Source organism: Crocodylus siamensis, chromosome 6, assembly GCF_052110815.1.
Source record: "Crocodylus siamensis isolate JL-2025a chromosome 6, ASM5211081v1, whole genome shotgun sequence".
In the NCBI taxonomy this organism is placed as follows: domain Eukaryota; kingdom Metazoa; phylum Chordata; order Crocodylia; family Crocodylidae; genus Crocodylus; species Crocodylus siamensis.
This window is the reverse complement of record NC_143400.1, coordinates 91,869,716-91,937,023: the sequence shown is the minus strand read 5'-3', so window position 1 is coordinate 91,937,023 and position 67,308 is coordinate 91,869,716. Positions and strand designations below refer to the sequence as shown.

The window sequence follows — 67,308 nt, the reverse complement described above, 5'->3', positions numbered from 1 at the left end:
TTTTCAGCACCTCTCCGCTGGCTGCTTATGCTCAGAAAACTGTAGATCAGGAAACCAAGACATGCAACAAAAAGCTGGATTTGCAATTTCATTTCCTACAAGTGTGGATCATGAAGCAGGGACGGATGGATGGAAGGACCTGACAGACGTGTTCTGGCAAAACATCCCATCTAGTCTTTGGCACAGGGGCCAGTGAGCGGGACCAGGGGCCCAGATCCTCAGAGGGGATGGTGCATCTGCCAGCATCTATACTTTGCCAAGTGGGCTCCTAACCCAACCCCAGGGTATCTCCAGGAAAGCTCTGCCAGGCATGACAGACATCTTTGAATATTAAGCCTGAGTAAACATATAAGCAGGCTTGATTTGCAGCAAATCATCAATAGCTGCACATTGGAAGGACTGTCTGTGAATCAGGGAGCAGCCTACAACTAGGACGTGGGTGAGAATGACAGACAACTGCCGTGTCTGGGGCTTCAGCCATCATCTGGACATTGCTGGATCTTACCACAAGCTTATTTCTGTTGTTTGAAGCTCCGGACATGGCAGTCAGATCTCTTTCAGGCTTCAGAGAAGTTCCTCTGGCACATCTGCTTGTCTCACTGCTGCCAGCAGGAGTTCGATTGATGCAGCTTTACCTTGACAGTGTCAATAAACTGAGTTCGCTGTCCATTCCTCCCGGCCTGGGGCCCTGCTCAGTTCTCACCGACTCCAGTAAGAGCTGAGCTGCTGGGAAGGGCTGGAGGAAACCGGCAGATAGCCTTCTTTGAAGCTTACAGGGAATGATGCTTGCCCTCCTGTAAGTGATTATCACACTTTTGACAGATGGGGAGACTAAGACACTGGAGCAAACAATGAAGCTTTCCAGCATCCGTATCCAGCTACAATAAGGGTAAGATTAAACACCAAAGTGCCCAGGGCTTGACTTTCACAAGCCACAGCGGTTCGGTTCCTATTGAGATCAATGGATTTACACTGCTGTAAGTGTCAGCTCCCTCCCACATCCCCTCTGGGGCACTGGTAAGTGCTACAATTAGCACCCGGGTTGTGCCCTGTTAGCACTTGCTCTGTTCAAGCGGTGCAGAGCAACCCCGTCGATGCATCGTCTCAAACCAGCTCCGAACACAGCGCACGTTCCCCGGCGTTCCAGCATCTGGACGGCCCCAGACAACTTGCCAGCCTGCCGCTCCGTACAAACTCCTGACCAGGAGGAAAATGACTCATGTGAAAACCGGAGTGAGACATCATGTAATGTGCTCGGTTGGCCCCAGACGCAATTATAATTCTTCCCATCGGTTTCCCCTGCTGATGTCAGCTTTTCCATTGGTTTGTCTTCGTAATTAGACAAAGAATCTCAAAAAGAGCATAACTCCAAAGGAAAACACCCCGCCGCTTCTCAGAGGGGAAAAGAGCTTTTTCAGTTTATTGCTGATCTGGTTAGGCTGGGCTCCAACTCCGAGCTGGGCTTTCATGGACTGCTTTACTGTGCTGGCTTCACGTTGGTGCTTCCCACAGTTTTTTAAATCAGCCTGAGAAAACTGGCTTGCACAGCTCAGGAGGCAAAGAGGAAAAAAAAAGTATCGGCTAACCATCTCCCAAAGTCAAGTAGGCTTGATCATACCTTATAGCATGTGAGGGAGACCCTGCACACAGATTTTCCTTGCCCCTCATGGAGTGCTGGCCTTCCAGACAGTCCCGCTCTCCTGTCTGAGCCTGACCCTCAACCAACAGAGAGCACTCTCACCTGGGAAAGGGCTGATCCATTGTTGGGACCAGGTGGGAGGAGCACAGGTTCCCAGAGCCATCACAGAGCCCCATGTGAATGACACTAGCATCCTGGGCCAACAGCGTTGACCATGTTGCAGGATGTAATCCTAACCCATCCTGGATGCAGTGTTTGGGAATCATTTCTCAGATGAAAATCAGCATCATGCACACATACCCACCCACCTGCATCCACACACACCCCTTTCCAAACCACCTCCTGTGGCTTTCTATCATGGAATGGAGCATTTGTGTGCTTGCAGATAAAAATCAATGCAAATCTGATCTCCATGCCACAACTGAGGAAGGGAAAGAGAAGGCGGTGAGGCTAGATGTTGTCATCTCTCAAGCCAGTGTAAAACCAGAGCAGTTTCCGTGAAATCAGGCTGGCTACACTCTGTTGACTCCCATGTGAGAACAGGATTTGGCTCAGGGTTTCAGCAGGAGGGATTGTTGCCTCAAAAGCCGGTGTTTTCTTCACACAGGCAATTTATGGCAACAGCTGTCAATTAACTATCCCATTTACCTTTGCATGGCATTACAGCGATTTGAGGACTGGCGCTGCCAGGTTTAAGATGGTAATAACCTTTTTGCAGCTTAAAATAAAAAAATGCTAAATCCAGTAGAGGATGCTGTTAAGCAGTAAACCAGATTAAACTGCAGTCAGGATAATTTGCTTTTCTCATCATCCATCATAGGATCTTGGGAGGGCTGCTTGCATCTGAAAACAATTTGCGGAGCGAGAATTTACAGGGAAGATCTGTGGCACTAACTTGGCTTTAACTCTCAAGCTGCCATGGCGCTGTACAGCTATGTGCTCGACACTGAACACAAACAGTTTGTAATGTCTAGTTTGATGGCTATAAAATGATATTCAGAGGTTTGCTTTTAGGAACTGGCTTATAGGTAAAGTAGATATTGTATTAGAACAATGGTCAAGGGGAATGGCAAGGGTTAATTGATTTCTAAAAGCTGGTTTATCACACAGTTTCACAGCCTGGAGGGCCAAAAGGGTGTCTGAGGCCAATGGGCATTTACATCCTGGGAAATTAAAAACATCCTAACTTTATTTTCATAATAAAGATAGGCTTGGCTCCAAGGTTACATTGCCCACTCACAGAAACCCCTGGGATTTCCAGTTTGGAATGAACTGACCAAATTAAGGTGTGTGCATGTGATGGGTTTATGAAGATAGGATCTTGGTTGATAAACCAGAATGTGGATAGCATGACGATCACAAGGAAACCAATCAAAGGTACCTGGAAATGAAGAGTCAGAGAAGAAAATACAGAAGGAAAAGTTATCAGAGCAACAAGTTGGCACTGGACCCCAACCTCCAAGCCTGCATAAATTTGATACCTGCATCATACAGGTATCAAATTTATTCCCAATTAGTTACTATGCAGTAACATGTGTAGATGTCTTACTGTGCAGTAATACTGTTTGTGTGGACTGACTCAGGACTAACTTTAGTTTCAAGTCAGTCCACAGACAGTGTTAATGTGCTTGGACTTGTAGATGCTGGCCTATTCCTTCTTACTGCACAATAACTAACATGGATTTGCTAACTCAAGTAAATTCTAGTGTTTAGAATATCCAGCTAAGGTTTTTAAACTCCACTCAGCTTTGTCTCCTCTCAGCTTTTAACACATCAGCTAACATGATATAGACAGGGTGTAAATGAGAATAAGGAGAGATGTGTTTTAAAAGTATTACCTGGGTTAATCATCACCATTTGACATGTTTTTAAACCCAACCTGTCCCTGTCCCTGTCCCTGTCCCTACTAGATACCAAGTCATGCTTAACATGTCTTTAGTTAAAACATGTGAGTCACCCTATTTAATAATGTGATACATTGTCCAAATGCAACATGCACAAAATGGTGGTCAGCATTACTAGAAATACAATATCCTGGATACAATCCAATGCTTCAAGATAGACATGGGTGGCTTTTCAGAGATTCATAGATTTACAGATGTTACAGTCGGAAAGGACCTCAGTAGGTCATGGAGTCCAACCCCCTGCCCTGGGCAGGAAAGAGCACTGGGGTCACACAACCTCAGCTAGGGGTTTGTCCAGTCTCCTCTTGAAGACCCCCAGGGTAGGGGAAAGCACCACCTCCCTTGCAAGCCCATTCCAGATTCTGGCAACCCTTACTGTGAAGAAGTTCTTTCTAATGTCCAACCTAAATCTGTTCACCCTCACTATGTGGCCATTGTTCCTAGTTACTCCAGGTCGTGCCCTAGTAAATAAAGCATCTCTTATTCCCTGCTGCCTTCCTCTGATGAATTTATAGGCAGCCACAAGATCACCTCTCAGCCTTCTCTTGCAAAGGCCTCTCCTCACAGGGTCTCAGCCTAGGTCTCAGCCTCTCCTCACAGGGCCTTGCCTGCAGGCCTCTGACCATATAAGCTGCCTCCTCTGAACCCTCTTAAGATTCTCTGCATCCCTCTTGAAGTGCGGCATCCAGAACTGGATGCAGTACTTCAACTGTGGCCTGACCAGTGCTGCATAGAGGGGAAGCATCACCTCCCTGGACCTGTCCATCATGCATCTGCTAATGCATGATAAGGTGCGGTTAGCCTTGTTGATCACTTTGTCACACTGATGGCTCATGTTGATCTTGGAGTCAACTATGACTCCAAGATCCCTTTCCACTGCTGTACTGCTGACAAGGTCATCCCCTGGCCTGGAAGTATGTTGGTGGTTCTTTTTGCCCAGGTGCAGCACTTTGCATTTGTCTTTGTTGAACTGCATCCTATTTCATTTTGCCCATTTTTCCAACCTGTTCAGATCCACCTGGATCCATTCCCTACCCTCTGATGTGTTAACTTTACCCCATAATTTGGTATCCTCTGCAAACTTGGATGGAGTGCTCTCCATGCTCTTGTCCAAGTCACCGATGAAGACATTGAATAGCATCAGTACAAGGACTGACACTTGTAGGACTCCACTGCCAACATCTTTCCAGGTCAATATTGACCCATCCAGCACCACTCCCTAGGTGTGACCCCTATGCCAATTTGCCACGCCGGACTGTGTAATCATCTACATCACAGCCTGTCCCTTTATTTATGAGAATAGAATGAGATACTGTCTTGAAGGCCTTCTTAAAGTCTGGGTAGATGACATCTACCTTGACTCCTGCATCTAAACATTTTGTGACCGGGTCATAAAAAGAAACAAAGTTAGTCAGGCAGGATCTACCTCAATGAACCCATGCTGATTTCCTTTCTGCGTTATTTCCCCTGCTGGGCTCCCACAACTGTGATCCTTAATGATTTTTTCCAGAGTTTTCCCAAGGAAAGAGGTGAGACTAACTGCCTTAATATTGGTTTGAGACTCTTGCTAATGAGACTCCTGCATGGCTCCTTCATCTGTAACTTAACCAACTTTCCCAGTGAGGTCAATGGGCATTTTATTCAAGGAAGGGGAAAAAAAACCCTTCTGGCTCCACTGCACACTCCATTGCACACCCAATGTGAGATCAAGGTGTGAAAGGAATGCAGGATTGTCCCCCCTGTCAGGACAGAGGATTTGACCCAGTTCTCCTGGAAACTGCATGCTCATGTCAATGGGGGGCGAGAAGGTAGAATCCTTGCTGGGATGCTTATTAGAGCCATAACTCTAGTAATGAGTCACCACAATAAATAAAATCCATAGAAGTGAAAACATTTCCCATTTTAAACACAAATGTGGTTCTGATTTACATGGGGCATCTGAACAAAATAAAACAAAGAAGCCCACCTCCTGTGACATGCAGCTATAACAATGGCACTGCCTCCTCCAGCATCCAGGGGCTCAAATCACTTCACAAGTAATATCCATGAGCCCTTACATGCCTTCTGCAGACAGTATTATCACCTCCAAATAGGGAATCAAAGGCATAGACAAGTTAAATGGTCTACCCAATTCTAAAGTTAAGAATAGATCCCAATGCCAGGATCTGGAGATACAACCTGCATGTAGAAGTCTAGGCTGCAGCAGTACCAAGCAGCAGGCCAGGTGCCATCCTCAGCTCAGCCTGGCTCCTTCCATGAGGTGCCCAATAAAGGACCAGGTAACCTTGGTGAAACAATGGGAGCCACAAGGCTTGCTGGGACAGCTATACAACTCACCCACTTCCTATTGTCCTAGCAACAGTGTGGTTAGGTGTTGCTGTCCCAGATCCTCTTGCTTGTTCCTGCTTCTGTTCTTGTCTTGAATCTCCCAGCCCCAATCAACTGCCTGCCCTGCCTGTCACCTTGTCTCAGCACCCTGGACTTGGACTGAAAGCTGGCTTTGATGTTGGTTTCCATTACGGTAAGCCCCCAACACGGTGCAATCCACCCAGACTGACTGCCTATGCCCTGGCCAACCATCACACAGTGCCTGATCTCCATAGTTTATTACTCTTACAGGACCCATGTAGCCGGCTTGTATCATCTCTACAAACAGAGGGTGGCGCTTCCTTACCTGAGCACATCTCCAGTGGCCCTGGCACCATGTCAACATCTCAGCATTTTAAAAGGAACAACACATACGTGGTTAATGTATTCGCATGGGGGGATATTGGAAAATACCCATCCATTATGTCTTCTTGAGCTTCATTTATCTGAGAAATGCAGCCTGTGTGAATAGCCCTGCTGGAATTGCTGTGTGGGTAGCTCTGCTAGTACCCTTGGTGGATTTTACGTTTAAGTCCATGCTTCAATCGTCAGGTTATTCCAATAACCAAAGGCAGGGTTTTGGTTTTCTTCTTTTTGATATGGATTCAATTGTAACCGCACAGACAGACCTGTACATACCCTGCTATAACATATATCAGTTTGTTTACCAGTGCTAAAGCCACTGGGATCAGGAACAGACAGATCTGCAGCTCTCCTGGCTTATCTCACACAGCAAATGACTAATATAGTGTTTCACCAAAAAGCAATGTGGGGAGCAGGCTACTCCAAGACAAACAAGGACAGACAAAACCTGGAGTTTTACCTTGACTCTCCAGGGGGTAATTCTCCTTCTCAAATTGGGCAAAGCTACCCAGTTTGGGTGTCTGTGTTGTCAGTCCACTTTTCACACCGAGATGTTGTCAGCATAAGCATTTCATCCGTCTATGTCCCATGGAAGGAAGCAACACCAGTTAAAGTTTTTAAACCAGTACAATAATGCAGTCCAGAAGACTGTGGGAGCACTCTCAGTGGGGCTCAAGAGTTGCTTATTTTGATGTAAACATCCTGAAACGTTATCCACTAAAACAAGAGGAAGAAGCCTCTTTTATTCCAGAATAAGAACAACCACATCATTTTGTGGCCTCAAATTAAATTCTTGCCTTAAATTAACCCAACGCATTTTTCTCATGGAGACAAGGGCTTAATTAACTGTCTCACATTTGGCCACAGATGATGCTGTCTTCCAGTACAAAAGCAGCAGTGACAGGCATGCACAGACACAAGTGCGGTTTTGCTTATCACTCCGGGAAATACAATAGTCATTTTTACAAGAACAATAACCCACATGAATTGCCTGTGCCTGGTTCCTTTTACTGATGGGCCAGCAAAAAACCCAGAAGCGTCGCTATTGAAATTAGCAGAGCTACAACAGTGGACATGCAGGTGAATATGAGCAAAATCAAGCCTGCAAATGTATCGGGGGGGAGGGAGGGGTCCTAACGAGGAGAGAAATGGCCCAAAGCCGCTTAGGCTGTGGGAGATCAACAGGGCTTATTCAAAGGCTTCTGGCAGCTGTAACTCACTCCAGGTCACAAGCTGTTTAACAAAGCCCACAGCGCAGGAGAAGAATATACAAGCTTCCCAGAGGATGGACATGTCAGAAAGAGAGAGGTTATGAAGCCGGATGGCTGGAGCTGTACATCTGACTGCCATTCGATGGGATCAAGAACACGAGATTTCTTCTAGTTGAATGCTGCTCATCTAACATATTATAGCAGCAAGCCTGGGGAAAAAAACCCGACACCGAGCTGAACTAGACATTGAAAAACTTCAAGCAGAGACGCAAGGATCATAAATGTGTTTCTTTTTTTTTAAATAAAACCATCAACAATCCTGCTTATCTTTTAAACGTAAGGGCCAGTTCAGCACAGGGCCAGACTGACTGTTGGCCCCGGGAAGCCAACAGGCAGTCACCAAAGGAATCTCATTGGAGTCACAGATCGGCAATGCATTCCTCGGTGCCAAATGATGAAGAGTGTCCCCTGCCCTGCAAATGGAGCCATATCTCACCCTACAAAACACAACCAGGGAAAATATCTGCCAGAGTCCTAAAGCCCTTCCAGTCCGAGTAAGTGACCCCCAGTGCTGCGAGATCCTCAGGCAGGAACGCCGAGCATGAATCACAGGGAGTTATCTGGGGATGGCTTATATCCAGCTTCGAGAAAGAGGCATGTGACCAGATCCATGATCTCTAACCTGCAGAGAGGCAAAACTTTGCCAGTCTGCTCCCACTCCCAAAGAAGGCAAATCAACCATTGACCTCAGCATCACTTCCTCCGTTTCCCACTGCATCTGTATACCTGCTGAGTTCATTGGGAGTTTTGCCTGCATTAAGTTTGAGGGATCTAACTCCTTGAACGTGTCCAAGCATTCTCGCCTGTGCATCCATGAGAGATTTAAGGGTGTGAGCTTCTATTTGTGCTAAAGGAAATTATGCACATATATCACTGCCGAGCTGCATGAAGCAAAGGCCCAACTGGTACATATTGTGATTCTCTTAGAATAACTGGAGTGTTATATGCATCTTGTAAAATATTCCATAAATTGGTTACAGCTTTCAGCAACACATGATAAGCAGGGAAGCAACAATAAGCAGTGATTTATTGGAACTGGAATAATCCCCTCAACTGGGCTGTGAGTTTTCCCTTCCCTCTTTTACTGCCGTCCCCAGAGCGTCACCAACAGGTGGGAACAGGGCAGGGACCATAAAGCAAGTCCATCCTACTGCAACTCATCCGTATGCTCAGGAAACTTGTGCCACCTGATCTGGCATTGCACGCTGGCTTTCTCAAGCCTCAATCCCTCAAACCTTGGCACACATGAACAGTCCCCTTGAGCACAATGAGGCTGCTCAATGTGCATAAGATTATTCATGTGAGGAAATGCTCACAGGTTGGGGCCTTCAAGTGAAAAGCAGCCACTGCACCGTCCTTGCCCTGAGATGCCTGCGTTGCAAACAGTCACTACTATGGGTGTGTGCAGAAGTTACTCTTTCTGAGCAATGAGGCCGCCCAAAGTGCTCTGTAGCTGTAACATAACAAACATGCAGGGCTGCAGAGCCCTTTAAAAATGGCAGATCACGTAAAAAGTTAACCCTCATCTGATGAAGAATCAGCCTCAGCAAACCTGAGGACAGGTTCTACGTTCCTAACAAGAAGGTTGAAAAATGTACTTGAAATGATGGCTACATCTTTTTCAGGCTTCCACTGCAGCGATGAAACACATTTTCCATGTGTGCTGAGCAAGTGTGTGCTTTGCTTTAAAAATTCAAAGTTAGGAGAGTAATTAGCAAGCTTTAGTCAGAAAAAGACTCCATCTGCTTTGACATCACCAGCTGATAAATACTCAGATGTCCTATTTTTTCATAGGTTTTTTTTCCCCTTCAGCTGTGAAATCAAACTGGGCCACCCGTATTAAGAGTCCGGATAGCACAGACCACAGTAGCACATCGTGGATGCTAGGAGTATCATCAGCATCTTCAGCTTTGGTTTTTAATACCCAGAGAACTTTGATTAAGCTTTTCACATTATTAGTAAAAATGCATAAAGAATATTCAACCCAGAAAGACATACATTGATGTCTTTTATATTTACTCTTTTATATATTTGCTTGAAATGGGGAAAGGAGAGGAGAAAACTCATACTTGGTCCAATATGTGTGCAGGCCCTCATCCTGCAGAGGCTCATGACCATCATTAATGTTAAGCACTGTCTCTTATTCCAAAATGCACAGCAAGTGTCATTGCTGGGTGAAATTCTGGCCCCTCTGAAGTCACCGACCAAATTCCTATTGGCTTCAAGGGAGCCAGGATTGAACTCACCACATGTAAAGTTATGCACGTACAGCAAAGGTGGCCAGCTTGTGGCACACATCCAGAAGTAGCCTTGGCAGCCTCTGTGTGGCACATGATAGAGTGGGGAGGGAACAGGGAACACAGCAGTAGATAAGGCAGAGCAGCAAATCAGCCAGGGAGCACAGGGCAGGGAGCAGAAAGCAGAGCAGTAAATTGGGCAGGGAAAGGGGATCGGAGTAGCACTCAGGGAGGGCGCAGGGCTTACCTTGTGACATGCCTGCCAAAAGTGTTGGCCCTTGCTGATGTACTGTGTCCTTCTGACACGCGGTTCAAAGACAATGGTATATTCACGATAAATTAACACTGTTATGATAATCACCAAGGTCAATGCTCCTTGGTGCCTCTTGCATCCTGGGATCTCAGAGCATCTTGAAAAAATCTATTAATTAAGCTTCACAACAGGCATATAAGGGGGATCTTGTGCTTATTTTCCAAATAGAAAATCTGAGGGATTGAAAGGTTAAGGCAGTGATTCTCAACCAGGGTGTCACAGCACCCTGGGGTGCTTTGAGATCCTTTTAAGGGTGTTGTGGGGTGCTGCACAATATCAGTACACCAATGTCTGCACTGGATTTACTAGATTAACCAAGAGATTTCAGTGTTAAAAATAGTCGGCCCAGTGATGGGCTTTCTGAGTTCTTTACAACAGCAGAATTGCTCTAGTATTTTTCCCTAATCAATAGATGAGTGAAAGCAAAGAGCTGGTGTTTTTTGAAGGGTGCCTTGAGACTAACAAGGTTGAGAACCGGTGGGTTAAATTCACAAAGGAAATCTGGGATCACTGGGAATAAGATGTTCTGGCATCAAAACTTTCAAATATTACCACCGAGTAGAGCTGTCGAGCTGAGAGCTTTAGGGTTTGATCCCTGCATATCTTAGATAGTTACTACGTGCTAGAAACCACCAGTGCAATCCCAGACCAGCTGGGATTGTTCAAGTGTACCGCCCAAGATCAAAAAGCAAAGCTCTCTTGGCGCAGATCCTTCCATTGACCATTTTCCCTGAGGCATCATAATGGACACATGGCACTAGTGGAGCCGTAATCAACAGGTGCTTTTTGAAAATAACAGCATAAGTATAAAGTGCATCCCGTTACATTACTTCACATTCTGAAAGTCCTCGTATTTAGGGCTCTTATCTTAAGTTCTGTCAAGGAAGATAGGCCCTCATTATCAAAATCCTTAAGCCCATGCTAAAACACTTTGATGGCTTTAGATATTTATCCCAAATCAAGTCTCTCAGACCCCGATTCAGTAAAGCGCATGGATAAACCCCTCTATGTTCAAAGTATTTGAGCATGTATAGGGCTTAAGCACATGCTTTAGTGCTCTGCTGAATTGGGGCCTTATTTCTAGACACCAAGCTGATTTCTCTGAGGAGTGCGTGGTTTCTCCCTTCACTCTGCTAGAAATACTGAAGAGGATAAAGAGAGATTTGGTCATGCCTTTAGTTTTTCATAAAAATGCATTCACTGGGATCCTTCCACCCACATTCAGTAAAGAGTTATAGGGCCTTTGTACATGCCATGGTTTTTGCCCTTTCATGCGCTGCAACTGTGTGTCTGTTTGCACAAGCGGGATTTCTGGACACTTTAAGTCTTTCTCCTGCATTAAAGTAAAACTTCTTGGACATAGTTTAGTTTGGCTTGCCAGGAATTAAAGCGTCACATCCATGGATTTGTTGTGTGCAAAGACACTCAAAGACATGTAATGAGCCTCTTTGTCTACCAAATGGAGCCGTAACATTTTTTGTAGCTCACCCCTTCAAATTGCTTTCGCTTTTGAATTGTTTCCTCTCTTTTTTTCTTGTGCAGTTTGCCAGCTCCCTGCTTCCACAGGTGCCTGGCAGGGCACAGCCATGGGGTGGGTGGAGGGCCCCAGGCTGTTGGGGTCAGTGCTGGACTGTCTTGCTCTCCTGCGGCACCAGCCAGGGACCAGGCTTAATTAGTTCAAAAACCTAGTGCATGTAAACACAGATGCGACACTCCAAGGCGTAATTTGTTCAAAAACCTAGTGCGTGGAAACTCAGATGCAATGCTCCAAAGTAAACAAGTTTAAATTTTATAAACCTATTTAATTTAATGAGGATTAAAACCCATGGTGTGTACAGGCACCCATAATGATCAACTATATCCATTATTTGAACCAACCCAACCCCTTCAGTACAAGAGCCTGTCTAGAGATAAAGAGAACTCTGTTACTTCTGCACACGGGCAACTGGTGCCGCCTTAGTCGGGGGGGCATATGCTCCCCCTGCATCCAGACCTGCTGACCGGGGGATGGTCCCCCAGGGGCCAATCCTGCCAACCAGGGGGGATTCCCCCCACAGCCAATTTCACTGCCTGGGGGAGGGGAGGGTCCTCCCACGGCCAATTCCATGATGGCTGATCACTGCGGCCAGTCGCTGCAGCCACTTCTGGGAGTGGCTGTGGTCGCTTCTGACAGCAGCTTCAGCAATTGGCTGGTGCTTGCAGAGGGGGCACCAGAACTCCTGCCTGCCCCCTCTGCCCATCACCTAAGCAGCAAGTGCAGATGGTTGGAGGTGCACCAGCACTCTCAGGGGGTGCACATGCACCCCCGTGCACGCCCTGCGCGCTGCCACTGCTTCTGCACCCACCACAGGATGATAGGAAATTCACACTGCGCGACTCAGACTGCTGTGTCTCTATCCAACTGTCATCTGGAACCAGTGACTGGGAACATGGAGAGAGTCTTTATGGTTCAAACCATAAACAACGTCAACGAGCAAAACCCTTACCCTGAGTTGCACCTAACCATGAACTAAATATCAGTGCAGTCTCTGAAAGCCAAGTTGAATATTCTCCCTGCATGGAATTGGAGGAACAAAGTGGATGGCCTCAGCGTAAGAGGAAGTGTCCAGGTAGCCTCTGTTGGTATTCCCATGCGCAGTTCGGTACACTCTGTCTGGAGGATCTGAAAACCCACAGTGCATCCACAGGAGGAAAGGAACAGCCTAACACTTCCAACCTGACCTCTGCCCCTGTGAGTCAGCTCTCAAAGGCACGGAAATCACTTTGCCCATCTCCTCCAGCAGATTCCCCCATAGCAGCTCACTTCTGGTGCAAGCAGGAGCTTTCTTTTCTTTCTATTGATTTCCTGACAGTGGACTGAATTTTCACATTACACGTGAAAAACTACTAAAGAAATCATTGGTTTCCAGTATTACTCCACCGGTCAGGAATCTGGGGGAGTTTGCTCTCTGTGCTGATGAGCTTTCAAACTACCTTGACTTTGTCATCTATAATTCATGTTTCATTCGCAAGAGAAGATTGTTCCATTTGTATTATTTTGGGTCATCTCTGGAAAAAATCAGCTCGCACTTGCATGTAATAAAATACCAGAAGAGATCATGGCCCTGTTATATAGGCCAGCATATGCCGTCTATTTTTGTACAATGCCATCCCCTAAGGGAAAATAAGTAGGGATGAGATTTTCAAATGGTCTCTACCTCTGTTTAGGCACTAAAACAGGTGCCCAGATTTTTTAAACTGCCCGATATACTAGGTGCATATTGAGCCCTGAGACCCTGGAAAAATCTGTTTTTAAGTGTCACTGTGGGAGTGGCTAGGCATGCAGGACTTCTGAAATCCAGTCCTGACTGGGAGCTCCACAGTATGTTATTTATACCCCTGCACACATTTTGCTACTTTGGTGACCTGGCAACAAAAGGCAAAAACATTTTTCATCATAATCTTAGTTCACACCTGTGAACAGCTTGAAACAAAAATGACTCTTTGCCCGCTGGACCTGTGCCCGGATAACACTATGGGTCACCAATCTCAATTAAGTGAGTAAATTTACAATAATATATCATGATCCTGAACAACTTGAATACATGTGAGTTTGGACCTCAGGCTTAATGGAAATAGGACCTGGCCCATAGCTTGGAACTAGGCCTGTATTTGAAACTAAATGGCTAGTTTCAAAGTCTGCAAGGAAAGGATATAAAAAAAATTCCTAGGTAAAGCATGCAGGACCCCAGCAATCATAGCCTTTTAAGTGATGCAAAACGATCAATACTGGCGATGCTCAAATGGGACCTACTGCCTGTCTGTAGACAAACACTCTTGGTTCCAACCAACAAATCAGAGATTTTCCTTCTAAAGTTAGCTTGGCTAAGATGCTTGTCTTGGGGATATTTTTCAAGAGCTTTTTCCAAATCTTGACACATCCCACCTAGGTTTCATTGGTCATCCCGGGCAGAAGTACAGGAACATAATGAAAAGAAGAGTAACGTGTCACCCATGTTTATCTATCACTCTGCTCATGCCCTCAAGTCCTGGCTGTAAAACTTCTCCCCAGTGGTTCTCTGCTCCAAACCATTAATTGCATCCCATCTTGCATGAATTTGGTCCTTACTTTACACCAAACCGGCATTTGTCACATTTCTCACCAGAACGCCCAAACAGATTGTCTAGCCTTTGTTTTCCCACTTACAGAAGACCTGATTTAAGGGGTTGTGGGAACTGAGCAGGAATGGAAGTAACATCAAGCACTGGGACTTCTTCTGGATTTCTGATTCCCCAGCGTCCTGGCTGTCTGTGCCAGGCTAACCAAACCAACATCCCAGTACAGAGCCCTTAATGTTCACATTGCTACGGAGTCCCCTTCTCTCTTAGCTGAACTTCACCCATATCTTTACTGAGTGAGAAAGTTCAAGCCATTGGATGAGGGCACCATATCGCAGGGACAAATCTCAGCACTACAGGTTTGCTATGGGCCCTGTAAACGTCTCTCTTGTGTTTCAGGGGCCACAGCGATTCTCTGCCTGGCTGCCAGTTGCTGCCATGGGCAGTTTGCTGTCCTACCCCTACCTGCCTTTCAGTGGCTGGGATGTTACTGCTTCCCTAGCACAGCCCATCCTTGGCAGATTTGGGATCGTCTTTTCTTTAAGGCAGGCACTGCAGATTGGACCCCTTCCCCAGCATACTCTGCATTATAAGCCAGCTCTGGGGTGATGCCAGGCCAGAACAGCCTTAGCTTTAGCTCAAGGGAAGGTGCCCTGGCTGTGTCTTCTCAGGCCCAGTTATAGGACCAGTTATTTTTGGACTTCCAACAGTAGAAGCTGCATCTTTTCATGGTGATGGACCATCTTGATTAAGGTTAATTTACTTCCCTTGCCTAACCTGTTCAGTGATCAATTCTTTGTCTGCTACACGGAAGACCTGGGTTTGATTCCAGAAGTGTATATAACTACAGCCAGCAAGGCACCAAACAGGCTCATCTAACCTTTGGATTCTGTCTAAAGCGGGGAAGGAAGGTCTGTGCAGCCTCCATTCCCCCATACTGCTTCCTAGGGATATGCCTCAAAGGTCCTGGTGACCTCTCAAGCATACACGTGATGCAGAAGCATCAACAGCTGCCTACTGCTACTTCCCTTCCTCCATCCTCCCTTAAATGGAGGCTAGACGGTGAATTTCCCGAGGCAGAAACTATTTTCAATATCTATGTCTTGTACAGTCCAAGCACGCTAACAAATGTAAGACCCCTTAATTTAGATCTCACACATACATACACGTGAGCAAATACAAAAGAATAGCATCGGAAAGAATCACGAAGCTGGAATTCAATTTCCTCGATGCCGTTAACCAGTTTAATTTTGGCTGCTCTTTGAATTGCTTTCTTGTTTCCTATAGCCCTTCTGAACTCTGAGCAATATTCTATTGTTACTTGTTATTTAATCAGCTTTACACCTCACCGGGAAAATGGAAAGCAGCAGCTCGGTGCACTCGCACTCCCTACATTCTGCATTATTTGGAGCCCTTCTGTTCCCCTGTTTAGACATCTGCTCCCCCAAATGGAGACAGAGAGGACGCATCGTGGGAGATGTCCTACAGAAATCTGCTGGTGTACAAGGTGCACTGAACTTGCTGGCCAAATAGCCAAACACAGAGACAGGCAATCACAAAGCTTTACTAACAGCTCCATTATAGGAAACCTGCAAAGGAAAAACAGAATTTTGCTACTTTTTTTGAGGGATATCTAAAACACCCCCGAAAAGCAGACAATGCAAGTGGAGAGTGGCTGCAAGCCAGCATATTACAGGGCTGGGGAGATATGGGTCAGGAACATAACCACATTCACACTTCCATGCAATGTAAAAGGGCACCTCAGTGTCTGACGTCTCATTTGAAAGCCCCCCTACATAAGTTAATTGCATGTCACTCTGTTATTCACTGCAAAGGAACTGTAAAAAGCCATATTCCCGAGCAGAGTCAAACATTATTTGAGCGCTTGGCTGCTCTGTCATAAAAGCAAATTTCTTGTTTTTAAATACAGTGCCAAATGTTTTAACAACTGTAACTAACAGATCATGTAGCCAAAACCTTTCCGCTAATGTGAGCTCGAGAATTTTTACTAGTTCTAAAAACAGCTGGTCATGAATACACTAGTCACAAAAGAATGCAAAACAAACTAGTAAAAAATGCACTGCTTTTTCAGGGCGAGATTTAACCGTTTCTTAAATATGTTTTGCTTGCTTGGAAATCTGAGGTTGCTTTGTTTCATACACTTCTGGAAAAAGCCTGCAGGCTCCAAATGAAGATGTGTTACCTGCTGCCAGACACAGCCGAGCTGAAGTAACCAAATTGAAACCTGGAGCGCACAAGTCTTTAGATAAAAAGAAAGTTAATTTTGATCGTAGCAGAAGAAACAAAACGCCATAAAGACAAACCACAGCAAGCTCAAAACAAGCAGGCCTGAAAACACACCGAAGATCTTCCTTCTTGGCCGTGGTAGGGTTGTGTGCGCACACACGTGACCTATGGGCCAATTTATCACCCACTGAAATGGGAAAGGGTCTTTCCTGAGATTCGATGAGACTTGCACGAGCCCCAATCAAATCCTATGGCAATCAATGGAGTCTTCACACCGACTTCACCGGGACCTGGTTCTGGCTTTGGTAGCTTGATTTCTATTCCTGGGCTGTTCAGCTCCAAATACACGGGTGTAGCTAAGTGCCCAATCCTATAGGTGTGAACTCCCAGAACTCCTGTACACTTCACTGAGAGAGAAGGATGCACAGATCACATGACTAATGCACACCTACAGAGCCACATGTGTATACAAGCCGGGCATCTGAACCAGGTCCGGATACAGGCATGGGCGAACTGGACAGCTGCCTGGGGCCCGGACAAAAAGGAGGCCCGAAAATGGTAATTTTTTTTCAGTTGTCCAATTATTGTTATCATTATCTCTGGCAAAGGGGGGACCAATACTAAAAGTTCACCCAGGGCCACCAGGAGCCTGATCTGAGCACACACATTCACCCGCCTATGAACCAGCTTGGAGCACGTGACTTTTCAACAGACAAGGGAAATATCGCCTTTTGAGGTTGTTATCCCCAGCTAGACAAAGATGAGCATGTTTTCATGACAATGAATGAAAGTTGGTGACATTGATGTGTCCCTGTGGCACCTGTTACTGGATGATGGCAGTCCAGCCTTTCAGTGAAAGTGGCCATCAGCGTCGGGGTGTATCATTCACCCGGTCACACCAAGAGAAGACTAGTCCCAACGGTTAGCAACTGTTTGATTGACCCTTTAATAGAAGTTGCCACACTGAAAACGTGGCTGGCTCCTCAGCCTGTCATCAGTAGCCTGTATTGCAGCCATTTACCAGATTTCAACACGCACAGCTCAGAACAGATGAAATCCAATCGATAAGACTGATGAACTTAAGTGACCTCTGATGAAGGACCAAAAGCCAAATCCCACACTCAGCAATTCCTGAGGAACGTAGGATTCTGGCTTCGCAGCAATATGGAAATGGGCCCAGTTAGTCTGTCACCCCATTATGCATTTTATGAAGCCCATGCATAGGGAGAACAGAATCGCTCCCTGGAGCCCCTGTGTAAGGGAGTGACACCATATAAAGATCAAACCCTGCGTGCAGAAAGGGGAAGAGGTACAACCTATTCCAAGAATAATTCAAAAGCTGGGTTATAGAGAGAAATCAGGAAAACACAGAATTTTTAAAAATAATAATAATCCTCTGTGCTGCTCATGCCTTGGCACTACTTGTCAGAGTGCTTGTGCCGTGCAGCCCGGGCCAGAGAGAATTTTTAATGAACTCCTGAAAACAGATTTAAAATTCACAAAGTCTTGTAACAACCGCTGCACTTCCTACCACTCCTTCGGTATGGCCCTTTTTCAGCTGATGAAGAGAAAACTCAGCAAAGCCCGGTAGGCAAACGCAGAGCCGTGACTGGACTGCGAGAAATGCTGCTCTCCAGCCCTGGGCTGGCACCCGCTTTTAGGTCTGAATCAAGATAAACCCTCACTTGGACTGTTTGTCTCTGCAGTGCAGGAGACCATCCAACAGATCACAAAACCACTGGAGCTGCGTCAGCACCATCTACCGGAGATGGGTCAGCATTACACCGGGGAGAACCGGTTGTATTTTGCACTGATTACTTTCCATTTACCTCGTGCCATTAAAAAACCCCAGAATCCATAAAACAAGACAAGAGCTCCCAGAAATGACCCCTAGACTGTCTATCCCACCCCCCCTCCCCACGAGCTTGGTAGCTAAATTGGCACTGCGAGTCCAAATGAAACCCTACTGAGGTGACCATACAAATGAGGATCTCTTGCTCATAAAGTGATGTAATTACAGTCGGACACACACCATTGCATTATCTACCCTAGGACTCCCACCACAGCTAATAGGAATGGCACTGGGCCAGCTTTAATACACTAGGAGAAGATTTCCTCTATAAATACCAGCATAGACAAGGCAGTTGGTTTTGATCACACTTGCACTCCTTATCTTCATACAAAAAAACCCCAAAACACTGCCGGGGTTGGGGAGTGGCATATTTCATATAAACACCTACTGAACACAGGCATTTGTTCATACATGAAGTATTGATTATTCTTTATTCAATCACCCGATTAGGAACCAAAAGCTGCACCATGTCATTTAGGCAGCCGTTCCCACAAATGGCAACAGCTGAAAGTGAAGGTTTTATGACTAACCTACAGTCCAGAAATTGTCTGCATCCACTATTTACAGGATACTCCCTTACAGAAACTACAACCTGAGAATTTGGGATGGGGTCATGAACAGGAAGAGGGCTTACTGCCCTGGGTAAATTAGGCCCAGTAATCTAACCAGTGCCGTGGCACAATTAATTCCTGTTTAACACCGAGGAATGCATTTAAACACCCATCATAGGTGGACGCAAGGACTGAAGACCCACAGAACAGAAGTGAGAAGCTCCGGTATGACAGTCACTGTGTCAGGGCAGAGGTAGTTAAGGTCAGAGACATAACGAGATGGCTGGGTGCCCAGAGCGGCTGCCATGCACAAGGGCAGCAGTGACTTCTGGTTGCCACTGTGCCACAGGCACGATTGTGCACCTGCAGTGGCAGTTGTGTTTTCCCACTCTGCTCCCCCCTTTCCTCTCCCCCCAGGTTGGCACCTGGGGTGTCTTCTCTGATCATCCATCCTGGTTACACCACTGGTCAAGGGACAGCAGGTCTACAGTCCATCACCTCAGCTGGCATAAATCACTATAATGTCATGAAACTCTACTCAGTTGGGTCCAACCCAATTAATTTGGCCTTGTATATAAGGGTGAATGAGTGTGTCTGTGCTGTGGGTTAAGTCATCAAAAAGGTCACAGATAAAGACACAACTTTATCTGCTTTTATTTGCTCACAAAGGTCCAAAGTCAATTGGGCAAGGGAGGCCTGAGATAAGAAATCTATTCATCTAAGCAATTGCAGTCTCCGAGTGGCACAAATCCAGCAGTCTCCCAACCCCAGTGGAGCTGCTTTAGATTTAAACTTATGTAACGGAGAGCAGAATTAGGCCTCAGGTCTGCATGTCACAGCATGTAAGCACAGGAAAATATTCCTAAGGACACAGCTATGGAAAATCCCCTTCCCACAGTATGCATACGCAACCTGAGAAAAGGATAGATGGTGCTTGTATCTTAATTCACCTGAATTTATCATTTGCTTTTTCAGGCTATTGTGGTAGATTCAGAAAAGGTCTTAGCTTTTGACGTCAGTGCTATGCTATGTCACTGACCTCCTGCAAATCCCTCCCTAACACCCTCTTTCACCATGGTGCCCTCAGAGAAAAAAATAATGTGGACAGCTGGGCAACAGGTGGTCTCAGATCCCTCCATCCTGGCTACCCATACTGCATCCTCTTTAATTCCTTACCCGTGTCCCCACTTCCTGCGTCATCTTTTCGATCAGGGGTGTCAAAGATACATCCTACAGGCTAGATTTAGCCCACAGAGCCCCATCACCTGGCCACCGGTGCTACCCCTGGGTCTGAGTTGACCTCGGTGGCATGCACAGATTAGCCATATATGCAGGGCCCAAGATGCACTACGCGAAGCCCCCTTCAGCCAGTCCAGGATCCACACCGCACGCAGCACCCCCCAACCACCCCCCAAACTGGTCTGGGATGCATGTGGCACGTGCTCCAAACAGACCACAACCCATGGATGCCATCTACAGCATGGGTTCCAGCAGCACCGTACCTAGACTCCTGGCGGCCCTGGGTGAACGTTTATTACCAGGCCCCCCTTCATCAAAGATAATGATAATAATCATTATTTTCACCATTTTCGGGCCCCCTTTCTGTCTGGGCCTCGGGCGGTTGCCCAGTTCGCCCATACCTGTGTCTGGCCCTGGGTTCCAGACAGGCAGGAGCAGGCACCGCATGCAGTGCAGTCCCAGGCAAGCAGTGTGGGAGTTGCATGTAGTGCAGATCCCAGAGTGGGCACCATATGGACTGGATCTGGCATGAAGGAAGGGGGAAAGAGGAGTCTGTGGGCATGTTCTGGTCCATGGGCCAGCCCCACACCACTCGTCCAGCCTGCAAGGCCAGATGAGTTTGACACCCCTGTTTTAGACAATGGGGCAAGGACTGCCTTCGTTCAGTACTTATACCAGACCCCCCTGGGCTAGGCACGATATAGAGAGCTCCTAAGTTCTACCACAACACAAGTGATAGATCTAGACCAGGGGTGTCCAGTATGTTGCCCACCGGCCTGATCTGGCCTGTGGAAATGGATCGCTTGGCCTGCAAGATTTCTCACAAGCTGGACCACCCACCTCTCCAGGCAGCAACATCTCTGCTGTTTGAGCCCAGCTTGGAACCCAGGAAGTCAATGCTATTTGCACTCCCCTCCCCATCCATTGCCAAAATTGGGATTTTAGTTGTCCTGGTGGCTAAGACTGGTGGCAGGGGAAAGGTTGGGGCCAGGGGGCAACATCATTAATGGCTCGGTTAATGGACGCTCCGGCAGCTACAAAGATTAATGCTGTCGTTGCTCATCCGACCTGCAAGACGCAGTGAGTTTGACACCCGTGACCTAGTGGTAGCATTAGGCAGTGGTGAGCATTGGGTGATGCCAGTGAAAGTGGTATTCAGAAGATAAACTTGGGGAACTTGCCCTACTCCCCACCCATGGATACAGATCTGAATACAAACTCCTGTAATGTATCCTCCCAGCAACTTAGTGAACTGCCACGCTGAACTAAAATCAGGACCGGTGAAAGCAGGTGTAACTCTCTGGGTGTCCCTGGAATTGCATCCATCTTCCACAGACCTGAACATGGCCCATTATTTAAGAGAGGCTGTATGCGCTCTGCTTCCAGACGGCTGCAGTAAATTACATTTGCATTGTTTAACAGTCTGAACAACACTGTTGAATCTTAGAGTTTATTTTAGGCCATGGCTTGAAATGCTATAATAAAATAGTGAGCCCCATTTTAATCAAAAACTTATTATGCTTTTCATTTTCCCCAAGATTTCACTTTCTATATTAAATATAAATACATCTGCATGGCCCAATCCTTAGCTGGAATAAATTGATGCAGCTCCGTTAAGTCAGTAAAGTGACACCAGTTTACACCCTCTAAGGGTCTAGCCCACAAAGTTTATTTGTTCCTTTAATTTACAGCATGCTGATAGCTGTAGCAGATCTTTGCTTATAATAAGCAACTAAGTCATAACTTACACTAACACACTACTCTTTATCGTTAATCATGGCTGCCGCTTCCAGGAATGCTGGCAACCCTAGTGTCATTTCACCAGGCACGAAAGAGTTGAACACTAAAACATCCCAGCCTGGATTCAGACTAGGAGTAAGCCAGTGGATTGGCAAGCACCTCGAGGGCCATCTCATCGAACCCCTCGCATGAATGCAGCATGGGCGGTTTCCATGCTAACCCAGACTGATGTCTGTGCAGCTTCTGCTTGCAAATCTTTGACAAAGGAGATTCCACAACTTCCCTGAGCAGCTTGGTCTTCTGCTTGACTGTTCAGACAGGTTTTGATTTTTTTCTGATCTTTAAAATTGAATCTGCTTTGCTGTAGTGTAGGTAATTATATTTTCCTTCAAAAATCTGCTCTCCAGCATGGCATAATGTTGATTAACAGGCCTGTAGCTCCCAAGGTCAGCTTTTCCCCCTCTTTTCATATATAGATTACATTGGCTGCTCTCCAGTTCTATGGCGTAGATCACCACGTTCAACACGATGGATTTATTACACACCTTTCTGACTGGACCTGCCACTTCCTGTGCCAGTTTGGCCAAACTTCTAGGATAAACAGATGCATCCTCTCCGCTCAACGTAAGGGCACTGACCTCTGAACTATTTTCCCACCTAAGTTGTGATCATTTCCTTTTCCACATCCCTATTCCCATTATCCATTTTGCCTTCATACGTGGAGGGTCAACAACAGTTTTATTGAGGCCAGGTATTCGTGTAGTTTTTTTCGGGGCCAGAGTTTGCCTTATCTTTAATCTCTACCCTATCCTCACCACAGAGAAGGCCTACTTTCTTTCTTCGTTGTCTTCTAAATTAGGTGGTGAGGCTGAAAGCCACCCCTTATTTATCTGAATATCCTTTGCAAGGGCTGGCTCAGCTTGACTCTGAGGAATTCTCATTTGATCCCTATGCTTCTTAATCCTTAGCACATCGCTTTCTTTGCTAACATGTACTTTCTTCCATTCTTCATGGACTAGTTATTTCTTGAAGTGGCAATTCATCCACCTAAGTCTGAAGCCCTTGCCTAGGTTTTTTCCCTCCCCTTGCTTAGGTTACAAGCTCTAGTTTTACCACCTTTGCCCTTAAGTAATTCCAGGTCTCTCCACATCGAGGTCCCCGAGTTCCTCAACCCAGTGGACTTCACTACTTATATCTGTTAATTTCTCAGATTTTGCTCTTTTGAAAATAAAAACCTTTGGTATAAATCTACTTTGGATTAGCCTCCTACTTGATTTGATTTAAATTAACTCACTCCAAAAGAGTTTTCTACAGCTCCTTTCTAATGCCCTCACTACTTACTAAAACCAAGTTTAAAACAGCAGCATTTCTTCTTGGTTCTATGACTACTCAGGGAACTAATCCGTCAGTTGTCAGACCTAGGAGTACATGGGCCCCATGTTTATTGGTAGTATTCATTTTCCTGTGCAGAGCTGGGAGGATAAGTCCTCCACAGTAATACAATTGCTGTCAGTATTTCTCTCTAAATGTCAGGGATCTCTAGCTGGATCAAAAACCAAGCCAGGAGAACCATCAGGTCCAGAAAATTCAAGTTCTATCATGGACTATTGTGAGACTGCCAGGGTTTCAGCTCACTCAGGGCCTCAAATTCATCACTCACATTTTAAGAAATAAACATGAGAGCTCTTACGTGGTCACAGTAGCTCACGCTTCTCAGGGGCTAATTCCTCACTAGCTGCATTGTTAAGGACAGTCCTAGGTAGTATTTTTTATTTGCACTGCTGTCATAGACCAAGGACTGTGTTGTTCTAAGTAACATGCAGAACAAAGGTAGCATTTTAGCTGAAAAAAGACAGACAAGAAGAGTATAAGGAAGCAGTGAGATGATTCTGGTCAGCACAATAAGAAGGGTTAATATACCAGATGCCTAACCATTGTCAGGTTTTGGAACGTGCCATGGGAAAGGATGTTGCAGAACAGAGATCTAATATCGAAGTATAGATACCCAGTTGGGAGTCCCTCTTATGGTGGTGCCATATATTCAGCTTAACACTTAAAATGTTCACTTAAAATGTGATCAAACACACATTCAAGCCACTAAGTACTCATTAATTGTCATTCTGGCATTGCAAAGTGGCTCCCTTCCAGACGAGAATTATCTAACATGCTAACTTGAATACATATTACTTTTAATATGTCACAACATCCAAGTGATTTGGAACTATTGCAAGTGAATATGTGACCGTGCCCTTAGAGTACTAACCAGGCTCTCCAGGACATCCACAGATGGTGCAAGATCCCATTAGTGTAGCACTAATTTAAAGAGGTTCAGCAGTGGCAACCCATATTAGTGCAAAGCAGACAGCCCCCCCGCCATATATTGTGCAGAAACTTCTTCTTCCAGCTGCCCCCAGGGCCTGTAAGAAGTGCTTCCATCTGCTCTGGGAAGAGTCAGGCTGGAAGAAGGTTAGGGGTGGTGTTCTGTCTCCTTTCCAGTTAACCTCCCAGGCTAGAAACAGACATTCAAAAGGCCTGAGCTTGAATTGATTCAATTTTTGCAAGTTAGTCTAACTTGGCTAGGCTGAACTAGCTTGAAATGGGACAGGCGTTTTCTCTGGACTAAGGACATTCAGGCACATGCCTGCAGTGGCTCAGGCTAGAAGTTGGGGGATGCTGGAGCAGCCGTCCTGCCCCTTGCACAGAGCTGAGCTAAGAGCATGGGCAGGCCCTGGCAGGACTCTCTCATTAAGGACATCTTCCTGTATAGTCCCGCGATTTTTCACTGCTGACTGCTCAAGGAGCAGGAGTATTGCCAGCCACCAGCCCCGACTTAGCACTCTGAGGCAAGGGGGTGTGTGCAGTGCATGCATCTGCTGATGATACAGAGTTTTTCAATATCCCTCCCTGCTTCGTCATACTGACTGCAGCAAACTGACAGGTGAGCAAGCCAGCCAGGGGGCTGATAACAGTCTTTATCACCCAACTGGCAAAACAATAGCTTCTCTCCACATTACTTCAACTTCTTACGCAGTTTACAGGCTGACCTGTTGATTAGCTCCAAAAGCCCTAACCAGCCTATCCTGGTGAAATCAGAGAGAGGCACACACAGACACCTCTCAGCATTAGCTAGCACACCACATGCTGGCCAGGGCCTGTGCTGTGGCAGAGAGGAGGAAGGGATCTCTGCTTTAGCAGCGGGTTGTGAGAGGAGGCGGTGCAGGGCACGAGGAAGCCAGCAGACCTTGCTGTGCCTCCAAGTCTGTGAAGAGCAGCCAGACAGCAGAGGGGAGGGGCCAGCCCAGCTGTGGAGCAGAGAGCCCCGCCCAGCCCAGAGAGCATGTTGGGGTGCTGGGGGACTCTGATTTAACTTAACCCAGCAAGTTTGGGGCAGACATTGCATAAAGCCAAATCAGTTAAGTCTGATAGTACATTCAACCAGGTTCATCCCAAACCAGTTTCAGCCATTTTCAAACTAGTTTATGTCCACTGACCATCTGTTCTGTTACAGGTTTAAACCAGTGTCTGATCACTTAAACTGGTTTATGTGTAATGTCTGTCCCTAGCCACACACATGAGTGTACACAAGCCCCAAGAACACTAGCTTCAAAGACTTCATGCCAGACCATCATCCCTCACTTCAGGGCTCAGTGGTCCATCTAGCCCTCCGCTCAGGGTCTTAAGAGTGCTTTCCCCAAGACCACCTTCCTCAGCGGTCAGTAGAGGAAGCCTGGCCCTCTCTACTGTAGGTTTTAGCCCAGGCACAAGCAGCAACTGAAGTCTGCTCCTCCAGACTCTGTGCTATTCCTTGGGCTACTTCCTACTTCTCACACGCTTCTTTTTCCTTGCCCAAAATGCCTTTATGACCTCGCCGCTTGGTGGGACCTACCACAGGAGTGTGGCCCACCTAGTACCTTGCTTAAAGTCCTTCTCCAGGCCTTTCCCAAAACTTCCTGAACTTCTTCACTGAGCCTACCCTGAGCCTCCTAGTCCTTCCCTTATTACTTACCCCAGCACACAAGTGAGACTCATCTTTAATTAAATGTGGCTTATTCTCCAGGTGAAATCAGTGCACTAATTACCCCTCAGATCTTGTTAACCCTTTCAGGGTCACCATGAGATTTATACACCCTATGGCAGAGACATACCGAAGTAATTTTTTTTCCCACTTTTTTGTTGGAATAAACCACCCGTGAACTTCTAATTATTTCATCAGTGCATGTTGGTTTTGGACATTTTACAAGGAAATAAACTGCTCTGTTGATTTAAACTTTGTCCATTAACCTCTTTTGCCATGTGCAGCCTTTCAGATTAAGCTCCCAAAACTCTCATCAACTTTTGATGTAACAGAGAATTTGTTACCTCAGGAGAAAAAAGTAAACTATTGACAATGAGTACATTTTTAAAAAAAATAAAGGATTGACTATTCCTGATTCTGCATGATACCACCACTATGCAGAGATGGAGATGGGCTGTTCTCTTTGCTAGCTCAGTGATAGCGCAGGCATGCCTGGCACTATTCTGGAACTGGCAGCAGCTCGTAAGTATTGATAGGTATTCAATCCTGTGAACCAGGAGGTCAGGGAAGGCTGCTCAGGTCACTGTGGTGATCCACTCTGGGCCAGAGTTTTGGTAGAGGAGCATGATCCTCCCTGGTCATATGACTCTGTGAAATAAGTCTGATCCTCCTTCTTTACGCTAGCCTAGGTATTACAAATCCTAATGCAACTGGTAGCAAAAAAATCCTACCCCAGGCAGCCAGCAGTTAAGCTTAATGATAGCAACACTTTGCACTCTATTAGTACCTTTTATCTGCTCATCTCAAGGCACCTCTGAATAATTAATTATATCTCTCGACTCATCTCTGAGGTAGACACTAATATCTCCTTTATAGACAAAGAAACTGAAGGCATTTTTACACATGCTTGGGGGGAGAGGGGCGGGCTTTAATTCATTCAGCTCTAAATAAAGTATGCAAAATATCTCATGTATCAGCAACCCCACACTTCAAAATGACAGCAGGGGTGCTTTAACTAAAGCTCACTGAGCGATGAGCACGCTCCAATTCGATTAATGTAGTCTGCTCCAATGTGCTATAATTACAGTGTCAGAGCAGCTTCCGGGCACGTCTGCAGGCACCCAGAGGTACCAAGTGACATGATTAGGTAGAAATTCAGTACCTGAGACTAGAATCCAGAGGCCCAGTGCCCAGTCAGACCTGGATAAGTGCCCCATGCTGAACGCCCATCAGACTGCAGTGCAGAGGGTCTGAATCCCACTGAAACACTGAACCCCACATGCCCTTTGCTTGGTGCTATCCATGGCTTTGGGCCTCTAGGCACATACTTTATGTGCAGACATTGAACCTGACCTCCCTGTTAATAGAGAGAAGCCCAACATTTAAATGCTTGGGACCTATGACTAATGCACCAGCTTCTGAAGTCTGATAGTAAGCCTCTCCCCGACCACCGCCCCCTCCCCGCAATGACAGCACGGGCTGGGTTGGGGCAGAGCGGAGATCTGCTCCCTGTGATGGGCATGGGTTCTGCGGCCAGGGTTGTGCAGGGAGTGGATCGTGGCTCTGCCCTGGCCCTGGCCCCACGCTGTCATCACCCCAAGATCCCAGGGTCTCCATGGAGTTCGGCTGGGAGCCACACAGGCAGGTGGATGTGCTCAGGCCATGGTGGGGTGAAGAACTGCATCTGGGGCCGGGTCTAGCATCTTGGGGTGGTGACAAGCCAGGGTTGGGGCCGGGGCCAGAGTCATGATCCGCCTGAACACCCCTGCCTGTGGAACCCGCACCCATCGCAGGGGCATGCAGGCAATGGATCACAGCTCTGCCCCAGCCTTGCCCTGCACTGTCACTGCCTCCAGATCCTAGAGTCACCCCAGCCCCTCCCACCCATTTTGCTACCGGATGCCACTCCGCACTGGCCCATGGCCCTATCCGAGCCACCCAGCTGAGCACCCCCCTGGCAGCAGGCGTGGGGCAGATGGCCCCATATGCCCAGGCAGCAAAACTGAGTCCAGCAGTGGCAGCTGGAAGGAGCCGCTACCAAGGCTGCCAGGTAACAGAGTCCGACAGCCACGCCATGCCACGCCACGCCATGCCAGCCCCACTACACGTCCAGGTACACACCACAGCCCAGGCTGCCCCTCATGTCTGAGCTGGGCAGGGCCAAGGAACCTACCGTGGGGTGGCCAGCATCCCTCAGTGGGCCAGATTTGGCTCGCAGCCTATATTTCACTCACCCCTGCTCTAACAATTCTTGCCGTGTCCCCCCATTTTCCACCAAAGACGCAAGTCTCCTAATTCACATACACACACAAGCACAAAAGCTTTGCACAGGGTTTCCAAACACGATTACTCCTTACTGAAAAGTAAGCACTTACTGAAAAGGAGCACACAGCACTGCTGCAGGCAAAAAATAATAGGTTTGTACACTTTAATTTCTTTACTACTCTGAACCGTTCCTTTGGCATAGGTCAGGAAGCTCTGAGCTATCCAGGTACTTCTCCAGCACCTCATGCTTCTCTTCAGACTCATGAACCCCTCTGCCCCAGATAACCTGCTTTCCATCTGGCTGGTCCTATAGCTAAAGCAGAGCCCCTGCACTAGTTGTCTACCTCATTCTCTTACCCCAAGCTACCTCTATGGCTCTATGAGTCTATTTATATAACCCACCAGGTACCTACCAGACCTGACCTCTTACATTTTTCTTTTGCCCCACCTTTTCTCCCCTCTCTTCCCCTACTTTTATGCCCTTTGTATTCCTAATTTCCAGCTGTTTCATTTTTCACAGACAGCCTCTTTTCTACCTTGAATCACTACCACTGTAGTGTCTCCCTTACCCTCCTTTGGCCTTTTTCCCCCTGCTTCCCCCACCCCTTCCCTGCTTTACCTTTTGTTTTTCTAATTTCTACCTATTTACATGCTCACTGACACCCTGCCACACTTTTAGCTTCTCTCATTCCTTGGAGTCTCAGAACAGCAGAGACTCCCTAGGCCTGAAGAAGGTATGCATGCCCAAGAGCTTCCTAAGACCTTTTTTTCCAACAACTCAGGTGGTCTAATCAAAGATATCACATCTACTCAAAGAACCTTGACACCTAACAATACCTTGCTTTCTTTGTTCTGCCTTTGGTTGTTTTCCACTCTTCAAGCCCCCTTTCTGCAGACAAACCTGGTCTGACTGGGTAACCAAAGCACTGCTCAGGGGTCTTCACTGTCCCCAGTCTGCTGGGAACATTCCCGGGGACTTGTCAAGAAGTGCTGGGCTCCACATTCACATAGACGTGTCCAAAAAGCAGAGCAGTTGCACAGCAACTCTAGCCCAGGAGTTTTCAACCTTTTTAAAATAGTGTACCCCTTCTGAGTACACTTTGGGCAGAAGGGAGCCGGGGAGCTCATGCATGGCAGCGCAGGGTGGTGGGTGGTGGTTGGTGGATGGTGGTGGTAGCTACCACATGCGAGCTCCCCCCCATCATGTCCAGCCCGCAGAGGGGGGCTGCTGCCCTCGCACTCCCCAGCCCTGCTCCTGGGAGGTGGCGGTGTGGGGTGGTGAGTGGCAGTGATCCATCCCCACCTGCCCACATGCACCCCTTACCCCCTTTCCGAGTACCACTGGAGGTATGTATACCCCCAGTTGACAACCCCTGCTCTAGCCAGTTTACCAGAATACACAAACTGTACATGGGCAGTGTCTCTTCATGCACGGTGCCTCGTTTCACCACGCCATCAATGGGAAGTTGTTCTATGTAAAAGTTAGTGGTGTGCCATGGCTTAGGATCTGCCAATAAAAAGGTGTTCCAGGGAGAGTGTCTACTTCTTTCTTTTTAAGATATCGATAATGTTTCTAATCTGTCTCTCTCCTAAGCTCCCGCCCAACCTATTATATTTCAAGCACGTTAAAAGAGGCATTCCTACTGGCCTTTGATAATAAAACATGGGGGGAACATTTGTGATGCCTATCTCTGTTCTGCCAGTGATGACATTCCCAAAAGGTACCTCTTCACTTCTTCCACTGACACCAATAATAACTAGAAAATCCACCACACTATCCTCCTTCAAGTTCTTCTTTACAGCTCAGCCCTCCAGTGATGCCTGAAAACAATCCACATTGGCTAGTTGACTATATGGAAAGTCATAGATTTTCCATATAACAATGAAATGAGGAGGCCTACAAAATACTCCATGTTGACTAGCTGGCTGGTGTACCATGAACACCACTATAAAGAAAGCCAGAGTGATCTCACAGATACCTTGTGTTCCCTCCATGTGTTAGTCATTAGGAGTTTGAAAGTTAAACTGGATTAAGATAGGATAGGAACACCCTTATAACAGAAATAAGGATTCCTTGTTCCTCCTTATATCCATACACAGAAAAGTTCAGCATCCCCAAGGGAGATATGGAGAAGATATTCTTGAGATAGGTGCAACAGATACTCTACAATAACTCCCTGTGTGGATACTCTTATCCCAGAATTACCATTTATTCTGGAGTTATTCTGGAATAGTTATTGCAGACCAGTTATTCTGGTCAGTTTTTTAGTGAAGTTAACACCTTGGAATATAAGATCTTTGGTGCAGGCACCATCTTTTCCTTATGAGCACAGGCTGACGCTAACATGGTAGATCATGATCAACAGACACAATCATGTTTTACCAATATCATCTGGGACCTCAAGAAGAACGTAATCGCTAATGGGTCTAACTTACACCAAGGCATCAATGAGCCGAGAATGTTATTACCTTCCCTGGTATTTTAAGCTTGTCATCAACATTACTTTTAAAGGGCTTAGGGTCTTATAATAAAGGCAATTTCTAATCGATGCAGAGCTGTTGTGATACCCCAATCGTCATTATTATAACCAACCACAGTATGTTCTGCCCTCCCCCAGGCACATCAAAAGAGATATGGTTTTTTTCTTTTTTCCTCGACTGAAATTGTACTGCAACAAGACTGAACACAACGGCTTAATCATTTACTCTCAGTTTATTTTTGATACTAAAGCAAAGTTAGCACAGGGTACTTTGCGATGCACATAAAACAAACATCACTGGAGATCATTTCAGGATTTTATGGGTAATTATTTTTATTACTCTTATTATTGGGTTGCCTGCAACTGTCAAATCAAACACGATGCTTGGGTTTCTTTCTCTCTAGTGTTCCACGATACTTTTCAACATAATGAAGCTGATCCTGCTACTAGCATATGTGTGGATGGTAGATGGCGGGACCCCATTACTTCCATTGTATCCAGTTCCCTGTAATGCAAGAATTGCTGAGAAAACAGCGCGTTTGGCTATTAGTTATATAAATGAAGATCGAACTGAGGGTTACAAACTCAGCTTAAACAGAATCAACAGAGTCTTTGGGAGCCACCAGGTTAGTAGTTGCTGTCAGGTGTAATATTAATGCTGATCTTGCCCAAGATTATTTTCTATTTAAGACATCTACAACTGAGGTCAAACCCAGGAAACAGCCGACGTTTGTAAGAGCATAAGTGCCATACTGAGTCAGACCGATGGTCCATCTAGCCCAGTATCCTGTGTCTAACCATGGCAATTTGTAGACGCTTTAGAGAAAGGGTATATGAATGGGGCATAAATGGGGCATGTCTTGAGTGATATATTCCTTGTTGTACTTTCCCTGGCATCATAATCATTGATTTAGGGATGTTCAGAGGATATATCCTGGATTGTTTAATTTAATAGCTTCCTTCATGAATTTATGTAATCCCTATTTGAATCTAGTTATAACTATCTATTTAAATCCCAGGCTACCGGTTTCGTTTTTCACTGCCCCCTGCTAAAGCAGAGTACAGTTAAGACTCTTAGGGCCTCTCACCCTGAAATTGGCTTTGAATATAGCAAGTTGTCCTAATGCTGATGGGAACCAGAGAAAAGACTGATAAACAAAGTACTCATTTTAAGAGACTAATTGTTTGGCAGTGTAATCCAAGCGGACCAATTGTGGCACTTACTGTATTAGAATGATAACACTTACTCCAGTGTTATATATTGCCTGAGATTTTTTTCCGTTGCTCTAATCATTTTGTTGATGCATCCCTATACAAAGTGATGAGCTCTCTCTGCAAGTAGTTATGAGGCTCACAGCTATATGAACATCAAGGGTTCCACACAAAACTGGCTTTTAATCCAGGAGTGAAACATTTTGTATTTTGATTTGGGTTATTCCTGCTCATGCTGAAGTCAGTGGCAACACACCTTTGGACTCGGGTTGGAGGAGGTGTAAATTTGACTCTGACCATGAGCCTTCTGTGGACTGGTGCTAGTTATCTGAGGATAGTCATAGCTCCCTCGCTACTTTGTAGGTGTTTGCTAAGATCATTTAGATGATAAAACTGCCAGCTACTCTGTGTATAAAGTACTCATAGTATTGTAAGGCGACTTATGGCATCGTGACACCACTGAAAGGTAGAGCTGGAAGGGACCTCAGAAGGTCATCTAATCCATCCTCACGTACTGAGACAGGATGTTAGCTAGCATCTATCTACTTCTGACACTTCTCTCGACCTTGGTGGTTTGTATCACATACAAGAGGTCCCAAATGCTATTTCACTTTTATGGTGGCCATGCACAGTCCAATTCTACCCTGCTTGATGTCCCAAAAGCATCAGCTTTTGTAACATGCTTTCATCTTAGTCTTAAAACTAGGCCACAAAAAAGCAACAAGGAGGAGGCCCCACCAATATTTTCCATTAATGTTTTTTCAGGGTTTGAAGCGGAGAGGACTAGAATCATACTTAGGAGCTTTATAAGTGGAATCAGATTTAGGCCTCCCTGTTTAGGCTAGATTAGGCTGAGTATCTTATTATTTAGAGCAATGGTTACCAACCTTGTTTATATTGTGGCCTGGCAAACTCACTCAAAAAATGTTGGTGGACCAGGTATAGAAACAATCTAATTTATATATTTAAATTTAATTTGTACATGGTGGGGGGGGGGAACGGGTTGTGAGGAACATCAAGATCATCATCAAGAAAGAAGGAGACAATAGCTAAAAACATCCTAGTTGGCTAACATTAGCTAGCTAACTGCCGAGAATACAAGGAGGAGACAAGCCAGACGTTAATAGCTACGACAGCCTCGCTGATCCCACGGTCCATTTTCAAAAGCTAAAGTTGCAGTCACTGGCCAAGCGAGGACATTCTTGCCCAGACAATCAGCATGGCATGCTCGTGGCCTGGGCATTGAGATGTTGCTAGCAGTGGTTAAAGCTCATGCCACGACGGCCGTCAACCCTTCGTGGCCCAGTACCCGGCCACAGCCCGGTGGTTGGGAACCTCCGATTCAGAGGGCAGTCGCACCCTAAAACACTGTCTAGAGACAGAGGGAAACATTATATAAATGTAAAACCATCTAACATCATGCTCACAACCTATTCCCTCCCTTTTTCAGGGGGCTGCAGGAAAAGTTTACTACATGGATCTGGATGTGCTGGAAACCAAATGTTACATTAGAAGTGCTTTACCTTGGGAGGATTGTGACATCCGTCCTTTTGTGGAAACAGTAAGATGGTTTCACGCAGGCTGCTTCGGGTTTTGCTTGAAGCCTGGGTTGTTTTGACAGAGCTATTCAGCTTAAGAAAGCCATAGACGATGACAGGTCTGATAGCTGGCATTTCTGAAATGTACCCGAGACACAGGAGGGGCAGGAAAGATAAAAAGAAAAATATTTCTCCTCCCTCTGTGCACAATAGCAAATGGTCCAGGCTTAGTCTTGTTGAAAGGAATGTGATGTCTCAGTCAGTGCGCTGTCTAATGAGCTACCAACATCAATCTGTCATCGTCGGTATTATTTGAAACAGCCCCTACTGACGCTGAGTATATTAACACGTTGACCCTCCTGGGCATTAGCGAGAGTTCAAATCCTGGCCAGATGATGCTGAGAAGGGATGTGCTGTGCTAAATCAAAGTTGGGAAGGATAACGATCTGAGTGATCGCTGGCTTCTGTCTCTCCAAAGGCTGCAGAAATTTTGGCGCATGGAATTTCTTCCTGGCTAAATGTTGTCTTTGATTTGGGAGTAGGAACATGGGAGATCTGAGTCTCTTTCCACAAAATGCCTCCTGAATATAAATGATCATCATTAGCACTTCCATGGCGTGGCGCTTCCCGTCTCTAACGCGCCAGGATCTCATCTGTTCTTACGTGGCATTTCCACAAGCCTGCCCCACCTGAAGTATGTAGGACAATAGCAGGAGTCAGGAGATGGACACAAGCAATTGCACAGTCATCAGAGAAAACCGCCTTTTAATCCACCACTTCAACCTTGAAAATCCTTGAAAATCTGTGGTGGATAACTAGTCACCTTGTAGCATAAAAGTAGCTTTAATAATCCTTTGCTTTCAAATATTGTTGCGCTCGTAATGTTATTTTTCTCTGCTAACATTTACCATATTCCAATTCTAAGTAGACCTTTCTTTTGTCCAAAAGAACAACTAAATAGGCACTCAACTTATATGTGGGGTTGACCTCTAATTGGGCCCCTGACTTGTAGCATTTTGGGGCATGCATAAAAATAGGAAGCCAGAATTGTTTTCAGCGCAGGTTTTATTTTAATATTTTAGTGCATTTAACCCTTCAGGCCTTTTCTTGCTCATTTGATTCTCCTGTGGGATTCTGGAAGATCGAAAGCAGTTAGAGACTTCTTCATCTGTACTTATCTTACATTCAGGGGAAAAGCTGTTTTTCCTAAAACTGAACCTGAAAATGTGAGATCAACCTATGTGCAGGGCCGATTTGTAATGCAAACAGTAAAGTATGCACCGAGAGAGATTTTCAGCTAAGAGGAAGGTGTCTAGCTAAATCTGCTAGGCTGCTTTGAAAATGTCACCAGTATCCCCCCCGCCCGCCTCATATAGCGCAAGGCTTCTTTTCACACCATGAAATTAAATGTTTATGGGCTGATTTGTCATGGAAGCAATGGAAAGTAACACCTACTATTATTACAACGAACTTATTTTCTTTTAGAAGGTGTCTGGGACTTGCCGTGCTATAGTACACATCAAGCCTGATGTCTCTGCTATAACTTGTGGTTACAACTGCAGCTTAGCTCCAGGTGAAGTAGAAAGTGCTACTAATAAAAATACAGCTTCCAACACTTAAAAGGTCCCTGGCTAATCTGGGCACCTGGACTGGGCATACAGTGCTACCCATTTACCATCCAAGTGGAATTCAGCAACAAAGGCACCCTTTATACCGTGCTAACCCTGACAGGTGTGTCAGGTTGATTCAGCTGTTCCCATCCTCATTACGGAGAAAGTTCGGGGTTGTGTTACAGTGTGTATGTTGTGACGGCGGCTTGCTTCGCTTAGTGGCATTTCAATTTACTGTCCACCTCGTATAGCAGGCCTGCAGCTGTTTTAACCTGATTTGCCTGCTGTAAGCGGTCATGTCTGTACCTAATGCTAATATTAGGATGTCACATGTGAGCTGGGCCTCACCTTCCTTTGCGTCGCAGGTAAACAGGAAGAGCTGTTTTACCAGGTTGGGGGGTGCCACTGGGAACTTAAGGGGTTCACATGAGTAATTACAGGAAGCCCGCAGCAGAGTCAGGAGCAAAGCCTAAATCTCGCAACCTTTAATCGTAAGTGCAGCCAGCAGGGCCGTTTTTACCCCTCCCTGATGTCAGGTGAGATTTAGGACGAGCCTAGCTGAGGACGCCATGCTCACGGGGAATGCTCGGAGGGATCTTCAGGAAGGATCTCCCCCCAGAGCGGGGGTAGCTTTGGAGAAAAGCAAAGGAATAGTAATCTCTGTGGAGAAGGCAACACAGATATTTAACTCAAAACCCGTAAAATAACGTCACAAGGCATCTTTAACGGGGGCGAGGGGGGGGGGAGCCATGGGAAGAGAGTCAAGAGGCAACGTGCAGTTATTTTGGCCTTGAAGACAAGGGCAGGAAGCTCAGATTTGATGCTCTTGAGCCATTCAGAGAAAGGATCGTTAGGTCACAGCAGTGGACTCGGGAGATGAGATCCGTGGCTCTGGTAGGTGGGGTCTTGAGGAGGTTGCTGCAGGTGTTAGAAAGGAAATTTCATCGATCAAAACAAGAGACGATGAGGGACTTGGATAAAAGAGTTTTCACTTTAGTAACAGAGAGAAAATGAAGGTGCTTGGGACATTTTGCAGGAAGGAGAACAGAAGTTGGACACAGCTGGGATGAGAGAGACATCAAAGATGCCCCCCCCCGGCCCTGGTTACAGACCTGGGGTGCGAGCAGGGGGGTGACGCTGTCAACAGTAACAACGACTAGGACAGCGGAGTGGGAGGGGTGCTAAGCTCTACAAGATGTACAAGATGCGTAAGAGGAGATTTTGGGGGAACAACCTAGGTTGCCCAAGACCAAGTCCATTAGCCTCAGAGACGTGGCTCTGGTTAGTTATTCATGCTCATCTTATTCATAAAGCAGTGAGGACAAAAGCCGTGGCCACTCTCACCAGTTCCGTGTACTTATTCATCGTCTATATGATCTGTATTATAGACCAGTTATTTATGGTCCATCCTTGACAGACACTAACTTCATTTGCATTGTCAGGGTACAAAGCATGAACCAAGATGCAGCTCAGGCTTATAAGTCATTACGAGATTTAACACATTCACAAATATAATAAATGACATGTCTCTCTATACAAATGTGACACTGCCTGAGTGCCTAATCAGCCAATGCTGCTAACATTTGTGTCTCCTTTTCCTTTAGATGCTAAGGAGAAGATCACCAGTATCTGTCCGGAGTGCCTCACATTTATCACTCCAGACAGCTGGGAATCAATGAAGGCTGTGAATCTGACTCTTAACAAAGTCAACGAAGAAAGCAATGAGTCCCACTACTTTGCTGCAACAAAAGTCATCAGAGCCCTCAGTTCAGTATGTGAATCTCTACCTTCTTAAGGAAAGAATCAACACAATTTTTTAAATTAAGGTTATAATGAGAAAAGATCCAATTCCCTTATCCCAACACACCCAAAATATCTCCTGAAAAGAGAAAACAAAAGTGCCCCGGCTTGAAATGACAACTAAAATATTTTCTCTTTTTTCTCTGGTTTTGCCACTTCGTTCTCTTTTTTCACTCCTGTTTTTGCAGCTGCATGACTGAAGTGTGGCAGTGAGCAAGCACGGGTGTGCAAGCAAGCAGGGGTACCTGACTGGCACACGCTCCCATCAGAAAACAACTCTGTCCTTCCCATCTTGAAAACTAACGCCCACTTGTCAAAATTGGGGGAGGCTGCCTGGAGTGGCTCACCACATCCTCTCGTTAGTGTCTCAAGCCGAAGTAACACCTAGGCCAACCAGTGCTGGAAGAAACAACCTTCATTTTCAGCCCCCCCCATGGTGACCTCCGTCAGTGCTCTCACCATGGGTCACAGCAGCACAGGCCTGGCTACCGTTGCTGCAAATATGCAAATGCAAATGGAGAAGTCATTTCCCCAGCGCTGTCCTGTTACGTCTAAACAGCAACTGCATGTTCTCACAGGCCATCCCAATCTCTTAGCGAACTACAGGTGTGTGTGCACAGGGCAGTGAAGCCCCATACCTGAGCTAGTTCAGGCAGTAAAGCACTATCGCTGTGTCAGAGCTGCTTTCCATACGGGCTACTGTACCTGCTGTGTCTGTGCTGCATAGGGCTACCCTATAGACCCAGTCCAGCTTCACCATGCAAGCTCACTGCTCCTTCCACTGACCTCAGCAGGAAAGACCCCTGCTTATGCCAAAAACTTGGTTTTGGGAGATGTCCCACCACGAGCGTGTCATTTCAGCAGAAGTGGAAGGGTCAGGTTTTCAAGACCCAGCTAGACGAAGCTGTAGCTGGGAAGATCTAGTTGGGGTTGGTCCTGCTTTGAGCAGGGGTTGGACTAGATGTGACCTCCCAAGGCCCCTTCCAACCTTAATTTTCGATGATTCAGTGAAGTATGGCAGGTTCTCCTAATGCTGCTTTGGTACGTTTCAGACTTTGACTCAGCCCGGCCAGGATTTTCACGTAGAGTTCACCATCAAAGAGACTGACTGCATCAGAGGCCGTGACAGCATCGGGAGAAGCTGCACATTTAAGTCTCCTGAAACAGCCGTGAGTACAATCAGCTCACGTTGTGTGTTTCAAGCACTCTGACCATGAGTCTTCTACTTTTAAATGGAGAGATAGGTCAGTGGCTACTCACATAATGCCAACACAGCCTACATGGCTCACGATGGCTGGTGCTTTATATGCTTTCTGTATTTTAATTGCAGGTGTTTCCATTTCAGGAGCTCCCAGTCATTTGGGAATTAACGGCTGCCCCATTTTGTTCCTTCCCCATGCTCAGTGATTGTGTGACTTTTCTGTGTGCGGGTGGTTTCCAACACCTCACTGGACTCCTGTTACATGTCATTGTGTCCTGATGTATCAGTCTGATTTTAATAGAAACAGCATGGCTATTCCCAGCACATGTGCAAACTGTAAATTGTCTTAAAATTCCTTATGCTGGTGTGTCATTCACTGGGGTGAGACGAAGGTGGTTTGATCAGAGGAGCATTTCTTTGGTTACTTGTTATATGGGTTCACTTATTGCAATGCAATCTGTTTCTCTGGATTCTCACCCCGCTCTGCATCCTTATGGAGACATATTGCCTATTACAGATTTAGATTCTGGGATAGCAAGTAATTATCAGTCCGGGCAACCAAGACAGCTGGAAATTCAGGCTGCAGGCTTCAGTGGTAAGCTTAAGGACAAGCTGCAACCACAACAGGCATCTGCTTCCTGAGCCGCCACCCATTCTGTCTTTGATGGAGCTTTCCTGCAACCTTCAAGTTAAATGAGTAAGAGATTAAGAGACCCATGAAATATCTGCAGGGCTGATGCAAACATTTCCCAGTACAGTAACAGTTTCATGGCAATGTATATAACTCTGACCTCAAAGCAAAGCTGAAAAAGTAGCAAACTTTGGAAACTGCAGTGATATTAATGCTGAGGGGGACAAAAGACAAGCTAACGTGGCAGGGCTGAACCAGTTGTGGCAAGAATCAAAAGCGGGCTGGAAACCCCCAACTCAGAAAATCTGCTCTTGGTCCTAGCTGCCAAACCAAAATGTGTGTCAGAGGAAATGAAGGAAAGACAAATCAATCCCAAACCCCTCATCTCAACACAAGAACCTCAGAGAATTTTCCCATTGGGAAGAAAGGGGAGAGAAAGAGGTTGCTCGTGACAAAGGCTGGCTGTGCCACTTGCTGCACGTCTGGCCAGGATGCAAACACTTCAGCCATGAGAACTGTTTCAGGTGCAAGAACAGAAGTGGAACAGAGCAATTCTGCAAAGTGAAGATGGTGAAAAGTCAGGCTTTCCATTGCATGGAAAAGTCTCAAATTCTGCAAACCCTCATTCCACTTTGGAACAAGATGTAGAAGTCCCTACATTTCCTTTGGATGGGAAAAGGAATGTTTTAAAATAAGCCAAATGGTCCCTGGGGCTAAGCTGTCGGGCTTCCCCCACTTGCTATGGTTCCTAGGGGGTTCCAGGCTCCTGGCTCCCCATCAGCCTCCAGCTGGAGCTCCCAAATCGATGGCATCGATACCTGTAGCAGAGCTCAAAAGCCAGAGTTCGCAGGGCTTTCAGACTCCTTTCGGTTGAATCAAGGCTCACAGGACTGCGGGCTCTGGAGTCCTGAGCAAACTGATGGGAGACCAAATTGCTTCCATTGGGTATTTATCAAAGTGGAGATATTTAAAAAAATATTTTTAATGAATTGGCATTTTCAGACTAGAACACATTTCAGAAGAAGGTTTCCATCCACTCAATTACAGACCTTCCCTATAGGAAAGGACAAGCAGCAGAACGGTCCCTGAACAGAAGAGCCTTTAATAAAACATTCGTGGGCTTTCAAAGCCATCCCTAAAAAGGTGTTGATGGAAACTTCAAATAAAAAAAGACAGCTGTTCTGTGAGGCGAATTTTGTTTTTTAGGGGATTTTTTTGTTGGTTTTCTTTTTGCTTTGTGCCTATTTATTACTCTCATAGGAGGATGCCTTAAAAAACTTAAAAGAGTTTTTAACAAACTCATGTACAGCTTTCAAAATGAATCATTGGATGGTTATAAAAAAAGATTTGCTGAAATGTCTGTGATTTTTCCCCCCTGTTTTAATCTGCTCTGCTATGTAGCTACTAGCTAGTGTCTCAGCGGTGACGATTTTTTGTGATAACTTTTATTGGACCAACTGTCTAGCTGGGAGAGCTGTGGCACAAACTTTCAGGCATCAAGCGTCCTTCCTCAGATCTTAAAATGTTGGCAAACGTTTTCAGGCCAGAAGGAATGGGGTACAAAATACTTTCAAAGCTTAAAGAAGCAAGCCTGTATATCTGCATTTCTGAATAGGAGACATTAAATATTCACATATTTATTTTAAGTTTTATAGATGAACATTGAGGATTAAAGATCAGATCCAAAATCCAACAAAAGTCAAAGAAAAGGCTTCTCTTAATTTCAGTTGGCTTCAGACCACACCATACGTCTTGTTATAATATTATTATTATGCACTTTTATTATCTTCTTCCCTCTAAAGATCTCAATGAGCTTTGCAAAAATCACTGACTTGCCCTCATGGCCCCCTGGGAACTAGATCATTATTGTCATATCTGTTTTACGACAGGTAAAAAGGGGCAGAGGGATCCAGGTCAAGGAAAGCAGTGGATCAAGCTGGGTATCCAAAATCCTAGTGCTCCTCCCCGTCCCCATCCCATATCAATGGCTGCTTTGGGATATTCAGCTGCATGTGACTTATCTAAGGTAACCCAACTAATTTGGCAGGGAATGATACCCAGACCTCCCAGAGCCAAGTCCTATACCCAAAGGACAAGAGCAGCCTTCCTTCCCTTAAGGACTCTTTTGTTTAAAAAAACACAAAGACAAACTATGTTAAAAATAATATTAGTATAGTTTTCTACTTCTGCTGTTCAGTGATTCTAAGCCAAGGTGCCAGGGCACCCTGGGGTGCCAACACATTGTTTACAGGGTGCTGTGAGGTATGAGGACGTAAGTGAGGTGTGAAGAGGTAAGCAAGCAGATAAGCTAAGTAGAGAAATGCAGGCTGAAACTTGTCCCTGCCTGACAGATCCCCTACCCCAGCTCCCTAGCCCCTCCGCCAGGGGGTAAATAGTGTAATATCGTGGCCAAGAAGTCTAGAAGCATCCTGGGCTGCATTAGTAAAAGCGCTGCCAGCAGATTGAGGTAAGAAATTACTCCCCTCTATTCTGCATCGGGGAGGCCACATCTGAAGTCCTGTGTCCAGTTTTGGGCCCCCCACTACAGAAAGGATGTGGACAAATTGGAGAGAGTCCAGCGGAGACCAACAAAAATGGTTCAGGGGCTGGGGGACATAGCTAATGAGGGAAGTCTGAGGGACCTAGGCTGATTTAGTCTGCTGAAGAGAAGACCAAGGGGGGATTTGATAGCAACTTTTAACTCCCTGCAGGGGGGTTGCAAAGCCGATGGAGCTGGACTGGTCTCAGTGGTGGCAGATGACAGGACAAGGAGCGATGGGCTCAAGTTGCAGCAAGGGAAGTTTAGGTTGGATATTAGGAAAAAAAAATTTCTTACTAGAAGGGTGGTGAACACTGCAATGGATTACCTAGAGAAGATCTCTATTCTTCAACCTTTTAAAGGCCTGGCCTGACAAAGCTCTGGCTAGAATGATCTAGCTGGGGATGGTCCTGTTTTGAGAAGAAGGTTGAATTAGATGTGACCCCTGAGGTCCCTTCCAGCCCTAATTTTTCTCTAATTCTGTAATTTTATATTTAAATTACCTGTTGAACCTGAGGGCCACTCAATTCACAAAAGTTATGGAGAGGTGCCTTGAGTCCAATGAGGGGTGCCTAAGAGGTACCAAAAGGTCCAAAGAGGTTGAAAACCACTGCTGTAGTTCTGTAGTAAGGCTATAGCTCTTTAGTGCTCATTGGATGTATGCTACTTACCTACATATACAGCCAAATGGTATAAATTTCAGATTTCCACTGTTTGTAACTATCTAGCTGCTTCTGATATAGACCCAGGGCAGAAAAGATGCTGCACTGAAGTCAATGGATCCACGATCTCCAGCTGAGACGCTTACCATGTTCCCTAGGTGTCAAGAAAATTTGCCAAGCCTTCAGTCAGAAGGACTGGACTTGCCACTGCTTCTTTTTTTAATTAACTTGTTAGGGCCTGGGTGTGTTCTCATGCAAGGCTGTAAGGGCTGGGAAATGTTATGTAGGGAAGCAGTCACTGCCGGCAAAGGCTGCTTTGCTTTTGATGGAAGGCCCCTCCAGCTAGGTGACATTTCACGCGTGTACATTTTTCCCTCCTAGCGGACAGGTTTCTGTGTTGGTGACGTCTATATAAAGGACGGCGCTGATGTTGAGGCCTCTTGCGAACTCTACGAACCAAAGGTAAACTACTTAATCAAGTGTAAAGCCAGGGGAGATTTAATTTTGCAGTGCGGTACAGTGCCTGCCTGATTGCTCAGAAATGAGTTCTGTGATGTAAGGCAGAAAAGTGGACCAGTTCTCTCCACGTTACCAAAACAGGAAGACCTTTTAGGCATTTGAAGTGAGGCCCTCAGAGATCCTTACCCTTGATTAGGTTAGAGCCAGGACTTTAAGAGCATTGATTTCTTTCCTTTATTATTGTTTTAATTTGCAAGAAAGTCTTGCTTATGAAAGGTGCCAAGCTGGCAGCCCTCCTGATGGAATTCTTCCCCTGACCCCCTTCCCAGATCAGGTTCATCAGGCCAGCATTAGCACAAGCTTTTCATGCATCACTGGTTGTTATATGCATCCAACCAAAAAAACACCTTTCTGTTCTGGCCTATATGAATTATTAAAAGCTAAGATTCAGGAGAGCCTGAGCTGCTGAACACAGAATCAATACTGTATTTCATATCACAGGAGCTGCACGCCCACTTACTCCCTGGCTTATTTTATTTCTTGCTCTGAAGTTCCATCAAGTCTCTCACGCAACCTAATTTCATCTGGGGTCCGAACCAACATGACTGGAGTGCAAGGGAGCTTAGCTAGTGACTTCAGTGGGACTGGGACGTAACCCTTTGCCCATGGGCTTAATAGAGGTCAGCTCATTCTCTTGCCCTGCAGTGACTACTTGGGTGGCTGTCCACGCTGCACTTTTCCCGTGTCCACCTTTCCTGTGACCACTAAGGACCTTGTTTCTACTGGGCATTGAGGAGCCAGATGAGATCTTCCTTGGACTGAACTTCTCAGTGGCTGTGTCTACACAAGCCGTTTATTCCACAGTAGCTCGTTACTACTGCACAGCAGTGTCACCAGACACGAGCCACAATGTGACACTACTGCACAGCAGTAACGAGCTACTGCGCAGTAAGCATCACTAGGCAACCATGTCAGGATGGGGTTATTTAGTCATTTAGTACTTGGTTATGAAAATACCAAATGACCGCACAGCAACTACTGCATGTTGGTCATGCCATGAGTGAGAAACTATCTCAGCTTTTAGTGGCCTCTGAACTAAGACTGCTGACTTTGGTTTTGAGATTTCAGTAGAAGTACCACCTCCCCACAAACCTCCTCACCCCTACAGAAAGCACCAGCTGTGAATGCGGTGCCCTGAAAAGCTGCCCTGTGTTAACCACTTGGCTAACTTTTTGAGTCCTGCTCCTCTGCTCCCCCAGCCCAGAAAGTTCACACAGCTCCTGAAGCGAGGTAGGCCCAGGTAGGCCCACTCAACAGCAAACCCTCCAAGGCACGGAGGAGCAGTACCGGGGCGCTCCAAAGCAGCCCTTGCCCTCCTGCTTGCTCAGTGGGGTGATGACTGTGATTAGGGAAGGAGCATGAGTGGAAGCGGGTAATATATCTTGAGCGGTTTTAACAGGTGTCCATTAAAAATGGATTCTGGGGTGGAAAATGGACTCTTCACCTGGATGAACTAATCTCTGTAGTTTGCTCAAAGATACCCAAATCGTAACTGCAAAACCTTTAGAAATCCTTTAGTATGCCGCGAGTCTGATATGGAACAGAGGCGACCGGAGGAATTCAGCGTGGCCTGAAGAGAACTGATAACTAATGGGCCAGGTTCTCAGCTGGTGTAATTTGGCAGGTTGCACCAACGTCCCTACCCCAGTTTATCCCCTGAGGATCTAGCCCACTGACTCAAATCTAAGGACAAACAAATGCAAGTGAGCTAAACAGGGGGGTGCTCTGTGATAATTGTCTACTTGCTTGGCTTTCACCTCTTGGTAAGCAGAAACTAAACTAGCAACTGAACACAATTTCACTGCGGGCTAAACTGCCCTGGTTAGATTTCCTGTAAAAAGTAAGAGCGGACACACAGAAATTTCCTACACTGCTGCTGATGAATGATACATCCCCACTCCCTTTTAATTCACTATTAATTTGTTCACTTCTCTATATCCTAACTCAGCCAAACTGGAAATAGTGGAAGGAACCACTGGTTGTACAGACTAGAAATTCATAGAATCACACAATCACAGAAAATTAGGGCTGGAAAGGACCTCAGGAGATCATCTAATCCAGTGGTTCGCAACTTTTTTTGTACCAGGACCTATTTGTAAGCATCAATGGCCAGTCCCAACCCAGTGCTCCTCACTCCCAACCCACTGTCCCACACCCCCAGGCCCCAGCCCCGCAGTGTGTGGGGGAGGGGGGAGATGTGCGGGGCATCAGGTGGGTGTGTGAGGCATGGGGGGCTCCAAGCCACCCCTTGCAGGCTGAAACTCTGCCAGCCTGCATGGGAAGACCTACAGTTTCCCACGTTTTACTTCTTTAAAGGAGAATCTATTGTTTAAGTTTGTTCGCAACCTGTTCATATATTCTTGCAACCCCCTCAGGTTGAGAAACGCTGATCTAGTCCAACCCCTTGCTCAAAGCAGGACTGTCCCCAACTAGATCATCCCAGCCAAACTATTTTTTTTTTTGAGCTGCAGTTTAAAAATTAAAAATGCTGTACTTTGTATATATTTGCTAGGGTCCAAGTGATGCTCCCCAGGGTAACGCCAGTGGTGGCTCTTTGGATGCCAAACCAGATCCTACGTGTGCTCCTGGCAAACCAGAGCAGACCACACAAACTCAGAAGCCAACTGGTGATCACCGACTGAATATCAAGCCACGTCATCGCCCAGTGTTTGGGCGAAGGGAATCATCCTCAGAATCGGAGTCCTCCGAGGAGAGAGGAAAAACCTTTGTTCACACAACAGTTTCCAGAAAACATCCTCAGCGCACCGACCCTGCTCTCCAGCCTTCGCCGCGTCCAACGAGCAACTCCAATAAACCACCCGCAGCCTTTTTAGAGTCCTTTCCTGAACTCCCGCCTCATCAGCCAACCTGTCCAGGTAGAGCCATTCACATCACCTTATAGGAGACGGCAACACTAACAGATGCCCCAGTACAAGTCTAATTGAGCCCATCTTTAACAGTGTATAAATAAACTGTGCTGATTTATGTGTCTGTATATTTGAGTGCTGGCTAGACACTGGAGTCCTCCCCATCTGCACACAGCAGGACAGCTGTTCCCAGTGGCCCTAGCTCCAGGTATATCACAACTGCCAAACATGTTGACATGGGCCTTTTCCATTCATCTTAGTTTCATAGTTTCATAGTAGCTAGAGTCGGAAGGGACCTAGGTAGATCATCTAGTCCGACCCCCTGCCTTAGCAGGAAAGAGCACCGGGGTCAGATGACCCCGGCAAGGTGCTCATCTAACTTCCTTTTAAAAATCCCCAGGCTAGGAGCCTGCACCACTTCCCCTGGAAGCTGGTTCCAGGCCCTAGCCACCCTGACTGTGAAGTAGCGCCTCCTAATATCTAATCTAAACTTACCCTCCGCCAGTTTGTGACCGTTATTCCTGGTCACTCCTGGCAGTGCACGGGGGAACAGGGACTCCCCCAATACCTGCTGATCCCCCCTGACTAGTTTGTAGCATTCATTAGACCCATATCACCGGGTTTGTGAATGTGCATTTTGCAGCCCTTCCAGTCTGCTGAAAGTTCTCTTTGTAAATGGCAATAAGCTGGTTAAATCCTTGAATCACATGAAATCAGTGTATGGCACTCAGCAAACTGAACAGGACTCTGCCATCTCTAGAGTGCTTGCACAGCATTTCAAATCCCTCTTGATAATATTTAATACCACTGACAGCTAATCAACCATCCATCTTCCCGGGGCTGCAATTATGGGTCTGTGCTTCCCTTCATGACCTGGAAAAGCTGAGTAGCCATTGGATACTCCGCCAGAGGATACTGGTGGGCACAGCTCTGTGAGGAAGCCCAGAAGACTTTCTCCAAGTTGTACAACTCCAGTTCTCTGTGCTCATACGCAGCTGTTACTTTCCTGGTTTATACCGGCTTCTAGAGATCCAACGTGGTCTTGTATCTGGAGACATGGCAGAGAACCAGGAGCTCTTCTGAGTTTTAATCCTGGTTCAACCCTTTGTGACCCTGGGAGAGATTTTTCCTTTCTCTTGTAGATTCACAGCCAGGGCTGACGCAAGGATTTATCTTGCCTCAGGCAAACAGGATTGTGCTGCCCTCTCTTCTGTTCCAGGAGGAGCCGACATCAGGCAGCCCCTTAAATAGCAGCTGCAGCTGGCTCTGCCCCAGCATTTCCTGAGATGGGAGATTGCTGGAGCTTGGAGCCTGCCAACTGGAGCCCCCACACCTACATCTGCCAGCAGATTACTGGGGAGGCGGATGCCAGGGATAGCAGCCACGAAGCCAGAGCCGCAGGCAGCTGCTGTGGGCAGGGGCAACGTGCGGAGACACCCGGGTTCTCCCCGGCTGGGTTCTCCCTGCCTAGAAGTGGGGCGTGCAGGGACAACTGCTGCCACGTCCCTGGTGCCTGAGGACGCCAGGCATGGCCCTGCACTACCATGCCCCAACCCGCCATAGCCCTGACTGCAGCAGCACCACCCGGGGAGCCTGGCAGTGGTGCAACACCATACCCTGCACCCCAGCCCCATGGAGCCAAAGCAATAGGGCTGGGCCAAGGACCATCTCCCAGGCTCATGCAGAGGTTCCTGTTCCTCTTCACGCTGTCCCTGCCCAGCACCCAACTGCGCTACAGCCTGCTTTGCTGCTGTGGCAGTGTCATGTCAAGCCTGGCCCCCGTTGAACCCACGCACTGCCTGCCCTCCCAGAGCACCAGCACCGACAACACGGTTTTTGCCGCCCCCTAGAATTTGCTGCTGTAGGCAGCTGCTTGTGCTGCCTGGATGGTTATGCCAGCCCTGTTCTCAGCTGATGTAACTCATCAAAAGCTCCTTTTTGGACTTCAGTGGAGCTAGACCAGTATATGCCCGCTGAAGTTCTCACCTTTGCTTCCTCCTCTGTCACATGGAGAGGGCAATACTTTTCTGTCTAACAGGTGCTGTGAGAATCCATCCAGTCATTTGTGGGTTAGCCCAGGATGGGCACCTACATGTATGTTTTACAAGCTGAAGCAATAAATGCATTTACTATTATACATATATAACTATTTATGTGATACTGGGAGTGTCTACACGAGAAGCTTAATGCACTGAATTGATTGACTGTGCATTACAGCGTCACAGCAAAAACTCTGCTATTAGGCTAATGTGCAGTAGCATTAGTCTACTGCGCATTGTCAGCAAAAAGGCATGTGATCATGCTAATGCACAGCAGGGCAGCCTACTGTGCATTTATTTAGTACTTCCTTTTGCAAGTACAAAATTTAAATGCACAGTAGGCACTGAACGTTAATGAACATGTAGATGTTCATGCCTCTTCATGCCTCAGGTCCTCCTCTATGCAACAGATAGAAAGGCATTTCCCTCAATTTTAGGGAGGCTGGGAAGCACTCATAATGCTACAGGAACATATAAAGCACTTTGCTGCTCATTGCATTTAGTCCCCTGCTGTCTCAGGAGGACCTGAGGCATGAAGAGACTAAGGGAGCGTCTACACTACAAGCATTTCTGTGACTGCAGAGATGCCTGAGCTAGCCTGGGCATAGATAGAAGTCAAGTCACAGCAATGTAGAGCTTGGCATAGGCTAATTTGCCTGCTTTTCAGTCAGGTTTTGCAGCCTTCAGTGAACTCCATGATGACACAGCCAGATTGTTACCAGTACCCAATCTAACTGATTCTTGGAAATTGGAGAGCTAAAACACATACAAAACACAGCAGTAGAAAACTTTACGCAGAAACTGCCTAGCTAAACAACCCTAAATGCCCCTCTCCCCACTTCTGCAAACATTAGCCTCTGTCTACAAATTCTCCATCTACGCAGCCCCTCACAAATATCTACTGAAATACATGGGTTTTATAGTTTGCAATGAAGAGGTGTTTGTACACATGACAGGAGTTTAGTGCCTTAAATTGAAATGGTGGGGTTTTAATTGCAATGATTAGAATCCCATCATTTCACTTTAGGGGTTTCCATCACTCTTACAGTGAGGTCCTGATCCTTTTTTCTTTATTTTTTTCAGAGCCTGCCCGCATCTCCTGCAGCCAGGGGCCAAGCTCCCAGTGGCCCTTGATCTGCAGGCCCCCAGTCCTTCCTTCTCCGGCAGCAGTGCCCCTTGGGGCTGCCTGGGTGGGCTACTAATGGGCTAGATGCTGCCCCAGCTCGGACTCGGGGAAGAGTTTGATTGGGCTGGATGCTGCCTCTGAGCTGCGGCAGCAGCTGCTGGCTAGCTGCCCACTCAGGGGGCTCCGGGAGGTGGCAGGTGCTGCTGCAGCTCAGAGGCAGCACAGTACTCTCAGGCCTGATCGCATCAGAACAGGCCACCACTGTGGTATAAACAAGCCCAGAAGATTTTACTGGCCCAAATCAGCATCTAAAAGTTAACCTTTAAAGGACTGGCTAGGGTTGATGCTCTGTGCAGTGCCACAGACGTGCTGTGACCCTTCTGCAAATATTTTTTCATTTGCCTGCATAAATATGTTTGCACTCTGTCTCGAAGTTCACTGCATTCTGCTCAGTCCATTGCTGCACAGATGGAGCAATGGGCATTGCAAAATATAGGATGAGTTGCATTCTGCATGTTAAAGAGGGAACTGTTTAAGTGCCACCACCATACACCAAGGACTGTCAGGGTCAGCAGTGATGGTAAGTTGGAAGGCCCATTAAGTTTATACCAGCTTCCATAGCATAGTCATTTTCCCACCTAAAGTAGGACCTATGTCACCAGCATCTCCATTTGCTCTTCTCACACTCACATAGGTGAATAAGGAAGAACCATTTTTCATAGCTGGTCTTGACGTGTGGTTATGATGAGATTGGGTCCAGCCTTGGAAGCAGTTTGGAGACTTATTCATACCATGCTGGATCAATCTCCGCATACCAGGGCATGAAGGTGTAAGTGCTGTGAATGCATCTACTGAGCATGGATAATGCGTAGCCAGTCCAGATATCTCCAGGGACTCGGAGGATGTACTTGGGCTCTGAGCCTGCACTGATGTCCATACTGTTACCTCTTCCCTGCTGATGTCACCCCAACTAGCTAGATGACAGCTAGCACAGGCTCGATACCCACATTGCAATCACACTTCCATTTGGCAGTGTAAGCACACCACAGATATAGATGCTAGCATCTACTTTTTGATGGTGGGCAGGCAGTGGAAATGTTACTGCATTCACTCTGGTGACCCTCCTGTTCTGGGCCTGTCTTTACATTTCTCCAGTGCTCTTCAAACTGTGGACTTTGCTGTGTCTATAGTGACCAGTGTGCCACACTGGTGAGGGCTGGTAGGGCAGGAAGCTGGTTAAGCCTGATTCTTAGCCTACTGGAATGAGCAGTGTTTGAAAGCTCATCCTCAATGTTATTGGCTTTGTGTCCTCATTCCTCCTGTTGGGAAAGACCTGGCATAGTCATCACAGTCAGTCATACTCTTCACAGGGCTCCTTCATCTCCTACATCCTGTCCCTTTGTATACCTTGATGGTATTTCAGTTGGTAGCCAAATCCCAGGCATTCCCTGGGTTTCAGCCCAGGCCTCTTCTGGCCCACAAGCCTCAATTAAACAGCCTTGCTTCCAATGGGGATGTAAAATCCTTTGCTTTATGGTGACCCTGGCATTTTCCCACTTTAGGTAAGTTTGTGTTGCCCAGCTGGAGTGGAATCTGCTTCACCCTTTAACTGGGTGGGCCCTTTAACTGATTCTGGAGCTAGGTAACAGACCTGAAATACTAGGGGATGGTCAGACTGCTTAAGTGGGCTGGTGTGACCTGAGAAAGCAGGGAGCTACATTTACATTTCAAAGCAGAACCTGTAAGAGGCAAAAGACTGCAACACCTGAGAACAGGGAGACACTGAACACATAACAGTCATGAGATGTATGTGATACATGACAGACGTGAAAAGCATGCTATGGTCAGAGCACCCAAGAGGCAGGTGGGGGTGTAGATTCGCCTACAAAAACCCAGGTAAAGATGAGGCCTAAGGGATCTCCTCCTCATCACTTAAGAAGATCTGCAGATGCCGCAGAAAGACTTTCTGAATACCTGGCTACAAGGAGACACTCTGCCCTCAGGATTATGTCAGAACTATGCAAGGCGTTCTGTTCCTTTTTGGCTTCTTATTGCATTTTAAGTTAGGATAAGTTGTGTGCTGTCATTGTGTCTTACTGGGCTGTGTCTTAGCTTAGGTGGAATTTTTCTCCTGTTCTTTGTTTTATGCTTGAAATTGCAAATTGTTGTGCTCAATAAATGCTCTCTTCATAGAACAGACTATTCCTATTCAAGCATTTATGAATTCAGGGCCACAACCTAAAGTGTAATATTAAGTCTGGTAACACTCCTTCTTAAGAGACAATAAAAAAGAAAAGGATAAGAAAGGGAAGACAACATTTAAATTTAACAAAATGAAAAAACAAAGCGTAAATTAAATGGCAGAGACTAAAAAATGAAGCAGGAAGGAGGTAGGAAAGAACTAATGAAAATGGAAGTCTAATCTATCTATGGCAGGCAGGGCACCCAATCTGTGACAGACTAGGTTTCTGACATGACCTGTAGCTAAGGTACCCTACTCACAAAAAGAAGCAGTGTGGCCTGAATGGACTTGCATGACCTCTGTTTTATTTCTCGCTCTGCCAAGAGCCTACCACGATGATCTTATGTAAATTGTACCCCCGCTTGTTTCCTCCCCTGACAATACAATATACTGCCCTCCTTTTTACAGCACTTTAAGATATACAGGGAAAAGCTAGACATTTATTATTCCTAAGTAGGGACCAGAACAGCCACCTCCCTGCTGGGCCCCCCTCGGGCCCCGGGGGAGGCACACCTGGGCCACGGGTTAGCGAGGATTTAGTTAGGGAGCTTCTGGAGGGGTTGGACGTATTCAAGTCAGCCGGTCCGGATGATCTCCACCCTAGAGTTCTAAAGGAACTGGCCGAGGTCATTGCAAGTCCCCTGGCACGGCTTTATGAGCACTCATGGTGCTCTGGTGAGGTACTGGAGAACTGGAAGAGGGCCAACGTGGTTCCCATCTTCAAAAAAGGCAGGAAGGACGACCTGGGAAACTATAGGCCAGTTAGTCTTACCTCAATCCTAGGCAAGCCGTTCAAGAAAATTATGCTGGCACACATCCAGGAGGGGCCAGCAGGGGACTGCACGCTTAGGGGCAACCAACACGGGTTCATCAGTGGCAGGTCCTGTCAGACCAACCTGGGGGCCTTTTTCGATCAGATCACCAGATCATTAGATGCAGGGGTAGCAGTGGATATAGTCTTCCTGGACTTCCAGAAGGCCTTCGACACTGTCTCTCAACCCGTTCTCATTAAGAAACTGGGGGGCTGTGCTGTAGACACCCACACAGTCAAATGGGTCGCCAACTGGCTGGAGGGCCGCACCCAGAGGGTGGTAGTGGTTGGGTCCGTCTCAGCCTGGAAGGACGTGGGCAGTGGGGTCCCCCAGGACTCGGTCCTCAGGCCCGCACTGTTCAACATCTTCATCAGCGATTTGGACGAGGGGGTAAAAAGCACCCTGTTCAAATTTGCTGATGACACTAAAATGTGGGGGGACATGGGCACACTGGAAGGATGCAACAGGCTACAATCAGACCTAGACAGGTTACAGGGGTGGACGGACAAGAATAGGATGAGTTTCAACACAGACAAGTGCAAGGTGAGGCACCTCGGGACGAACAAACGGCACCATACCTACAGGTTAGGGAACTCCCCTCTTGTCAGCACGGAGGTGGAAAAGGATCTGGGGGTCATCATTGACTTCAAGTTGAACATGGGCCGGCAGTGTGGGGACGCAGGCAGGAAGGCCAACCGCACCTTGTCATGCATCCACAGATGCATCTCGAGCAGGTCCAAAGAGGTGATCCTCCCCCTCTATGCAGCACTGGTCAGGCCACAGTCGGAGTACTGCGTCCAGTTCTGGGCACCACACTTCACGAGGGATGTCGACAGCATGGAGAGGGTCCAGAGGAGGGCCACCCGTATGTTCAGGGGACAACAGGGCAGGCCCTATGAGGAGAGGCTACAGGACCTGAACCTGTTCAGCCTCCAAAAGAGAAGGCTGAGGGGGGATCTTGTGGCCTGTTATAAACTAGTCAGGGGGGGATCAGCAGGCATTGGGGAAGTCACTGTTTCCCCGAGCACCGCTGGGAGTGACCAGGAATAACGGTCACAAGCTGGCAGAGGGTAGGTTTAGGTTAGATATCAGGAGGCGCTACTTCACGGTCAGGGTGGCTAGGGTCTGGAACCAGCTTGCAAGAGAAGTGGTGCAGGCTCCTACCCTGGGGGTGTTTAAGAGGAGGTTAGATGAACATCTTGCTGGGGTCGTTTGACCCCAGTATTCTTTCCTGCCATGGCAGGGGGTCGGACTAGATGATCTGTTCAGGTCCTTTCTGACCCTAGAAACTATGAAACTATAAGATGTTCCCTAAACCTAGAACTCTACTTCACTGCCTCTTGTCTCAGTTAGGCATATACCAATGAACTGAGAGGGCCTTTCAAAACTCTATCTGAAGCAAAGCAGAAAATCAGACTTCATCTGGTATAAATTGTCCATTAAAACCAGTAGAGCTGCATCAGCTGAGGGTCTGGTCTAGAAGAAAGATTCAGGAGACTAGGAAAATTGGCATAACTGTTTTTGTAAGAGGATGTCTCGACGACATTTTGACTGCTCAGTCAGCACCGGTCTCCTCTTCTCTTTCCTGCCACACCTTGATGTTGTAATAATAAGAAAGGAGGGAAGTAAGATGTTACCAATAATCAACAGTATTGCTGTAGGTCAGTCATACTCTTCACAGGGCTCCTCCATCCCTACATCCTGTCCCTTTGTATACCTTGATGGTATTTCAGTTAGTAGCCAAATGCCAGGCGTTCCCTGGGTTTCAGCCCAGGCCTCTTCTGGCCCACAAGCTTCAATTAAACAGCCTTGCTTCCAATGGGGATGTAAAATCCTTTGTTTATGGTGACCCTGGCATTTTCCCACTTTAGGTAAGTTTGTGTTGCCCAGCTGGAGTGGAATCTGCTTCACCCACCGACACCTGATTTTCTGGTCTGGTTGGTTGTGATCACCAGGACTGCTAAAGGTCAACTTAAGTACCTAAGGTGTGGTCCTTGGTTTCCTCCATTATTTCTTTCCTTTGCCCTGGGGTTCTTCCTACCCCTCGATGAAAGTCCGTCTTAATTCCTGGCCCTGCGCATCATCACTTTCAGGTCACACACAGGCCTGTCTGCCTGTCTCTCTCTCTCTCTCTCTCTCTCTCTGTCTCCTGCTGGCTTTCTTTTCCATGCCCTAGCAGTCAAAGGATCTTTATTACCTGTGGTCCAGGCTGGCTCTGATTCCCAGTCAGGGATCTCCAGGCACTCCCTTCAATTTGCCAGCCTCTTGTGTTCCAGGGCTCCGACTAAGCCCTGATCCCAGGTTTTGTGATGGCTCTGGTTCCAGTGTCATGTCTCCATGTAGCTGGCATGGATTGTGCTGCTTCCTGTGTGTTCCCCTTACCAGGTGATTACAATCTGATGATCATCTCCTTTAACTTCCAGAAGAATACTCAGGGCTAATGGGTGGGACTTGCTCCAGCTGGCTTCTTCCACGTCCACTAGCCTCATAGGGATTTGTCACCATGGCTCACTCATGCACACCACAATGCCCCTCACTCCCAGTAAGACCCCGGGAAGGCTCTGGTCCAGCAGGCTTGCCCAGACCGTAACAGGATCTGGGGCTGGTGCACTGTTACAGTCTTCTTCATCATTTGCCATTTCCATTCTCTTCTACATTTCCCAATTCCATATAAAGGACACAGTGACACCAGGTAACCTGTTTAGACATGGATTTGAGTCCTGTTTGACAGACCTGCCAGGTTTACATAAGCCTTCAAACTTGATATTTCCAAACCTCTTGAGATTTGTGTATCATTTGTTTTGAGTCTGCTGCCAATTACTAACCATCTTAAAAGGGCTTAATGGACATACAGATTCAAACCCTTTAAAGCCAGAAGACACCATTATGAACCTCTAGTCCTGTCATCTGGATAACAGAGGCCATAAAGCCTCCCCTGGTAATTTCTCCACATCAAGCCCTTAATTTCTGGCTGAGTTAGAATGCTTCTTTGAGAAAGACAACCCAGGCCTGATCCAAAGACTTTAAATGATTGAGAATCACACTTTAGTAAACTGCTGAAGTGGTTGATTTTACTAACTGTTAAAAAAAAACAATGTTTCTTATTTCTATCTTGGAATTGTCTAGCTCCAAACTGGAACCTACTGATCTGTTATGCTATTGTTTGCTGAATTAAGAACCCTCCTCTAATGGGTTACATTCTGGATGATGCCAACCAAACTCCTCAAGAGATTTCATTCTTACCTTCTTCACTTTATCAAAAATAATTCCATGCCTTGTTCTACATCTCATCTGCCGTTGTTCAAATGCATTACACTTCTCCACCACAGCCGCTTCTGCTTTTTGATAGCGTTGTGACTTTGTGTGTCTTGTGAACCTCAAGAGTCAATCCTGTCGTCCTTGTGCATTCAGTCCCAATAAACTAAATATGACTGTCAGTGTGAACAAGGGCTGCAGGATTTTGCCCTCGATTTATAAGTGCATAAGAACGCTAAATATGTCGTGCTCTGTGAGTCAGACTTCAAACCTGCTTTCTCTACATCAGTAAAATTTCCAGAGGTCAGTTGGGTCAAATTCTACCTTGGTGCACTCTAGTAAATTATAATAAATATACTGGAGTTATTCCAGTGTTTCTCAAGGTAACGGAAAATGAATTCATGGCCAGGGAAGGATCTGGTCAGGGAGTGGGGTGGGGGTGCACTGGTGAAGTTGCACTTTCCCCCTCTCCTGCTTTTCCTGTTCCACCTAAAGTTTAAGACCAACTGTCTGGGAGGGACAGCAGCATTTCTATTCAGGTAGCAGTGAGGGAGTCAATTGACTTCATGGTTCATTATAATCTGCCTGATTCTTTCTAAACCAGAGGCAGGCAATTATTTTGGGCAGAGGACAGCTTACTGAGTTTCAGCAAGCCATCGAGGACTGCATGACAGGCAGCTCAGGGCAGATTAATATTAATTTTCTTAATTTTTTAGGGGCCCCATGGGCTGGATAGTATGGGCTGGCAGGCTGCATCCGGCCCCCGGGCCACATTTTGCCCACCCCTGTTCTAAACACTTCATTCCACGAGTGTCAATGACACTCACTCCTTTTCTAATGGTCTTGATGTTCCACTAATTAAGCTTTCTTTTCTTGTGCAATTCTTATGTCTGTTAGCTGTTCCTGGTAATCTAGCTCCTATTTTTACATCTCTGCAAATTGTTTTTAACTCTAGCTAAAAACAGTAACTCAGGTGTGGAAATGTTAACTGCGGTGTGGAAAGAACCTTTAGTGAGTCACTGAAGACACTGCCAATATACTCAAGAAAGCTAGATTGTTTTATGAATGTAAAACAGAGATATACTTTTTATTTGAATGACTACAGGACTTATGAAACAACATCTTTTTGATTATTTTTTGCCTAGCTGGTTACGTTTTTTATACACAATGTATGAGATAGCAAATTCCAATAAAGTTATACTTGTTTTTTGCTTTGCTCTTAAACTGATTAATACAGCCCTAGGTCCCTAGCATAAGAGCAAATTCTCTAGCTTCTTTTTAACTGGAGAAAAACAGGCTGTGTTATATATGATGATGATGTATCACATCATCTGCACCCCCCCTTTTCAAAATCCTGGACCTGACCATGTTCACAGCATACCAGAAAGTGCTGAACCTGTGTATCTCCTCCTCCTACTAATGCAGCCAGTGACCAAAGTCACAACATCATTTAGTCCAGCACTAATTTGAGTGAATTGAGCTGATTCTGATTCCATTCATTCTTTTACCATGCTTTTAATCTCACTCATTTTACTCCTGATTTACACAGGTGTGAAAGGAAAATCAAACCTTGGGGTTTCAAAGCAATTTGGCCTGTTTACCATAGTGCTGAATTTGTTCTGGTATCGCTGCAACCTCTCTTAGCAGTAGGGAGTGCTTTCATCTCTCATGCACTGTACTTGATTGCTAACTGAGTACTGAAAACTATCTTATATTTTTTTGCTGAGGCCATCTTCTTTTTAGCAGACTTTGCAATGTCCTACTGGATAAAATTTACTTTGGCTAATATTAATCAGGCAGTTTGATGTCCTAACATTTACTTTTCTCTTTCATTGTTTGCAATACCTTCTTGGAACTGGGACAGATAGTAGTCTTCCCTTACGCAAATTTTTGTTGCAGCCTATTATATAAATGAGACCCAGCTAGTTACTTTCAGCTAACCATTAGAACGTTCTTCCTAGACTGAGCGTACTGAAAAAGATCAGCTTTCTTCTAACAGCCATGAAGGCATTAGTAGCTTTAATATTGCTTGTTCAGATTGCAGTCTACCAAGCTAAGGCACATGGGCCTAAACCAATTGGGCCATCACCTCCCTTAGGTCTGAGGGACTGTGATAGCCCAGAAGGTGAGGAAGCAGCTGCAGTAGCTATGGACTACATCAACACCCGCCATAAACATGGATACAAGTATGCTTTAAACAGAATCGAGGAACTGCGTGTCTTGCCCAGGGTAAGTGACACAATACAATAGAAAAGTAAGGCTGCTTCAGAAGGTGTGCTAAAACAGAAAATGCTCAGAAATGACTGATGTAGGGCCAGATGTAGGACCAAACTAAATGTAGGGCCAGGTGGTGTAGATTAGCATGTCCCCATTGACTACATCAGTGTTACATGGATTTACATGAGCTGAAAGTTTGGCCCAAAGTCTTGAGGATGGAATGTGTCTCTTCAAAAAAAGAGAGATTTTAAGTAGGATTAGTATGATAGTTGTGATGGGCCCAATGACCTCTTTATTGGGGCAGATTAGCATTGACACAAGAAGCTCATTTATATGCCTAGAAGTTAATATGGGTACTCAAATTGCGAGGATAAACCTTGCAAAATTTTGGCTAAATTTATTCCTTGCAGAGCTCCATGATATTAATGGTGTTACACCTGCCTCTGATGTTGGCCCAGTATTTCATTGAGCAGTTAGTTTAACTAAGAATTAGCACTTGTTCTGTACATCCACCTGTACACCAGGACCCTTTTACACCACGCTACAGACTAGAAAGGCCTCAAAGTGGGCATAAATGCAACATATGCCCATATATAACTGAGAAAGGAAGGGAGGAAAGCCACTAGAATAAATTAACCATAATCCAACTGAAGCCACTGACACTTCTGGCAGATTCAAACAGATTTTAATGAGATTAGAATGGGATCCACAGTGAAGTGATCTTGTTTTGCTCTTGTTGGGGCAGACCCAGCACAGGGGCAATTACTGCAGAGCAGCCAAGGCTGGAGAGGAGAGGATAAGGCTACTGCAGGGACCCAACTGTTACCACTGCTGCTGCTTCTCCCCACTACTTGGCTGTGGTGCAGAATGGGAAAGCTCCCCACTGCCCAGCCTCCTGGCCACCCAGCTGCCCAGTCAGAGCAGTATGGCACAGTGCAGGCAATGCCCCAACACTGAATGCCACTGAAGCCTTAGTCCCACAGGCTGGATTCAACAGCTCTGTGGCCCGCAGGTTACCGACCCCTGTTCTAGCTGAAAGGTCTAATCAGAAAGGGCCCTGCAAGAGTAGCGGACCTGATGCTCACCTGGTGCAGTTCAGTAAAGTTTCACTGAGGTCAGTGGGATAAGGCCAATTCAGAGCAGCAAGGAATCTGGGGTTTTCCCTTTGCCCAGAGCAGCAGCCTTGTATCGGAAGGCATTTTGTCTAGTACCCTCATATCAAGCCATGGAATTACTCTCTGTAGTTTTCCATCTGCCAAGCTACATGCCTGTCTTAAAGTATTACTGGGCAGCACAAACTCAGGGACACTGGCTTTGGGTTCTAGTCTTTCTCTTTAGAGGCCTGAATTAAGAGCAGGCACTCCAAACCAGTCCTTAGGTGCCAAAATCAGTGTCATTTCACTCACGATTCTGGAACGGAGTCATTTTACATCAACTAATGATGTGAACTTTTGTTCTTATAGACCAAGGTTGTCCAACTGGCAGCTAATGAACTGCGTGTGGCTCTGTACAGGTTAAGTTGCAGCCCCTGGGCTCCTACCTCGCCATTGCTTCTCCTGTTGCTCCGGCTGTAGCACCAGTTGGAGTCTCCATCCTTCCTCTGGTTTTTGCTGTTTGCCCCCGCCCCAGGGCAATGCTGGGGGAGTTGGGGTAGACCCTGATACCCTGTGGGCATGAAGTGCAGTGGAGGGGGTGTACAGTGGCCAGGCAGAGGGGCACAGGGCATGGTGCAGCAAAGGGCCCAAGTGGCATTCAGCCCCTGGCCACCTAGAAGTTGGACAGCCCAGGTATAGAGTAATCATAAGAACTAGCTCCTGACTGCTTTTCTCCCAGAGCAAAGCCAACCAGAATCTCATCCTGCAGAGGAAAGCTGATGATGTTTGGGGAATTCATTAGCAAAATCCTTGTCTTTCCCTTCCAGCGGCCTGGTAGTGAGGTAGTGATACTCGAGCTTGACTTACTGGAAACCAAGTGCCACGTTTTGAACCCTCTGCCTCTTGAAAACTGTACTGTACGGGAACTGATTAATCATGTGAGTACCTGAAATCATTACTAGTTTTGTAGCTACATACGATTATGCAGTTCATGATGTGTGTTGATAGTGGGCAGAGAGTAGTTTTCGCCTGCTACTTCGGCCCACCAGTTTTCTCCTTTTCTAGGGCAAAAGCCTCCTTTGAGACCAGCCTCATAAAGCTCAAAGCTGATACTCAGCTCTTCTTATTTGCATAGATAATAATAATTTACATCTTTGCCTTCCTCTCATGGCTTTCATCCAAGGAGGCGGATGGACTCAGCAAATGTTGAGTTTGACCTCTCTGTGAAAGAGAGGTATATTAGCTGCTTTTCACAGAGCAGGAGACTGAGAGAAATAACGCCCAAGGTCCACAAAAGGACTGAAGGGCAAGCCAGGAGTTCAGGAGTGTGAGGAGAAGTTCCATCAGTGCAAAACTTGGCTTCCCTGAGTTGGATTTGGGACTTTCAGTAGTGGGGCTACAGCACTGGCTGGCTACTGAAAGCAGAACTGAGCCTAATGTCCTCAATAAAAGGCTTAATTAGAATTGAAGTGGCCATCTGCACATTTTATACATATTAAACCAAGACTTGAAAATCCTTCTCAACCAAAACCGGAGGGGGCGTGGGGGGTGTCTGAACAGAAAACAGAGCAAGATTTTCAGTTTTCAATCAAGGGTTTCCAGAGACTGGGCCAAACTGGTCACAGCTGGATCTGACCTGGGATTCACTCTCCCTATCGCTGTAAAGAGACATCACCTTTATGCCACCATGAACATTTTTATGGTAGCACAAAGTAAAAGCAAACAGATGCCCATGCCCTTTGTCATGCTGCAAATGCCTAAATGTGTGGCCACAACAAACGGTAATATTAATTCGTGTATTTTGCAGCAGATATCTGTTTTATGGTGGATAAATATGGGCAGCTCTGGGCTGCTCATGCTGTCCAGCTGCCTCAGGCTGGTGTTCCTGCTGGGAATTTCCTGGGCATGCTGAATCAGGCCCTTGAAGCCCAGGAAGTGCCTGCCTGGGTTTCCCTGTTTGCACAGGAACTCCCCAAATCAAAATCCTTAGGCACATCTCTGCAAGCGGGACACCCCAGGTTTCCCTGCTTGCAGAGGTGTGCCAAGGGATTCCAAGTTTGGACATGCCCCTGCGAGCAGGGAGATCCTGGAGTTCCCCACTTGAAAAGTTGCACCCAGGGATCCCCCCAGGGTTCTCCCATTTGCAGAAATGTCCTCCAGGTGTTGTGCCACAGAATCAAGCCCCTGCCATTCCCAAAAGTGGCAGGGGCTGCACCCCACGAGACAACAGGCAATGTCCTTCTCACTCAGTGAACCAGATCAGCTGTACCAGGACAAATCCCAAATCCAGCCCAGCACAGCTGATCTGCTTCATTTAGTGATGTCTTTTATAACCCGTGTTCACCAGGGCTCTGGTCCAGTGTTCCAGGTCAGGGCTCTCTCTACCTGTTCCCCTTGTCCAGTGACCATAACTTTGACTGTCAGTATCTCCTCTCCTCTTGGATCTCATATACCATGAAGCCAAGCTTCCTCCCATTGACCAAGACTGGCTTCATGGGACTGCTGAAGGTGATTCTACTGAAGCCCTTGATTACAAATAGGTGTACTGAAATTATTTGCTTTATCAGAGATGGGCTTCAACTAAAGTCCTTCACCTGGACATCCTTGAACTCCTGACTCCTTTGAGATCCAGGCTGGAATCACAGCTTTGCAGCCCAGGTCTGCCTCTTAGGGCTTGTCCACACAACAGTAGCAGCAGGTTGTCTCCGTGAGAGGCTTGCCCACCCATGTCCCTGACATGGTCTAAACCTGAAGTACTCCAGTGAAGCTATTCCTTCATGCCTGGGATGACCCTGGGTCAACTTCACTGGTGAACTTCTGGGATTGGAGCATGCCCAAAGGTGTGGGGTGGCATAACAGGACATGCAGGAGCCCCTCAGTGCCAGGACCCACCATGGCTGCTGTGTAAGCAGGACTTTATATTGAGAAAGGTTTGTCTGGCTCTTCAGTAAGCCAGACTGGACTTGCTGCAAGGACACGGCTGAGCCCTGTTCTTCTGAAGTCAGAAAGAGCTGTCCTCTTCTAATACTGGTTTCTTTTCAAGAAACTCCTTCCAACAGGATGATGTAAACCTTTGCTTTTGTACCTCTAGGCTATTGAAGCAGACTGTGATGTTAAATTGCTCAAGGAGGATGGAAAGCTCTCTGTAACAGGTGTAAGATGTCACTCATCTCCAGGTAAAGGCCTTCCTCTGGGGTAGGGTGTGAATTTGGGGCAACCATGGGGAAGCAGGAATGGCAGAAGCCTAGCCTTCCTGAAGAAGCAGCAGGAAAGTGCAGATTGAAAACAAATTGCTTCTTTCCCCCACTGCTTGGCTTACCGAGCAGTTGTACTTCTTTCTCAGCCAGTGGCGCACAACCCAAGAGGTAACCCCCATCGTCACCATGTCACAACCCACCAGCTCAGTAGCTCTATCTTAGGAAACCATGAGAAGGGAGAGGTAGTTAGCTGTGTTTGTCTGAAGTCAGGAAGAAGGCAGAGTGGAGTTGCACCCTATAGACTAACAAAAACTATATGATACATAAGTATAGGAATCATGGCCAATTTCTGCCCTCACTTAGACCTGTCCATAATTACATGTGCCTAAGTTTACTGACCTCAGTGAGTCAATAAATTTAGGTGGGTATAATTATGGGCAGACATTAGTACTTTTCTTCCCATCTATTTGTTCCTCCTACTAGGTAGATTTCACAAGCTGGATAAAGGAAGGAGTCACACACCCACATGCAGACAAACAATTCTAGTACTTTGGGAGCTCCTTTAACTTCTCTCAGATGCTTTCACAAGAAGAGGCTGCATGCTGAAGTCCATATCTGTTTTTCTTAAGACAAACTCTCACTGATGTCGCAGAGTTTGCTGATTAGCAAGAACCTTAACAATTGAGCTACTGAAGCCCATAGCACTTTTGTGCAAACAAAGATTCCAGGAATTAGCGGGGAAAAGTCAAATGTACCCCTTTCCCTATGCTGCCATCTGAGAAGTGAAATGCAGCAATTTTTTTGCACTGCACAGCAACACAAATTATGCGACAATTTGGAATTGGGCATGTAAAATAGCAGCCCGTGCCCTTGAACAGATCTATAATGCTTTCAGGAATAACCTGTAATCTGATGAAAATACCATCTGCCCTGTCTCTTCTCTAGACTCAGCTGAAGACATCATTAAAATCTGCCCCGATTGTCCATTACTGATTCCATTAAACGATACTCAGGTGGTGAAGACAGTTGAACTCCTCCTTGACCAGTATCACAGCACAAATGATGCCTACTTTATGCTCATTGAGATTGCACGAGCTCAGATGCAGGTATAGTAAAAGCCATTGCAGAAGTGCATAGGGAAGGCATGCATCTCATTTAAACCATGCAAGGGATTGTAGCCCTTTCTCAGACTGTACTGATTCCAATATTGAAGGCACTGCTTAAAGCACTGTTAAGTGTGCCTGCTAAATCACATGGAGAAAGCCTGCTTCCCCCCAGTATTGCTTTGCATGTTTGCTTGGAGCAAAAGTCAGTAAACTTTTATTAATGGCAGACCCCCACTTCTGACCTGGCTGCCACAGTGGGCTGCCAATCCCCTGCTGCTGCCCCAGCCATCCCTATTCTGGGCTATGTATTTGCCTCCCTAATGCAGCCTCCACTTACCAACTGCTGCCAAAAACCATGGCCAATGACAGTAGAGAGTGTGGATTGGGCAATGAGGGAAAGCAATACAGGGCAAGAGAGCAAGAAGGCTGTGGAGCAGGGAGGCCTGGGGCAGGTGGCTTGGGAACACAGAATACAGCCCCTTCAAGCTGGCACCCAGGACTGGTGCACACACCACTGCATGTCTCCAATCCCCCACCCCACCCCCTACCATGGGTCAGATCAGACCTTCATGGGCTGGATCCAAACTCTTTGTGGGCCAGGTCCAGCTCGAAGGCTTGAGGTTGCCAACCCCTGGCTTAGAGTGCTTTGCCTCTGGTAGCAGCTTTGAAATTCGCAGGACACAATCTGTTTTGGGACTGCTAATAACATGGCATTTACAGAAATTAAAAGAAGCTAGGAGGATTAATCATCCACTCATTGTGTCCTACAATTTTTTGATTGCCAGAAGAGTCTGTTCTATGTGGCTTAGACTGTAGTTGGTGGAATTATGATCACTGCTGTAGTTTAAAATGGAATTTTCCTTTGGTAGTAACTGGGCAACGTTCAGTGGTTTAGATTTTGCAAAGGGATCTGTGGCATCTTAGCCCTGTGACTTTCCTCAGACGCCAGTGGTTTTGCAGAGCTGAAACTCCCACCGGCTTCTTAGAGAATTTAGCCTTTTACCTTGTCTCAGCAGTTCTGTAGTGTTGGGCTGGAAAGAGGATTAAACAATATTCATGTTTTTTATCCAAAGGCCCCTAATACCATCATTGCCGAGTTTGCAATTTCTGCCACTAACTGCTCAAGCAAAGATGCCAGTGAAAATGTGAAGGCCTGTCAGGCGCTGTCCGGGGATCAAGCTGTAAGTATGCTGAAACTATCTTTCTGACCAATCCACTTCAGGTATAGAGATGAACCACATTACACTGGACCATTATGGAGACAGGGTGCAAGGGTTGTTTCCTCTGAGTGATACAATTTCTAAGTCTCCATTACTTCTTTTCCCCTTCTATCATACAGGGGTTATATATTTCGATGAACCCTCTTAAAAAGTGAGGCCCAGGGAATTGGCTATACAGAACATCTCTCTAAACAAGGGCATAGGTTGTTAGCTCTGATTTGTATTGCAGTAGGTCTTGGAAACTTCAGCCTCACTGTGCTGGATGCCATAGCAAGTCAGTGCCTATCCTGAAATACTTAAAAGTGTAGGTGTTGTTACTACACTTTGTGTTGCTAATTGAATTCCCAAGATCCCTAGGTTCAGCTTAGCTCTTCATCTCTTGAATCTAAAGATACTCAGGCTGCATATACACATTCAAATAACCTGGGAAATTTACCCAGAGTCACATGTATAGACATTCAAATGCTAAGGCCCTAAAGAGTAAAGAGCTTGCAGTACTGATACTGTGAAGCTGGGGGGCAGGAGGGCCTGCACACACATTTAAGGATGCTCTGCAGGCTCCCATATTCTCCTGGTGACAGATAGCAGCAGTGGATAGGGCAGCTCTTATTGGCTGGCCCAGACTGCCCATGGTCAGTCTGTTTCTCTGCAGCACAGTGTAGGGATTGAAAAAGGGACCTGTTCTGCTCCTTACTAGAGCAGCAGAGTCCAGCACATGACATATTGTCATCCTAAGGGGGGAAGGGAAGAATGCCAGAGGACTATGTTCGCTTCTGAGAGATGATCCATAGCATGTACAGACACTCGCTCACCCAGGAGAAACTCTCCTGGGAATTATTTAACCCTGGTTGTCCCCAGGTAATTTTTCTCCTGGAGTAGCATTTTTACTCTGGGAGAATAAAAGACTCCAGTGACTCTCCCAGGAGAAACTGAATGTCTGTATAAGGTAAGTATCCCATGTAGTTTTGCTGTATGTGTTAGCCTTTCACCTCTCTGCCCTCCCTCTACACTCATACACAGACACACATACCTAGATAGACATTTAAACACAGCTCATTTTAATGGGAGCTGGCCTCAAAAACAAGAATTTTGCAGTTTAAATAAAACATGTATGGCATTTGGAAAAGTTGGTATCTTTTGGACTGCACAGTCACATAGCCATTGCATTGCAACAATCCTCCTCTTTCTATTTGTGGTTTCTTTAACTTCCCTCTAATTTTGACAGCAATTTGGCTTCTGTGTTGGATCAGTCATGCATGTTCCCAAAGAAGAGATCCACGTGGAGTGTGAAGTCTATGCTCCTCAGGTATGAGTGCTCTAAATATTTGCTTTGTTGCTATTACTTTCTTATTGTGGCTTGGAATTTCTTGCATTATTAAGAACTGTTTGGAGTACCTGCTCTGAACTTACCTCTTTCCCAGATTGCACTAGCTACTTGATGCAACTCAAGAGGTTAAATTCAATCCATAGAACCTGATAAAGGTTGATCTTGTCTGTGTTAAGCTGTTTTTTTTCCAGAAATCATGCCATGTTTACACCCAACAGTTGGACATTGCTGCTTCTTGGTCTCCTCAACCAGAGTTGGACATGGTTATGGCTGATGGTGCAAACTATGGTTCAGGTTCTTTGCCTGAATGCATTCTGTTGGGTATCCACCACACTCTCTGAATTAATCAGGTCCAAACACTAGTCAGACTGTGTCCAATTGTGTTCAATAGGGTTGAGGACTCACTAGAAGTAAGCAAAAAGGGCCAGGAGATAGATCCAAAAGTGAACATCAATCTCAGGAGATGAGGTCAGTGGGGACCTTGTTGCTAGTAACCTCTAGATGAAATCAGACTCAGGGACTGATCCATATCAACCATGTGTTTTTAAATTCCCATCACCACTACCACTGAGGCATATCCACTTGTGACAGTCATAGCAGGAATCTTGACTATACCAAGGTTCAGGCCTGCTGGTGTTTTGACTTAGGTGTGGTCAGAGCAAGATTAGACAGTGTTCTGGCTGTATTGCTTGCTCAGAGTCCAGTAGTCCCATCATTACTACCTCTGGAACAGCAGCAGTGTTAACAACAATATCACTTTTGGGTCTGAGAATGTCACCGACTTCATAGGACATGTTCAGGGTTTCCATTGGTGCAATAATAGATGCATTTTGGCACTAAAAATCTACTGGCTATTAGAATGTGTGTGTTTAAATGTGTAGCCATATCTCCCTAAAGGTCACCAAAGTTCCTGTTCCCTAGTTGAAACCACAGTACTTAGTAAAAAACATCCAGCACCTGTATCTTATAAACTCCAAGTCACAGAACATGCATATCTGACTGATGTCTCTCTTTTCCAGTCTGAAGTTGCCCATCCTGTCCTGGCTAAAGATAATGTAGGACTGCTTCCCGTTGTTGTACAAGGCTTCAGTCACCACAACCTCAGGCATTCCCATAGCAGCCAGTTCAATGACTCTTCAGAGTCCAACTCTGCAGAAGTTCCTGTTGCTGCCACCTTATCAGCGAAGCTTGTGGTCAAAAGAACAGTTTCTGAGCCAACAGCAGAACATCCAGGAGACGTACTACATCCTCCTCCTCCTCAATGCCCTGGCAGGATACGTCATTTCCGTATATAGTTACAGGCATAGCAAGCCATCTGATCAAAGTGTTAGCTGTTGTCACCAACAACATGCAGAGTACATGGCCAAATATAAGTATCTGAGGCTACTCAGATCCTTTATCTCCAATTGGTTTCATTCCTGATAAACCACACCAGGGATCAATAGCATGTAATAACCTGCTCCCAGGTGCAGGTGATTATAGATGGCAGTAGTTTTGCTCTCTGCCTCCATGGATGACCTTTTTAAAACAGTAGGAAATGTTATTGCCTTGATGCTGTTGGAGTATCTGCAGACTTGTGGAGAGAAAACCAACCCAAAGTGCTTTATAAATAAAGAGATGCCTCTTTGCCATCCATCTGTATTTAGTGTCTGCTTTAAACTGTAAAACCTGGATGGATCACACTTGCCTTTTCTACATGTCCAGCAACATGGTATTATCATATGCTAGGCCTAAAACTTTCCAAGGTGCTATGCTCCTACAGCTCCTTTTATTTCAATGGGATTTGTGGGTGCTGAGCACATCTGAAAATCAGGCCAATGCTGCTTTTGAGGCTGGATGGGTAGGAGGGAGCAAACTTTGAAGTGTAAGCCTCCTTTCTCCCTCCTGCACTTTGTCTATCTGAAGGAAATCACATTCATCCTGGACTCCAGGCTTGATCCAGACTGCAGTATTCCTTCCAGTATGGCTCTGTGGAACCAGCAACAGCTGTGGCAAGGGTCTAATGGCAGCAGGATTTGGGGGTCCAGTGGCCATGGGTCCAGCATTGCAGCAGCAGCAGGGTCTGGGGCAATGGTCGGGGGTTCAGCTGCCAAAGGGCAAGCAAGGGCTGCAACTTCACAGCCCTTGCTTGACCCTCTGCCACTGATGGCCAGATTCATCAGGATCCAGTGGCCCCAAATTCTGCAGGGAACTACATCCACTTGGCCCTGCATTACAACTTCTAGACAGAATGGCTGTGCAGGCTGGATCTAACCCCTGGGCCATATGTTTTACACCCCTACTCTATCTTAATTTACCAGCACTCTGAGCAAGTACAAATCTTTAATATACACCTAAAGCACCTAGGTCTCCTTTAGGTATGATGTAATGAGTATCTATGACATCACTAATATCACTAACCAGCAATGAACTAGTGAATTCAATGAATATCAGTATTTGTTTAAAGAAGAAAGAGTCAGTATATTCTGGGAAAGTACATAGTGGAGCAGTCAGACAGCTGGACATCCCTCTGT

The 67,308-nt window shown here is 46.3% G+C and overlaps 2 protein-coding genes across 3 annotated transcripts; both read left to right on the top strand.

The window, feature by feature from the left end:
• The first annotated feature begins 30,764 nt into the window (after positions 1 to 30,764).
• On the top strand, positions 30,765 to 45,247 carry LOC149863161 (fetuin-B-like). 2 transcript variants are annotated; one of them, XM_090052222.1, is made up of 8 exons: positions 30,765 to 30,904; positions 30,986 to 31,207; positions 33,244 to 33,354; positions 34,817 to 34,904; positions 36,546 to 36,712; positions 37,794 to 37,910; positions 42,156 to 42,236; positions 44,806 to 45,247. In XM_090052222.1, exons 2-8 carry the CDS (start codon positions 31,010 to 31,012, stop codon positions 45,193 to 45,195), a joined length of 1,152 nt encoding a protein of 383 aa, XP_089908348.1. In that variant the 5' UTR covers positions 30,765 to 30,904; positions 30,986 to 31,009; the 3' UTR covers positions 45,196 to 45,247. The 2 variants fall into 2 exon arrangements, with proteins under 2 accessions (XP_089908348.1, XP_089908349.1); XM_090052223.1 differs by lacking the exon at positions 42,156 to 42,236.
• An 11,318-nt stretch (positions 45,248 to 56,565) lies between these two features.
• Positions 56,566 to 66,428, top strand: AHSG (alpha 2-HS glycoprotein). Its single transcript, XM_090054557.1, has 7 exons — positions 56,566 to 56,863; positions 58,773 to 58,883; positions 61,037 to 61,121; positions 62,088 to 62,248; positions 63,322 to 63,429; positions 64,694 to 64,774; positions 65,815 to 66,428. The coding sequence occupies exons 1-7, from the start codon at positions 56,636 to 56,638 to the stop codon at positions 66,088 to 66,090; spliced, it is 1,050 nt and encodes a 349-aa protein (XP_089910683.1). The 5' UTR covers positions 56,566 to 56,635; the 3' UTR covers positions 66,091 to 66,428.
• Positions 66,429 to 67,308: the final 880 nt, after the last annotated feature.

What these genes read in the sequence shown, in the direction of transcription:
- LOC149863161 (XM_090052222.1), top strand. Translation starts at nt 31,010, where the DNA reads ATGAAGCTGATCCTGCTACTAGCATATGTGTGGATGGTAGATGGCGGG. An exon ending in CAACTGCAGCTTAGCTCCAG is followed by an intron (nt 34,905 to 36,545) that starts GTGAAGTAGAAA and finishes CTTTTCCTTTAG; the next exon opens with ATGCTAAGGAGAAGATCACC. An exon ending in TCATCAGAGCCCTCAGTTCA is followed by an intron (nt 36,713 to 37,793) that starts GTATGTGAATCT and finishes GGTACGTTTCAG; the next exon opens with ACTTTGACTCAGCCCGGCCA.
- AHSG (XM_090054557.1), top strand. Translation starts at nt 56,636, where the DNA reads ATGAAGGCATTAGTAGCTTTAATATTGCTTGTTCAGATTGCAGTCTAC. An exon ending in TTGCACGAGCTCAGATGCAG is followed by an intron (nt 62,249 to 63,321) that starts GTATAGTAAAAG and finishes TTTTATCCAAAG; the next exon opens with GCCCCTAATACCATCATTGC. An exon ending in GTGAAGTCTATGCTCCTCAG is followed by an intron (nt 64,775 to 65,814) that starts GTATGAGTGCTC and finishes TCTCTTTTCCAG; the next exon opens with TCTGAAGTTGCCCATCCTGT.